General features: G+C 35.6%; 2 protein-coding genes across 3 annotated transcripts in view; one reads left to right on the forward strand and one right to left on the reverse strand.

Moving 5' to 3' along the window:
- nrp2a (neuropilin 2a) overlaps nucleotides 1–9,075 on the forward strand; it is a 158,734-nt gene extending 149,659 nt beyond the window's left edge. For both annotated transcript variants that reach the window (XM_056463109.1, XM_056463118.1), the window contains 2 exons: nucleotides 1,194–1,253; nucleotides 5,900–9,075. In XM_056463109.1, the coding sequence (XP_056319084.1) occupies nucleotides 1,194–1,253; nucleotides 5,900–6,204 (365 nt within the window). In that variant the 3' untranslated portion in view covers nucleotides 6,205–9,075. The remainder of the gene's footprint in view (nucleotides 1–1,193; nucleotides 1,254–5,899) is intronic.
- A 21,777-nt stretch (nucleotides 9,076–30,852) lies between these two features.
- Nucleotides 30,853–46,532, reverse strand: cpo (carboxypeptidase O). Its single transcript, XM_056452829.1, has 9 exons — nucleotides 46,424–46,532; nucleotides 43,093–43,153; nucleotides 42,486–42,587; nucleotides 41,111–41,215; nucleotides 38,960–39,076; nucleotides 38,781–38,874; nucleotides 34,457–34,659; nucleotides 34,265–34,349; nucleotides 30,853–31,835 (listed from the first exon to the last, which is right to left on the reverse strand). The coding sequence occupies exons 1-9, from the start codon at nucleotides 46,477–46,479 to the stop codon at nucleotides 31,570–31,572; spliced, it is 1,089 nt and encodes a 362-aa protein (XP_056308804.1). The 5' UTR covers nucleotides 46,480–46,532; the 3' UTR covers nucleotides 30,853–31,569.
- Nucleotides 46,533–72,089: the final 25,557 nt, after the last annotated feature.

The raw sequence follows: 72,089 nt of genomic DNA on the forward strand, positions 1-72,089 counted from the left end.
ATCGCTCTTTCTTCCCTAAACTGTCTCCCCCTTTTCTTTCTTCACTCTTAATATTTTTTAATTAGTTAATGGACCAGATACCATTTATTAAAGCTGCTACAGGCGTTCTGACTCCCGCCCCGTGCCTCTTGTCGAAGCCACATTAATGAGCGCCGTCAACGCGTCACCCAGCGAGGCGTAATGCCAAACAGCCATTCTTCTCCGGCTCTTAAATGCATCACGTATGCTGAACCGAGAAGCTTCTAATAAAGCAAAACAGCCTATTTTTCAAAGAGCGGAGCACTGCGGTGGATGTTCACACCCCTGCAGATGTCTCCTCACATCAGAACGGTTCACTTTTGGATGTCTCAAGAGTTGTCGAACAGTCCAAAAACTTCTCTGAGGTAGAGAGTCAGGTAAAATAGATGGTTTACAATGGATTCGGTCAGGCTTCACATTGATTTCTCTGCTTTTAGACGCATCGGGCTCCAACTTGGACATTTCTGGAAGAAAATTATGTTGATCCGTAAAGCAGTTCGAAAATTACGGGCCTTTTATCGTAGTGCAAAACTTACTTAGGTGGTGGTGAAGCATCTGATACAGACTACGAATTTAATGATGATGATGATGATGATAATGCACTTTGCTTTTACGAAAGTACCTTCTAACTGTGGTCAGCCTATACCTCAACTTTGAATTTAGTACATTGTTTCAAATGCGAATGTGAACAGAATATTTTTGCTTGATGAATTTGTGTCTTGAAAATTTGCTTTTAAAAAATGTGATAATAAAATCTTATTTTTCTAATCATCATTTCTCTTGTCTATATGTATATTAGTCCAGTAAGAGTGTAGACACATGGCATGTTTTTGCCAATTTATGTCATAACTGTGTAAATGCTGCTGTGTTTACTAAGCAATTATCTAGACTGTTTATTTCTGTACTCTGTGATTATGTTACATATGCATATACATGTCATTAAGTCTGAATATACACACTTAGTACTTTCTGCCAGTGCTCTATAAGTAGCTGAAAGCAAAAAAAACAAGCTTTAAATGCAGCCCCACTGGATAAAAGCATCTCCCATATGCATAAATTTAAATGGTTGATTTCATTAGTAGTGAGCATTTTTTTGGGCCCAAAACACTTTCTGTCATACTCCCAACACCTTTAATGCAGCAATTTCAAGGCAGTGTCTTCATTTTTATCCACAGTTAAAAAACCAGAGGTCGGAAATGGCCGTCTCTTCACCGGGAAGGACCACATAAATGCAGGTTAGTTCCCACTTCAACATACAATACATACAGTACAATATAAGCTTCTTGACAGGGACTTTAATTTCAAAGAACAGAAACCAGGAACAAGTAATGTTTCTTTTGTTGCTCTTTTTGTTTTTCTTTAAGGTATTTCGATTATAAAGCCAAGACAAAAAAAATGAAAAACATTTTAAAAAATAAGCAGAATAGACATGTTTACAGTGAATATTTAATTGAAATGTATGTTCTTGGTGTTATACCAAAAGTACAAATTAATGTGTTAATTTAATTAATTCTATAGTTGCTATGGTAACACAACAACCATAGTATGGTATAGTATAGTACAGTACAGTATAGTACAGTACAGTATAGTACAGTATAATATAGTATAGTATGGCATAGTATAGTAAAAATATAGCATTGTATAGTATGATAAATCATAGTATAGTAATAGCATGGCATAGTGTTGTATAGCATAGCATAGCACAGCACAGCACAGTATAGTATAGTATAGTATAGTATAGTATAGTATAGTATAGTATAGTATAGTATAGTATAGTATAGCATAGTATAGTATAGTATAGTATAGTATAGTGTTGTAGAGTATAGTGTAGTATAGTATAGTATAGTGTAGTATAGTATAGTATAGTATAGTATAGTATAGTATAGTATAGTATAGTATAGTATAGTATAGTATTGTGTTGTAGAGTATAGTGTAGTATAGTGTAGTATAGTATAGTATAGTATAGTATAGTGTTGTAGAGTATAGTGTAGTATAGTATAGTATAGTATAGTATAGTATAGTATAGTATAGTATGGTATAGTATAGTATAGTATAGTATAGTATAGTATAGTATAGTATAGTATAGTATAGTATATGATAGCATAGCATAGCATAGCGTAATATATGATAGTAATGCTATAGTATTTTACAGGATAGTATTGCATAGTATAGTAAAAGCATAGTAATAACATAGTATAGTGTTGTATAGTAAATTATAGTATAGCATAGCATAGTAATAGTATACTATTGTATAGCATTGTATTGCATAGTATAGTAATAGCATAGTATAGTGTTGTATAGTATAGTAATAGCATAGTATAGTGTTGTATAGTATAGTATAGTATAGTATAGTATAGTATAGTATAGTATAGTATAGTATAGTATAGTATAGTATAGTATATAATAGCATAATATAGGATAGTAATGCTATAGTGTTGTATAGGATAGTATTGCATAGTATAGTAAAAGCATAGTAATAGTATAGCATAGCATAGCATAGCATAGTATAGTATAATATAGTATAGTATAGCATGGTATGGTATGATATGGTATAGTATAGCATAGCATAGGATAGTATTGCATAGTATAGGAATAGCATAGTTTAGTGCTTTATATTGTAGTAATAGGATAGTAATAGTAACAACAATTCTGTACTTTTCTACAACTATAGAGTATATACAACAGTACACCAAAGTTTACTGTAGTGAAAACTAAAGCATGCTACAGTATTTATTACAGTTTACCAGTTCACGACAGTTAATACAACAGTACACATTAACAAGTGTTGTAAATACTAAAATATATACAGTATAATACACTATTGCTCAAAAACAATATAGTATTTACTATACATTACTATAGGAATATTTATTCTTATTTTATAAATGCATACTTTTATCTATCAAACCAATTCCCAGCCTATTCGCTTAATTTAGTTTGGAAAAACATCACATTATGTAATTAAATGGGTTGCCAATTGCTTCCCATTGCATAATTCTTTTTGGCACAAATTCTGCTCCACAGTGCAACTGTGCATATGTTTGTATGGGTAGAGCTGACATGCTACATTGTGTTCGTCTGGGTATGTACGTATTTGTTCATGCTCGCGTCGCCCTCACCCCGCATTACTGCACAAAAACAACCAAAAAAAAACCATCTCCGGTTATCAGTCTTTCCGCCCTCCTCCTTCCTGCTATCACACAGTTGGAATCCATCAACTCATAAAGATGTCTTTGTTTTTGGCTCTTAAATAAATAAATAAGAAATTCAAGGACGAGTTAATTACCCAACTGAAATCTGTTCATCCTTACAGACCGCCAACCCCCTCCGTCTGTCTTTCTTTCACTCTCCTCCAATTCTTTTATCAACGTCTTCTATCTTTTTCTCATTTTTTTAATTCAACATAATGAAGTCTGTGTTTAGCTTACACTCTACACAAGCTGTCAGTCACATCGGAAGCCATTTGTTGGAACCAATAAGGGCAAAAGGGAAATTTGCTTTAACAAAATGCAACAGATATCAGTCAAAGTGTGAAAGAAGCTCAGCTGGTGTGAATTCTGGCATCGGCTCACTGTCAAAAGCAGCCTAATTAAGCCTATGCAACCACTAGCGAGGCGCAGGGTGCCACAAAAGAGTTTACGGCTTAGTTTTGTCAGCAATGTTCACCCTTAGACCAGGCCATTAGTTGGTTATGTGTCTTCCTCCATAGGACACCATGCAGGAAATCAAACACACACGCACATACAAAAAAACTTTTGCTTAGCTTCCAATGGCTGCAGGGTTAAACTAAACAAGCGAATGGTTGCTACAGTGTATTATTTACCAAGGTATATGTTGTACCATGTTATCCTATTCACTTAAAAGTACTGGAATGGTACTAACACATAAATATGGCAAATTGTACTTTTTCACTTTAATACTGTTAATACCATGGTAGTCTACTATGACATATTTCAAAATACCATGGTTTGATTTTCTAATGCTACCACTATACTGTGGTACTGCAAACGTTTTTGTACTATCTGATACCATCTGCCACTTTTTTCAGCCGATTCGAATGTTATAACTTAATTGAATGGACATTCAGTGGTTATCAGCAGATATATATGGGCCAGTAGGGGCTCCTGCACCTACTGGTAGGCTTAAAAGGCCGGAAGTTAACGAGAATTGTTTATATTATTTATTAAATTTCCCATTAATTGTATTTTATTGATGTCTACCCCAACACTAAATGCAACCGTCACAGTAATGTAAAAACAGATCTGGATCTGGAGTCTGCTCTATTAGTATAGCTGATTAACCATGAGAATTATTTATATTCTTTATTAAATTTCCTATTAAGTGTATTTTATTAACATCTACCCCTACCCCAACACTAAACCCAACCATCACAGTAATATAAAAACAGATCTCGATCTGGAGTCTTCTTTATTAGCAGTTGAAGTTTGCTGGAGAACTACACACACTTCACAGTAACGAACTACAACTCCCGGCATGCACCGCACACACACCGGTTCCTGTTTCCCACTGATTGCACTCACACAGCTGGTAACTCATCACACACTGATTAGCTGGACTTCATATTCACCCACACACACACACACACGCACACACACACACACACACACACACACACACACACACACACACACACACACACACACACACACACACACACACACACACACACACACACACACACACTCACACACACTGCAGTCTTGTTTTACCAGTGAAGCAATTAAATGCATAGTATTTCCCTGTTTGTCCTGCGGTGGTTTATTGATTCTTTGCCACCTGGTCTGACTATCTGGCTGTTTCTAACAATGCTCTTTGGATTACCCTCATGTTCCTGTTTGTTTCTGTTCTGAACTATGCCTCTTTGACTAAGCTTAAAATAAACTGCACGTGGATCCTTCATTTACGTTGTCCAGTGTCCTCCGTCACAATTACCAGAATTTCAACATAGTACTATGGTATTTGAACTAAAAAAAAGATGACCACCACTCATAATAAATCAGTTATTCATAATAAATAAAAAGTCTGCCATTATTATAATAAAAAAGGGAAAAATTAAATATGTGGAAGATCTCATGCTTTTTTCCTCTATAAGGATTACTGCACGTCTTGTACCTCTTCTGATTCCATTGCTGTAATATGGTACAAGAAAACTCTTGTGATCATTTGGAAATGACTTGAAATGGCCACGATTTCCCGAATTACAATCATAAATTCTAAATTATGAGAATAAATTTTGTCAAAATAAGTCAAATTTACACCACTAGTATTAAATAAGTTATTCATAATAAATAAAAGGTCTGTCAGAATTATGATAAAAAAGAACATTTAAATATGTAGAAGATCACATGGTTTCCCCCTCTATAAGGATTACTGCACATCTTGTAGCTCTTCTGATACCTCTTGCTGTACTATGGTACCAGTGAAGTCTTGTGATCATTTGGAAATGTCTTGAAAAGTGCCACGATTTCCCAAATTACAACCATAAATTCTAAATTATGAGAATAAATGTAGTCAAATTTACACCACTAGTAATAAATCAATAATCATTATCAATTATTAATAAATAAAAAGTCTGTCATAATTATGATTAAAAACAGGACAATGTTTATTACACGTGATTTAAATATGTGGAAAGTCACGTTTTTTTTCCCTCTATAAAGATTAATGCACTTCTTCTGACTCCATTGCTGTACTATGGTACCAGTGAACTCTTGTGATCATTAGGAAATGTATTGAAAGTGCCATGATTTCACAAATTATAACCATAAATTTCGGTACCATGGTATAATTTAACGTATCATCGGATTCATTACCAAATATTAATATCGATAACTTTAAGCTCTGTATCTTGTTTTTCTAGGTTTCCAATTTCCAGAGTGGGGCACAGCTGAGACCCCATCAGAGCCTCCTGTGACCCGTGTGATGGATAAAGACAACTCATGGCTGTACTCTCTGGACCCTATTCTCCTGACCATCATCGTCATGAGCTCTCTGGGAGTTCTTCTAGGTGCTGTTTGCGCTGGCCTGCTCCTTTACTGCACCTGCTCGTACGGCGGCTTAACGTCCCGCTCTTCCACCACCTTGGAGAACTACAACTTTGAGCTGTACGATGGAATTAAACACAAAGTGAAGCTCAACCAACAGCGCTGCTGCTCAGAGGCTTGAGGAAAACAGATGGGGAGATATCAAGTATCCTAAAATGACCTCAAAGTTACCCGATTTGACTCTTTGAAGAGAGACGAGCCTCATCTCTTAGTATTCCTGGAATGCATGTCCATCTCAGCTGGAGAGCTCCTAAACTCAACTTCTCCTGGAGCTTATTTTCCAAGCAGTCGTGCTTACTCAGCTCTAACGCTGCTGCCAAGGACTTCCTCGTTTTTCACTGGATTACATCAAAAAAGTAGAGCCTTTGGTGCCACAAAGACTGAAACACTTTCCAGGGCTCAGCCTCAAAATAAATGTCGATACATATCAATGTTCTGCTATTCCAAAAAAGATAATAGTATATCAGCTTAGATTTCTAAGAGGTCTAGTTTTGAAAAATGGGAGATCTGTGGCTAGACCTTCGAGCCACGAACTTCTGTCCACCGTCATTCCCAAAAGTACATTTTGTGGCCTAGGATATGGTGCATTGTTTTAAAAGCTTTGATGGGTTGGTTTAATGTTGCTTTATTGCTTTGTTTTTTTTTCCTTCGCAGAAAAGTTTGCCATCATTATTGTGTGTTTACAACACCCCGACCATTTTGTGTTTCTCTTGTCATTCTGACAGTTTGGAAATGGAAAAGTAAGACAGATAAAAGGTTCTTAGATGTAGTTTTAGGCATTGTGTGTTTGGTGGATTGTGTTCAGAAAGAAGGCACCGCACTTGTTTGAAACGAATGAGGATTTTGTCAGTGCAACCTATGGATTGCTGTAACTGAGAGACAGCTAATGTTGTGAGCTTTGGTCTAGTAAACAGGCATTAGGTAATGTAAGGAAAGGCTACCGCATACTGAGGGGATGGATTTGAATTCTCTTATTTCACTCCGGGCCTAAAGAATGCTACTGCTATTGGCTCAGATAGGTTCATTTCCGCTGCTTGTATTTTTAAAAAGCCCTAAAATTTACACCATTTTGCTGTGCCAGTCATTTAACATACTGTATATCTTGGCTTTAGGGTCAAACAGATATTTTTTACACATCAAAATGATTGTTTGAAGTCTGTAAGAGGTCAAACACTTTAGATTTGGATTGATTTGAAGGATAAAACAAAACTGTATACAGAAATATTTAATATATTTTTGAAAGCCAAGATTAGTGTTATGAAACCTGTCAATGGTGGAAAATTAATTTATATATATATATAAATGAATTGTTGTTCTTTTAAGGTTAGAGTTTTTTCAAACTGGGGTGCGTTTCCCAAACAACGACGTAACTCGCGGCTGAACTATCATAGATGCATCGTTTGGGAAAAGAATGATGTAGTGACGAGTGTTTCCCAAAACCCCTAGTTTCTCTGGTGCAGAAGCACGTTAGTTATAATGCAAAATCCCCATAATGATGCTCTAAACGAGGTAGAGTAAGTACCTCTTTAGAGAAGAACCATTTCTTTGTGCAAATGATATTGTTTTACATGCACACGCATTTAAAATAAAATCCAATATTAGTTTTGGTAAAAACATGCACTCACTTTCCGTATTAATTGCAATATAAGTAAATGGCACATATAGAGCCTATGTTTCCTTTACAAATATTATTGAGAATATTCTATAGTCTATTCTAAAATAACATAAAATCACTTACAAAAGCTAACACATATTCTAATATCATATATAAATAAATAAATAATGAGGCTATTTATTAAGAAATTACATTTAATATGAATTATTTATTACGAAATGAAAAAAAATCATACTTTAATAATAATATTAATAATGACGATTATGATGATGATCATTATTATTATTACTATTGCTATTATTATTATTAATTAGGATATTGTTTATTTATTACATTTTTTGAAAAGTCTAATTTGACACATGTAAACCACTGCGGAAATGTTCTAACTAACAGGCCCATGTCATATACAGTACAGATACTTAATAAATAACCTACTATAAATTGAAAGCATTAGCGTATGCTGTTTTTTGTTTTCACTAGCTTTGGAGACGTAACATAAATTCCGCTTTTAAATAATAGGTCACCTATAGCTTTTGTCATGAACCACAGGTGTAGTTGCAAGCAAGTTTGCGACGCAGTTCGCATGTTCGAATGTTCGTTGGAACAATGGTTTTGGGAAACGCCAAATCAACGAACTATGTTTGTAACGACACAACTTGCGACCTTAGTTGGCTAATGATGGTTTTTGGAAACGCACCCTGGTCAGGACCTAACACTGAGCCTTGAGGAACACCAATACTTTAAAATGCGACATATGTCAGTTCCTTCCTCTGTTTATTTCCCAACTGATCTTTCCCTTCTTTTACTCAGTTTTTTTGTTTCCATGCTAAGGCTTTATGTTAACAGGAGACAGGTTGGTTGTAAATCTGCTCCCCTGTGGTTTTCAAAGACTGAAAAAAGGTGGAAGACAGATGCCGTAAATCTTTACCTACTTGCTCAGATGGGATTCCTCAGCCTCATGCTCAAAAACACAATGGAGTCGGTGGAAGTAAATGCACCCAAAGCACACTACACCTCTGCAGAATAAGACACACTATGAGAGTCTGGGATCTTCGATAAAGAGTTTTAAGGCATCGGTAGGCAAGCTTAGATATTTCTACTGTACCCTGCTTGATCCACACATGTACTTCTTGAAGAGTCTTGCTACTGGACCCCTGGACATTTGCAAGTGCCTTGGAGCTACTCTGTTCCAGCCTCGGCTTTGGACCTGAAAAAGACTGCTTTGGAGCGTTTGTCTGTCTTAAACACTCAAAATACTTGAGAATCACAGCACTGGGTAGAATCCCAGTCTCTCTTTGGACACTTTGTACAGGAAATGTGCTTTTTATGATGATGATTATTGTTATTATGATTATTTAATAAAGGATTGTTAACATATCCAATAGTTACTTTGTGCATCCCGAGTTTCAAGGTTACAACGGGTTATGGGATTGTTAAATGAGTAGAATACGTTGCCATTGCTCAACATGCTCACATATAGTACATGCAATTGATTTTACAAATACCAGACTGCTATATAACACACCTCCACTGACAACAAAAGGAGTCCGTCAATAAAACCTTTGACTCCAGTAGACATCAGCACATTCAATCCTAAACACACACACAAACTCTCTCACTCATTCTCTGCCTTTCCAGCTATGTCTGCTACACTTTCTCTCATCTCCCCATGGGCTCCCATTAGCACGGACCTTCAGTCGCCTTCATTTAGGGGCTCACAACATCAAAGCTTTGAAGTGCCTTACTGTTCCACCCCCTAAAGTTCCCTTCATCCTTCCACCTCATCCAACCACCCAGTTGCATCCATTTAACTATTTCTACACATCAGCTTCCTCTCTGCCCGCACAGTCTGGCTGATTCATAGACTAATAGTACAGTAAGATCTAGTAAAATCAATTAAATACGTAAGCCTTGCACCAAAAAAAAAAATAATAATAATCAAATCTCCCTTTCACCACATCCCAAAAGTGCTCGAAGGGCTATTTGAGTAGACTGAATTTATTGTAATGTTCAAGAAAGTTTGGGATGATTAGAGCTTTGTGATCCTGCTAAAGCAGACTTCACAAAATGGATTCTCTCTGGTCATAAAAGGATGGTCATGTTCAGTAACGCTATTCTGATAGGGCTGTTACATTTAAACAATGCTCAATTGGTACAGTACTGAGGGAACCAAAGTGTGGCAAGAAAATCTTCCTCACACTCATTACGCTATACATTGAAATGATCCATGCTTTCATGTTTTTTTACACCAAATTTGACCTTGTCACCTGTATGTTGCAGCAAAAATCAAGACTCATCACGCTCGGGAACTTATTACCAACCCAGCCTCATTCTGAAAATGTACTGGTATATACATTTCTGGAGAGCGCCAAATATGTCCCAAGAGGTACATTTTTGTTTTCGCGAATCCACCAGAGGCCACTGTCGACTGACTGACTGAACGATCGATCGATCGACTGATCCACCTTCCTCCTTCCCTAAACCCAGTGCTTAATTTGTGAATTGCGAGGTCCCCGAAGAGATCGGGGTAACTGATCCGGCGGGGAGGAGGAGGGGGGGTTTATTGGTGCGGTGGATGGCGGAGGGGTGTTGCTGACGAAAGTGAGCAGGGCAGGGGTGTCGCAGAGAACAGTGAGGAGGGTTGGGGAGTCGCAGAAGAAAACGAAAGTGAACAGCAGACAGGGGAGAAGGGCGGTTGAGGAGGGAGATCGTCAAAATGAGATGCCGGATCAGGTTTCAGAGGTGCCGGATCCGGATCTGTGTAAGTAGTGAGTAGGTCACCGGTCGGTGTTTAGGCTGGCCCACTGGATCAATGCGAAGACTCGTGCATCACTGGGGTCTTTCAGGAATCAGTCTCATGCTCTCCAAGTCTCCATGACTGCCACAGCATCTCCTCAGGATATGGCCTGGTCCAGTTTAAGTGTACATTTACAACCCAGCCTACTGCAGCCCTCAAATGAAGAATGAAAAAGTATACCAGAGCTTTTTTTTTCCACCTTGTTTAGTTCCATTGTAATGCCGACTTCAAACTAAAGTAGATCATCTTAACCTCATGTCATTTAATGTTGGTATAAATGTATCTGTTACAATAATTGTCAATGGAACTTTCAGCCATGTGTTGCTTTTTTATTAAATGTCATAAAAGCCACTTGAATCCAGGAGTCTAGAAAATATAAAGCTTTCCAGTATGGACATATGGACATCATTAGACTGTGGACACAGACTGTAAACTTCAAATACTGTATAGCTATGACCATGATCTTGATCTACAGACATTTACCATTCCCACGCTTCTCACTGTACTCGAGATCAGAATTCTGACTAGTACATCAGTCACTACAGCAGAATCTCTAGATGACATTTACATACATATATAGACGTGATTTTCCTGAGTTCAGGATGTTTCAGAATGTTATTTTATTGTGCCTGATTGTTGACTAATGAAGTTATGTCTTTAAGCTCAACTCAAAGCATCTGGATGTGTGGCTTTGATCGGCAGGCCGAACTGAGAGCTGGAGAATCAGGAAATTACTCAGAGGAGCCCGGCCGTCGGGCTCTGCTTTTCCACCCAAATTATTCTAAACTTTTGTTTCGTAAATGTTGTTTTCCCTCCCTGTCAGATTGAAATCTAATTCTCCACTGGGGCCTTGCTGGCGAAGATCAGAGAGCTTTCCCTCTTGCTCAGTAAGCCGGACTTTCCATCAAAGCTTCCCTTGCAGGCTTTTGGAGCTTATAGGTGATCAGCTTTTGAAGGGGCCGCACTGAGAAATACAAAGAGCACACGGCTAATTCATCTCCAGAGAGAAGGACCTGACAAATGATGGAGAACGAGAGGCATGCAACTGTACTCCTCCATTCCCGGATGGTTATTAAGTCTAATGTCAGTTCTGATGTTAAGGGGTTTGGTGCGTCTGAACGTCTCCATTGAGGGAGGCCTTTTCATGTTGCAGATTCATTTGCTTTAAAGATTTTAGCAGATGCTGGATGTTTCTTCACAAGGTCAATTACAAAACCTTATTGGTTGAGACAAAACCACTTTTGCACATCAGAACAGATGAAGAAACATTTAAGATCAAGAGTTCAGGGTTTACATCTAACAAACAACATTTTGTTTGTGATATTAAGTGTTAGTGACAACATGCTGTACTTTTCACACTAAGGTAACTTTCTCTGCTCTGTCCTTGTACATCCGGGTGATGGAATTATTTTCAAGGATCTGAGCTTTCAGAATTATTCATTTAGCGAAAACAAAATGCATCCTGGTGACTCTCAGTGGAAATACTGGATGAAAAAACAACCTTGACAAATCAAATAGGCATTGATCATCCTGCAGCATTTTAAATAAATAACAATATTTTGGGGGGTTAATCATGGTTAGGAATCCATACATAAATCTGATATACCATATTGCCATATATATGAAATTATAGCTAATGTGTTTGAACATACTGTATATTCATTCATTCATTCATTCATTCATTCATTCATGCCTACTTCCAGTAGGACAACGCACCATGTCATAAAGCATGAATCATCTCAGACTGGTTTCTTGAACATCACAATGAGTTCACTATATGCAAATGGAATCCACAGTCACCAGATCTCAATCCAATAGAGCACCTTTGGGATGTGTAGGAACGGGATATTCGCATCATGGATGTGCAGGCAACAAATCTGCAGCAACTGCGTGATGCTATCATGTCGATATGGACCAAAATCTCAGGAATATTTTCAGTAGCTTGTTGAATCTATGACACTAAGGAATAAGGCAAAAGGGGGTCCAACCCAGTACTAGTAAGGTGTACCTAATAAAGTGTCCTGTGAGTGCAACTTGCATAAATAGCTATATCAGATTTTCTATATGGGATAGCATTAAATATTTACATAATTAAAGGCTAAATACCTCTTACTCGTGTTCAGTACGTTTTGTGTACTTTTGTGTATATATTATGTATGTTTATGTTATGCATATATGCTTCTTAGATTTACATGACTCTTTTTATGTCACATGCATTGAAATATTTTACTTATTTATCTAAAATGTTCCAAGTTAGTCACCTAAAAAGTTTTAATGAAATTAGGATGCTGTTTGTTTATCGAGTTTCCACATTCACACTCTTCCCCATCTGAAGCTTTCATGTCTTTGGCTCACTCAGCATATTTTGAGACGTCCCCTCCTGTGCTTCGGCCAGCGTCTGAAGGTTGTTATCTGGGTCAGTCGAGGGGCTTGTGTTCAGACCTCCTGTTCTCACACATTATTGGCCAATCAGGAAATAAGCTCTAGATCTAGAACTAGCAGAGAAACTGAATCAGTAGAAACTAAAAGAGATTGAAACTGTTTTTATGAGCTGTTTAGTGGAGAAAGAATATAGTTTTGGACAGGAAATTCAAATACTATCAAAATATAGGCTATATACACTGTAAAAAGTGATTAGATGACTTTATTTAATAAGAGAGCAAACTTCTTGCCTTATAATTATTAAGTAAACAAACTATGTGCATAATTATAAAGGTATAAAAGTCAATGGGTTTACTGACTGCTTTAAAGTAAAATCAGCTTGTTGCAGTTCAGGCTTCAGGTTTACTCTTTTTTTATTTAAGTAAAGTAACTAACATATTTAAAGGTAAACAAAAGTTGATAGTTTGTAGTTTGGTTGGGTTCCCCAGAGATTTTCTTCCTTTGGATTAATGTCTCCTTCCCTAAGTACTGCCTGAGAGGTAGCATTAGCATTAGCCATTATGCTTTTTAGGCTAATTTTTGGGTTGCCTAGGCTTTGGTGTTAACTTCAAGTCAACTTGGAGGGAAAGAACATGATGTTTAAAGTGTAAAAGCCAAAAAAAAAGGCTACATAAATAACAACAAAGAGGTGACACGGTGGCTCACTGGTCACCTCACAGCAAGAAGGTTGCTGGTTCAAGCCCCGGCTGGTACAGTTGGCATTTCTGTGTGGAGTTTGTATGTTCTCCCCGTGTTGACGTGGGTTTCCTCCGCGTGCTCCGGTTTCCCCCACAGTCCAAAGACATGCGCTATAGGTGAATTGAATAAACTAAATTGGCCAAAGTGTATGTGTGTGAATGAGTGTGCGTGGATGTTTCCCAGTACTGGGTTGCAGCTGGATGGCATTTACTGTGTAAAACATATGCTGGATAAGTTAGTAGTTCATTCCGCTGTGGCGATCCCTGATGAATAAAGGGACTATGCCGAAGGAAAATGTATGAATGAATAATAGCAAAGAACACACTGCAAAGTACTTTAACTGGTTTAGTTCACTTACAAGTTTGCTGTATAAATACAATACTAGTAACTATAGCATATACCTCTATGTATACCTTCATAAGCAAAATTAAATATACTGTACTTAGAAGAGTAGTTGTAGTATGAGAAAGATTGTTGTAAACATGCTATTTTCAGTGTTCCCTATACTGTTACTGTTAAACAAACTTAAAAGTTTATAAAAGTGTGCCCATTTAGTAGCCTACTGAATCAGTACACTTACGTGTGTTGCTATTAGCCTAGTATAATATTTATAAAGATAATTAAGCTTAACTAAAATTAGGATATACTACAGTATAGCAGCATGGTGTATTTCTGCAGAAAAATGAGTGGTCTCAAATTCATTTTAGTAACATTCAGTAAATCTTGACTTGACTGGGTTGGCCGTGTTTTTAAAAGGAAATATTTCTGTTTGCTCTGTTTCTCAATTCATAATCATGACTGTAAATGATTTGGACAGTAATGTGCAGTACGTTAAAGTGAACTAATCATGTGCTTTACAATGGCGGTTTCCATACGTATCTCATTTCAGTTGCTCTGCGGACTCTTAAAATTGAGTGATAGATGGGAACAGACGTGAAAAGAATAACATGAAATTGTTATGTTTACTGTGACGCATACCTGTGAATGATGAGTGGATTAAAATAGTAAAACAGAAGAGATGTAGGAGTTAATGTTCTGGCCAGATGTTTGGATAATGTTGTTTCACCATTACCAGATCATAATTAATCACTTAAACACATTTAACACTTATTTACCAGACTAAATATATCTTTGCAGTTGTATCCTCAAATAGGTAGCCTACAGAATAAAAATGAGGATAGGCTACAGTATATGCTTTTGGTGATTTAGCTTTTACTTGGCTAGCAAGAAAAAAAGGAAATTAAAACAAATAAACTGTACAGCTCTTTTAAATTGAAAATATCTTTATTTCTATTGCGCTTTTACATTGTAGACATCAGCTCAACCTAGAAGTTCTAGTAAACTGAAACTGTGTCGGTCCAGTTTTCAGAGTTGAAGTTCAGTTTAGTTCAGTTCAGTGTGGTTTAATTTTCACTGCTGAAAATATGGGGTAGTTAACCCATCTGCCAGCAAGTAGTACAGGTTTTGCACACACAACAACCCAGCAGGTGGCGCAAAAAGCGCGTCACGAATAATAAAAAATACAACGGGAAGAAGATTTTGCGGTAAAACCCTGGCTGCGTCCAAAACCGCCTGAGGTACTGCATTTGAATTTAAACGTACTACTCAGAAAGTACGTTCTATACAGTATAAATGTAAGAAGTATGAATAGAATTTGGACGTACTACATCCACCATTTTGTCATGACCTACCTGCGTCAGTTGCGTCGCTTCAACTCCCATTCATGAATTCTCTCGCGGGGCATCATGGGATAGCGCAGGATGCGCACACTCCAGACTCTCGCAAGAAGTAGTAAGTCATCCGGGTACTTCTTGCATACTGATTTTCGAATTCTATAGCTGTGTCTCAAATGGCACACTATATATATATATATATATATATATATATATATATATATATATATATATATATATATATATATATATATATATATGCACTCATGCACTATGTACTTACACTTAACAGCATAGTATATGTATGTAGTGTCGTCCCAAATCGAACACTAATGTTTTTTTTACTAAGCGGAAATTGAAACCGTTTCCCTGAGGACGTTTGACGGTTGCTAAATCAGTGAAATAAATGACCAAACTATTAAATAATACCTGCCATGAGTATAACCCATGGTATAACCGCATTCACCATCGGGAGGCGCTATAATCACTCTCTTAGGAGAATTTTGCTTTCACAATCCAAAATAGATAAAGTTATCCAACATGTGCGCCCCATAGCTCCGCCCCTTCCGCTACGTGAGCAAAGCTGCGGTCGTTGCGTGCATGAAGTGTCCATCACTCCACACTTCATTTTACCAGCTGAATGAGTGCATCATCCAGGTAAAAAAAGTGCACTTATTATTTTTAAAGTTTTCAGTGTGAACTCACTTTTTACACTATTTATACTACAAAACGGCGTAGAATAGTGCATAAGTATGCGATTTGGGACGCAGCTTATTACTTTCGCGTTATGTCATGTATGTTTAAATGCTTTTAATGTATTGATATTTATAAAATGGTATCTAATGTTGTCATCACACTTTACAATAAGGGTTCATTAGTTAATGTATTCTATTTACTGGCATGATCTACCAACGAACAATATTTGAACAGCATGTAGCATATTAATCATAGTTTAACATTTACTATTGTATTAAAATTTATGTTAACCTATGTTAACAAAGATAAATAAACACGTTGTTCATGTTAGTACATACATTAACTAGCATTAACTAATAGTGAGCTGACAATATGTCACCAACTTTGTCAAAAAAAAAAAAAGTTTTATTGAGTATAAATTATTATTTATTTTTTAGTGATGATATAGGTTAATTAACATCGCTGTAGTTTCCCCAAATATCAGTGCAAATGGTCTTCATTTTTGGTCTTCATCACCAGACAGTTTAACAAATGTAAATGTAATTTTTTTATTAATATTATTTTATTTTCCATACAGTTTACATAGACAGTCAAGCCCGAAATTATTCATACCCCTGGAGTATGAATAATTTTGGGTAAAGTCTAGATAGGATACACGGATACACAGCCGGCCGAAAGTGCGATATGCACATCAATATAGCAGCATTTTTATGACACTGTATAGCAATAATTAATATTTTTACAGTACCGTGACTAAGGGCCGTTATAAGATTCTGATGGTATGATAACCTTGGATAAAAATATCATGGTTTAACACTGTCTCAGTATTGTAATTACTGCTCTAAAATATGTTGTTTTTAAATGTCTGGGTAAAAAAACAACAACATTTTTACCCATTGAACACAGTATATTTGATTTTAAGAAACATTTAAAATATTTTGAAACACTTTTGATGTGAAGGGTTCTTTTCAGCTAGAGATACCGTTGCTAAAATCTTAATAAAATAGTTGTAAAAAACATGTAATTAAAAAAAGCGTACATGTACCATAGGAACGGTATTACATGAAGTTTTGGCAGTTTTAAAACCTTGACTTTTCCAAACCGCGATAAACCTTGAAAACAGTTATTGTCCCATGCCTAACTGTGACGGTTGGGTTAAGGGTTAGAGTAGACGTTAAAAAATACAATTTATTGGGTAATTTATTAGATACAGTTGAAGTCAGAATTATTAGCCCCATTTATTTTTCCCCCCAATTTCTGTTTTACGGAGAGGTTTTTTAAACACATTTCTAAACATAATAGTTTTAATAACTCATTTCTAATAACTGATTTATTTTATCTTTTGCCATAATGACAGTAAATAATATTTGACTAGATATTTATCAAGACACTTCTATACAGCTTAAAGTGACATTTAAAGGCTTAACTAGGTTAACTAGGCAGGTTAGGGTAATTAGGCAAGTTATTGTATAACAATGGTTTGTTTTCGAAAAAAGAAATTAGCCTAAAGGGGCTAATAATTTTGACCTTAAAATGGTTTTTAAAAAATTAAAGACTGCCTTTATTCTAGCCGAAATAAAACAAATAAGACTTTCTCCAGAAGAAAAAATATTATCAGACATACTGTGAATATTTCCGTGCTCTGTTAAACATTATTTGAGAAATATTTAAAAAAAGAAAAACAAATTCAAAGGGGGCTAATAATTCTGACTTCAACTGTACATAAATAATACTTGGTACAACTACTGTTTGGGTTTACTGGTTGGGTTTATGGTTGGGGTAGGGGTAGACGTTAATAAAATACAATTAAAGGAAAATTTAATGAATATTATAAATCATTTTCTTTAACTTCCAGGCCGCAACCTTATATGATCTAGCAACAACCATAATTTTGGGCTTGACTGTATATAAATATACAACTGAAATCACAATTGTAAGCCCTCCTGTGATTTTATTTTTTTTCTTCTTCTTCTTTTTTCAAATTTCTCAAATGATTCTTCAGGAGAAAGTCTTTTTTTGGCTACAATAAAAGCAGTTATAATAAAAAAATGTTTTTGGTCAATATTATATACATAAGAATACTAATATCTTGAAAATAAAGACATCAGTTATTAGAAATTAGTTATTAAAACTATTATGTTTAGAAATGTGTTGAAAACAAATCTCAAACAGAAGAGAAAAATACAGGAGGGCTAATAATTCAACTTTATATAAACAAATATATTAGTGTATATCAAAAATTTGGGGAAAATTGTTAATAGTGGAGCTTTTGACTGGCAGCGTGTGTTTGTCAGTGAAGTTTCCATCATGGAGATTCATCATCCTGTGGCCTGAATGAAAATGCAGGTAGTGAAAAGACTGCGGGCTCTGCTGATAGTGTACCGAAGAGTGGAAGTTGCGAGATGGAAATCTCCGGATGAGCTCTGGGAGATTTGAATTTTCAGAGTCTGCCTGCTGCTTGTGAGTCAAGACCGTATGATAAAGGCTTTTGAGAAGTAACAAAAAATCTTTCTAAACAAGACAGATAAAGACAGAAGATATGAAGGGAATCTGCAACAGTACAAATGAACAACAGCAAGAGGCAAAAAGAGAGAGAAAATCCTTCATGCTTCACAGGACAAAAGCTAGTAATATAATAAAATCTGCAAATCTGAAAGAGACGTTCTCATATACAGCAATGTGGTCAAATTAAAACTCCGCTCTCCCTAAAAACCTTATCTTTCAGTAGATAAGCAAACAGCATATGCAGTTTCTTTCTTCACAACCCACACACACACACACCCTGAGCTGGGAATACACACAACGGCCATCTTCAACAATAAACAGCAAAATCCGCCACACAAATAGTCTCTATATCCATTCTTTATTTGAGGAAAGGCATTGTCGTGCGCCATATGTTAGATCCCACAGGGACTCGTACAAACATCTGTTAGAAAAACAGGCTTACACTCCCTTTCCTACTCGAATTGCAGTGATATATTACTAAAAGCAATATAATTAATAGACTGAAGTTTTAAAAACAAAAGATTACCTAAAGGTACAGTATAGCTTATGAACAGAGTGCTCAATTATGTTTAATTCAAGCCCAAGTATCACCTTTATCACTGAAATATGCCCTAAAAGATCTTTAAGAAATGCTCATTGATAAATGTGAATAGTATAACTGAAGAAATGAAAAGGTTTTGCATTTTAACTTTTAAAAACTACCACAAATCAAGTTGCTTCCATTCAATTGCATATACAGTTGAAGTCAGAATTATTATCCCCCTGTTTATTTTTTCCCCCAGTTTCTGTTTAACAGAGAGAATATTTTTTCAGCACATTTCTAAACATAATAGTTTTAATAACTCATTTCTAATAATTGATTTATTTTATCTTTGCCATGATGACAGTAAATAATATTTGACTAGATATTTTTCAAGACACTTTTATACAGCTTAAAGTGACATTTAAAGGCTTAACTAGGTTAATTAGGTTATAGGCAGGTTAGGGTAATTAGGCAAGTTATTGTATAATGATGGTTTGATCTGTAGACTATCAGAAAAAAATAGAGCTTAAAGGGGCTAATAATTTTGACCTTAAAATGGATTTTAAAAAGTTAAAAACTGCTTTTATTCTAGCCGAAATAAAACAAATAAGACTTCCTCCGGAGGAAAAAATATTATCAGACATACTGTGAAAATTTTCTTGCTCTGTTAAACATCATTTGGGAAACATTTAAAAAAGAAAAACAAATTCAAAGGGTGGCTAATAATTCTGACTTCAACTGTATGTGATAACTCTGTATAATATATTGTCATTTTTGTACATTTTATTTGAATACTTTCAATAGATTTTCTTTAAATATTCATTGATATTGAATTTAGGTGCAGCATGGTGGCGCAGTGGGTAGCACGATCGCCTCACAGCAAGAAGGTCGCTGGTTCGAGCCCCGGGTGGGTCAGTTGGCATTTCTGTGTGGAGTTTGCATGTTCTCCCTGTGTTCGTGTGGGTTTCCTCCGGGTGCTTCAGTTTCCCCCACAATCCAAAGACATGCGCTATAGGTGAGTTGAATAAACTAAATTGGCTGTAGTGTATGTGTGAATGCAAGAGTGCATGGGTGTTTTCCGAGTGTTGGGTTGTGGCTGGAAGAGCATCCGCTGCGTAAAACATATGCTGCATAAGTTGGCGGTTCATTCCGCTGTGGCGACCCTTGATTAATAAAGGGACTAAGCCGAAAAGAAAATGAACGAATGATATCGAAATTATATATTTTTAATAAATTTAAATAAATAAAATATTAAGGTACAACTTCCATTAGAAGTAGAATTTTCCAAGAACTGAAAATTCAAAGCTTCCAAAAACACAACTAATTAATAAATTGAAATATATATTGCAATATATTTAAAATCATTCATTAATTTTCCTTCGGATTAGTCTTAGATTTATCAGAGGTCACCACAGCGGAATTTATCAGAGGTCGCCACACACACTCATAAACTACGGCCAATTTTGTTTACCTAATTAACCTATAGTGGTTTCCCTTTGAATTGACATGGTGACTGACTGACTGACTGACTGACAGTTGGGTGACGCTAGCAAACACAGCGAAGCTTTCAGTTGATGAATGTTGGAGACATACCTGTTACATAAATACACTAAATCGCACTTCAGCAGTGTTTATTTGAGAGCGAGAATAATTTATTTGAGGGCGTGCAAGAAGTTTTGTGCACGAACAGAGGAAATTGGCACGCAAGAAAAGAGATTCGTATGCTCTTATTACATGAATGCGCTCTCGACTTCTAATACTGCGCTCACAACATTTGTTATTGAAATAACGCCACAGGTAGTTGGTAGATCTGTGTAAAAGGCACTGACTTTAGCTCTGCGTTTCTCTAGAAATGATCGTACATCGTTGAATGCTCATCAGCCAATCAGAATCAAACAATTAAAAATCAACAGGCCCAAATCATATTTGATTTCATTTGACCACCTCCAGTTGCTCTCCGTTTAGTCTCAGTTTTTCAGAAATAGTCCTCATTTGGGACTTCTAGTTCTTCAGTTCAGGCATATGGGTTTGCCACACAGATACAAGCTACTGTCATTATATTAGCTGCTAACAAGGGATCCAGCGGAATCAAACTGAATAAGATCAGATGATGGGCTGATCATAGACCCCATCATCTGACAAAGTGGCGAGCCAAAAGTATCGTCAGACGAACATGACAGAAAGCAGAATGTTTCTGGGTGGCAGAAACGCACCTCAGATCTGGGTAAAGCAGTCTTGGTGGCAGTTGTCATGGAAACAGAAGTGGGCGGCAGGGCTGTCAGAGTCCCATTAGTCGAGGTGATGAGTGTGTGGCACGTGGGCAGAGGCGCCGAACTGTTGCACCGCAATAATAAGGCATCATATACTGTATGATATGTCATATTAGCATTTCCTAAAGGTTTCATATATATATATATACTGTAAGCCACTGTAGAATTCAAATGGCAAAACCTGCTTGCAATTGTTGTCGGATACATTGATGGAAAAAAAATGCAAGCATCAAAGAGGAGTGATATTTGGAGTGGGAATTAAATAAATATATTGTAATGTAGGAGGGAAAACTGAAAGGTGGAAGGAGCAACACAAAGAACAATGGAGAACGAAATCTCTATGAGGAGGAAATATTATCTCAGGTCTTTCTCCTAGACAGAAAGGAGGGCAAATGAAGACTAATGTAGATTGTGTTTCTAGTTTTTAGATCATAAACATTAGGCAAAATAATAATATAAGATGAAATTATTCATTCATTTTCCTTCAGTTAGTCCCTTTTATTTATCAGGTTCAAAAACCTTAAAATCATGCCACAAACATTCATTCATTCATTTACCTTCAGCTTATTCCCTTTATTTATCAGGAGTCACCACAGCAGAATGAACCGCCAACTTATCCAGCATATGTTTCACGGCCTGGATGCCCTTCCAGCTGCAACCCAGTGTTAGGAAACACCCATACACTCTCATTCACACACATACACTATACGGCCAATTTAGTTTATTCAGTTCACCTAAAGCGCATGTGTTAGGACTGTGGAGGAAAGCGGAGCACCCAGAGGAAACCCACGTGAGCATAGGGAGCAAACTTCACACAGAAATTCCAGCTGACCTAGCCGGGACTTGAACCAGAGACCTTCTTGCTGTGAGGCGACAGTGGTAACCACTGAGCCACCGAGCCGCTTAAGATGGTTTTAAACATCCTCAGAAAAAAGAGCTGTTGCATCCATTGTTTTAATCACTCAAATAATGTAAACTGCCATATTGTTCAAAATGCTAAATATTTTTATATAAAAAATAGGTATTAAAATGACCAAATACTAAAAAAATAAATAAATGTATATAAATTTAAAAAGTTAATAAATTAAAGATACAAAAACCTTTCTAATTAATTAAATAAATATATACATGATAAACATTTTCAGTATTGTTTTTTATATTAAATATAAAAAATAACTAAATGTGTTAAGATAAGTTGTTAACCTTTTCAAAATTAACATTAGCAGTTAAAAAAACATAAAAACTTACAAAAAACTTAACATTTCATATATTTCTGCATCTTAAAACCAAATAAATGACATGAAAGACATAACCATAAGAGACTTCTTTCAAAAATCTTAAAATCATGCCACAAACATTCATTTATTTTACTTCGGATTAGTCCTTTTATTCATAAAGGATGAACCACCAACCTATCCAGCATATGTTTTACACAGCGGATAGCTTTCCAGCTGCAACCCAGTACTGGGAAACACCCATGCACAATCACACATTTAGTCTTTAAAACTATGAATGAGTGAAAACCTCAGCAGATTTTCTGACTCTGATTGGCTGTTATCATTTTCCTCTTTCCTTTCAACTCCCGCCATTAGTGTTAATTTTCAGCTCTGGGTTCCCTTTTAAGCCACTCCAGCCAATAGAAGAAGAGCAACTACTGGGGAGGTGGGGCTAAAGATAAGGCCCGATTTGATTGGTCAACTTTGAAAAGCAATCAATGCATAACATAATTAGAATTTATCGTAGATGTAAAATACTATTATTGCAATAATGATAATTTTTGGATATGTTGTGCAGCCTTAGGCCTTAGAAAACAGCCTTAGAAACAACCAATAACCACAATTGTAATCAAAACAAAAAAACAACGCTTTCTCAAATGATCAGTACAGTAAAAACACAGCTCAAGCTCAGATGTGTGTATATGAGGACTAGGCAATATGACAAAATCTTATATCACAACAAGTCCTCTCATATCCGGATAACGATAAATATCACAATATACTGTATTAGTACTGTACAGTATATACAATAGAAATGTAATCAATTTATATAAATATATATATATATATATATATATATATATATATATATATATATATATATATATATATATATATATATATATATATATATATATATATATAGTCCACATGTAAAGTGTATATAGTCAGAAATACACTCATTCATGTGATCATTTTTCACACTTTGTTTAGAACTTGAGGGCAAATAATTGTAGAACTAAATAAATATAAATAAAACCTAAAACACTTTTTAAAAATAAACAACAACTAATGATTAAAGGTCCAACGTAAAAATAAATAATATCTCTAAATAATGTGCTAAATCTAAATATTGCACTTTCAAGTTTGCAACTTTCTCACGGTGCCGTTATTCATGTTTCTGTCCACATCCGCATAATGATGTGTAATATTACGCTCATAGAAATTATGAAAAGTTCTACCATAAAGAGTGTATTTTATGACATAAAAATATGAAATAAACGATAGAGCATAATATGAAACGGTAGCTTTTTATTTTGTCCATTCATTATATAGTGCTCAGTATAAATGAGTACAACCCCTTTTGAAAATGGATATTATTTTCCATTTCTCAGTAAACACAGCCAATAATTTTAGTGCATTTAAACAAAAACAGTTTTATTAAACCATTATATCTGTAAAATTAGGAGATTTATCACTGAGCATCTTTAGGAATAAAAAATTAATACATTTAAATTCCAATTAGTTATTGCAAAAAATAAATAAAGAAACTACAAAGCTTCGAGTAAGCGTTATATGTTTTATGTTTCTCTTGATTTTTCTTGTTTACTCTCAGCATATTAATTTGGGTGTACAATTTTTTTTTTTCTTTTTTTTTTTTGGTTTCAATATTTTTATTATTAGAACTTTTCACAGACATTTACTTAAATACACTTTTTTTTTTAAACACAAACAGAAAAACTTGCATTCAAACAATTACACATTTGAAAATAAAATAAAATAACAATTAAAAAAAACAACAAACAACAGTCATAAAAATATTATTCAAACAAAAAAATAAACCTGCATTCCCCCAACCAACCACCCACCATCCAACAATAAACATAGGTACTAAAGGCATAGTAAACATATTAATGACACGTTTGTAAAAAGGAAATAAAAGGGGACCAAAAGAGAGATCTGTGAGGGGTGTATATATTCATGCTGAGCACTGTAAATACAGTTGAAGTCAGAATTATAAGTCCTTCTGAATTATTAGCCCCCTGTATATGTTGTTCCCTAATTTCTGTTTAATGGAGAGAAGATTTATTGACCTTAAAAGGGTTTTTAAAAATTTTTAATAAACCGAAATAATATTATCTGACGGAAATACTGTCTAAAATTTATTGCTCTGTTAAACATCACTTGGGAAATATTTGAAATAGAAAAAAAACACAGGAGGGCTAATAATTCAGACTTTTTATATCGTCGTATTGCACAGCCCTACAGCGTCTATCATGAGGCGTCAAATCTGACTTCTATTTCCACCGCTCCAAATGTCCTCTTCTCAGGTCTGGCTGGAGCCCAGTGGCCGATCATATTACCTTCATGTCACAGCACTCAGATATGATGGATGGCCGTTGTTGGTACCGTAACGCTCATGCACATTATTCAGCAGCGCCGCTCCTCCAACACGCAGATTGTCTTTCTCATGTGGGACCTCCATATGGAGCAGGAATGGAGATTGAGAGGTCTGTGAGAGGAACTGTTTTCTCCTGGGCCATGATGGCTTGTTTTTGGAGTTGAGGTTCATGAGGGTATGATGGTATTATAGGTCAATAGTTGCATCTGCTTTGTGGGATCAGGGGTTCACAACCTCTTTCGTCAGCTCAAGCCATGGATGATTAATGGGAGAACAATGCATTCAGAGTGCTGCTAATATTGTAATCTCAAAGTATGCACATGACAAGATCACATTTCTTGTTGTGATAATAAAGAGGGTTACTTTATCAGGTTTAATTGTTTAGAATAAATTAATTTCCAAAAAAACGCATTAGCAGTTATAAAGTACAATGTGTAACACTTTACAGTAGGGCTGAACAATATATCATTACAGCATCGATATCGCAATGTGTGCATTCGCAATAGTCACATCGCAGGGTTGTTTTTTTTATTAAAAATTAAAAGATAAAGATAATAAATTATTTATACAATGGTGACTATGTTAGTTGCAACAGAGGCTCATTCTGAAAATGACGCCGTTCCTTTTCTCGCTTTCCAGCTGACTGCTTACTTCCGTATGGATGGCTTTCCCGCTGTTACCAGTTTGACCAGTAGCTCGCCATGTACATCGGCGGAATTGAGATGCAGAGAAGTTGACTACTACTATGGGGTTCAAGTTCGACGAAGAATGTTTCCAGAAAGCAGGTAAGACAAAAACAGAAGAAATATACAAGTAAATAACAGGGTGAGAATGTGGTAAAATCTGAAAACGTGGTAAAAATCAGAGGAACGCTTTCTTTTTATGGATTGCTCATTGAAACTGTCAGTTGGGTTTAGGGAAGTTGGTGGGCGGGTCAATCGGTGCTTTTGAAAACACTGTTGGTTGGGTTTAGGGAAGGAGGAGGCTGGGTCAGTCGATTGGTCATTCAGTCAGTAAGTCAGTCAGTCAGTCGACAGCCTCTGGTGGATTTACACAAGAACAGCAGGCGTAAATGGCACTAGCGAGAGAAATTTGACTTCTCAGAAAGCGCACACAGTGGCCTCTGGTGGATTCGCGAAAACAAAAACTGCAAAAAATATACCTACTGGGACGTATTTGGCGCTCCCCAGAATGTATATAGTGGTATGTTTTCAGAATGAGCCTGGGTTGGCTATTTTACAGTATGTTTGATTGTGCAATTTCTGTTCTTGAATACTGTTAGACTCTCCAGAAAACCATAAAGCACTGTTTTATAACTTTTGTTTTTGCTCTGTCATATTATTTATATATGCTTGCAATTTATTTTATTTTGTGATGCACTGCATTGAAAAAGACTTGACCACCCCAGTCAATCTAAATTAATGAAATCTTTCCAAATAGAGCTTTTCAAATCATCTGGTGCAATTATATTCATATCGCAATATATAACGCAGCAAAACAAAATATCACAACGTCTGATTTTTCCAATATCGTGCAGCTCTACTTTACAGATGTTAATGATACTCACATAAGGTGCGGACAATGTTGTATATGAAAAGTTTAAAGAAAAACAATAATGTAAAAAGTATTTGCATAAACAAGTTCAACAGTGCAAAATAAAGGATTAATTTATTCAGTTTAGATGTTCCGAGTAATAATTTTCAAGCAAATCCAATAGCAGAAATGATTATTAAGTTCAACGTGTAACACTTTACGGATAGATATGTCGATATCTATAATGATATTCACTTAGACTGCGAAAAATGATTCTAATATGAAAAGTAAAAAAAAAACAATAATAAAAAAATGTATTTGCATAATCAACAATGTGAAATAGCTGCATTTGTTGTTCTGTAGATGTTATTTGTGATTAGATCAAATTTCTTTTTGCGATAATTAAAAACGTTTTTAAAAAAGGTTTACTTTAAAGTTACTGTAGCAGGTGTTATTGTTCAGAGTAAATTCATTTTCAAACAACACAATAGCAGAAATGAGTATAAAGAACAATGTGTACACACTCAAAAAATAAAACTTTGGTTGAACATGATTTATTCGTGGACAGTGGTTCCACGTGATTACATCACATTATCTTAACAACATTGGATGATGTTAAACCAGCTTGAAATATTTGTGTTCATTTTACATGAACAGATGGCATTGATTAAACATGATTTACACACTTATTTTTAACATGAAATTATGGTTTTTACTATACAATTAATCATGCCATCTTAAATTTAATCCTTGGTGTTAAGCCTATAGGTTTAAATCACTTTTAATGAATCCCATTTAGTCAGGTTACTACTACATGTTATAAAATATTGAATCACCATTGTTTCCTATACTAATGTAAAAAATGCTAATGTGATCTTTTATAATGATATTCACATAAGCTGCAAAAATTATTTCAATAACGTTTTTAAAGCTACTAAATACGATCTCCAAAGACTACGTTGAATAGTTCGGACTGCTGAGCGAATCACTGGTACAACCCTTCCTACTTCCCAAGAACTGTACTTATCCAGAGCGAGCAGAAGGGCTGCCAAAATCACTCTGGACCCCTCACACCCAGCACACTGCCTCTTTGAACTTTTACCTTCTGGTCGACGCTACAGAGCACTGCGCACCAGAACAGCCCGACACAGAAACAGTTTCTTCCCTCAGGCAATCCATCTCATAAACACTTGATGATGATAATTGTGGAACCAACATCACTACTTGCTATACACTTTTATACACATATACACTTATTTAACAACACACTTTACATGCCAATTTGCACATAACAGCTGCACATATAACGTTGTATATAGTAATAAACACGTACATACACTCGTCAATTTGTATATTTGCACTCACTACTTACTTCTATTTAAAAAAAATACACATTTATTATCTGTTTTTTGTCCTGTCTCTATTATCCTGTTGCACTGTAGAAGCTCTGTCACGAAAACAAATTCCTCGTATGTGTGAACATACCTGGCAATAAAGCTATTTCTGATTCTGATTCTGAAGAGGTTCCCATGTGATTCTTGTTTTATTTTAACAAAAGTGTCTGGAACTTAAAATGTATAAGAAATAAAGCATTTTTAATATTTCTATAAACTATATGTTATTTATTTACACAGCTAAAATTATAAAAATTAATAATAGTACTAGTAATAGTAGCAATATAAATACCAGGATGGATCAATTAACATTTAATCAAAATAACCCAATGCAGTGACTTAAAATAACCCATAGTTGGGAAGGTGCTATAAAGCTATAACCTATAGTTAGGTTATATGTTGGGGTATTTTTAACCCGACTATTTTAACCGAGCATGAAAAAATACTATAGTAATTTATGCTAAATACTATACTTTACAAATCAATTAGTTGACTTTACTTTAAAAACTGCATAATTATAAAAATTTAGTTAAGTCAACTTAACTTCCAAGTTACAATGGGTTTAATCACTTTTTAAGTAACTAATTTTAACTCATTTTTACTTATTGCAGTAGTGTTTTTGAACCACACTAGTAAAGTGTATATATTATATTAACAACACTTCTCCGATGAATGCTTATATAAAATACTGTAGTATGTTTTAGCTTTTACTACAGTAAACTGGTCATTTGTTTATATTAGTTGTTGCTTTACCACAGCAACTATAAACTTACCACAACAGTTTAATTCAAGTACTTTACTACAGTATGGTCCAAATGTATGATATAGTATGGTGATTGTATGATGGATCAATAGTTGCATGTGCTTTGTGGGATCAGGGGTTCACAATCTTTTTTGTTAACTCAAGCCACAGATGATGATTTACTGTATGTGTCCTGTTTATTTCATTCATTCATTTTTCTTTGGCTTAGTCTCTTATTTATCATGGGTCGCCACTGCGGAATGAACCACCAACTATCTCCGGCATGTCATGTGTTTTACGCAGTGGATGCCCTACATCATATTACATTGTATTACTGGGTTACTTATTTTCATTTAGGTAAATAAAAATAACTACTATAATAACAGTAATAATAATAATAAGAAGAATAAAAACAACTGTAGTAAAATAATTTAAGTCACTGGGCCAGAGGGCCTTCGATGTTGACCCCTAACATTTGGCTAAATCTTTTAGTATCCTTTAGTATCTGTCATCTAGTTAAATCTCAAACAGGGTACAGTACATCTCTGTTCTCTTTATCATCCAGTCTGTCAGTGATAACCAGAGAAGGGCTTCAGTGACGCTGGATCTGCTCTCAGTGTAAAGCGCAGATCTGATCCCTCATTTCTCTGATATGTTTGACTTGTGTGCGGTTTGCAGAGGAGACTCTGATCTTCCCCAGAATCACTCATCTGTGTCCCTTTTCCTTCAGCTATACCTGTGTTTTATCAGAGAAATCTGATGTTGACAGCAGTTTATACAAGTAGTCTTCAGTGATATCTGTGTATATACTGCCATCAGCTGGACAAATAGAGCTCTGCAAGTTGGTAATATTAAAATTAAATTAATATTTAATTTTAAGTTTATTAGGATATAACTATTCTATTCTATTCTATTCTATTCTAATATTCATTCATTTTCCTTGGTTTGGTCCCTTATTTATCATGGGTTGCCATAGATAGAACATTTATGTTATGTTATGTTATGTTATGTTATGTTATGTTATGTTATGTTATAGTCAAGTAAAATAGTATTATATTATATTATGTTATATTATGTTATATTATATTATACTATATTATATTATATTATGTTATATTATGTTATATTATATTATATTATATTGTATTGTATTGTATTGTATTGTATTGTATTATATTATGTTATATTATGTTATATTATATTATATTATAATATATTATATTATGTTATATTATATTATATTATATTATATTGTATTGTATTGTATTGTATATTATATTATTTTCTATTATATTATATTATATTATGTTATATTATATTATATTATGTTATATTATATTATGTTATATTATACTATATTATATTATATTATATTATGTTATATTATATTATATTATACTATGTTATATTATGTTCTATTATATTATATTATATTATATTATATTATATTATATTATATTATATTATATTATATTATATTATATTATATTATATTTAGAAAATGTTCACTATTTATTTTGTTTCTGTTCCAGTTTTACTATTAATTATTTGTTTATTCATGTAATTAACATTGAAATAATGTTCTCAAAAATTCTCAAATGTAAGTTTTCATGACATTATTTATTATATTTATCTGACCAAATACAAATATCAAACCTTTTTGTATCGTCCATGATTTGGTTTTGTTTGTTTTTTATTAAAAAAAAAAGACAAAACTGCATCGATCGAACAATTATCTTTCATTCAGATTTATAAAACAGCAAAGGTAATCTAAGTGCAAAAATATGTACAAGTTACAAAATCAAATTAAACAAATTTGAAAACATTAAAACAACATCATTAAAAACTAAATACTACTACTAATACTACCTACTATCAAGATGGTAACAAGATGATATATATATATATATATATATATATATATATATATATATATATATATATATATATATATATATATATATATATATATATATATATGACTTAAAAATGTCTTTGTTTAGTTTTTGCATTACACAAAAAATATCAAACCAAGATATTTTCATTTACACTGTTAATAAGCATTAGCAAAAATTCAATTAATCATTTTTGAGAACATAAAACGGAAATTATACAATTCATACATGCAGCAGGGAAATTAAGTATTGAACTCGTCACTGTTTTTCTCAGAAAACATATTTTTAAAGGTGCCGTTCACTTGAAATTTTCCCCGGATGTTGGTAACAACCAAAGAAATCCAAATATGCAAAGACAACAAAATGAAATGATGCAGGGATAAAACACATGAAGAAAGAGAGGTGTAGAAAGGGAGTGAAAGCCCAGACAACAGCAGAAATCTCACAGTAGTTCTTCAGCAACCCTCTGCCCTTCCTCAGCGTAAATAAATATTAGCTGCTTCTGTTCAACATCTACATTAGCAGGATGATGAAGATGAAACCAGGGTGGACATTTCAGCAAGACAATGAACTACAACACAGCCAAGGAAACTCTCAAATGCTTTCAGAGAAAGAAAATCAAGCTGTAGAATGGCCCAGCCAATTTTCTGACTTGAATCCAATAGAGAATCAAAATAAAGATTAGATTTGGCAGACGAGACCCACAGAACCATCAAGATTTTTACCCCCTGTTGAAGTCTGTGAAAAACTCACACCTGAGGAATGGATGTGACTTTATTCTCCATATGAGAGGCGTCTTTAAGCTGCCATCACCAAAAAAGCCTTTCATATAAAGTATTAAATACGTTTCAGTAGTTCAGTAATTTCTCCTTGTGTCATTCCATTGTCATTACCCACAACCCATTTTTCAGATTGTTTTTTTTTTATTTTTGTGTGTGTGTTCTTTGGGTTTTTACCAAAGTCTGGTTTAAATCCATGTCAACAGCTCCGTTAGAAATAGCATTCCCAGGAAATAACATGAAGTGTTCAATACTTGTTTTCCCCATTGTATGTGTATAAAGTACTTACAATCAGTTACAGTACAATCCATATAGCAAGTAGTAGTTTAAAACATGTGAGTGCTGGAGATCCATAAGCCCATCAGAGTCGTCCACAGTGTGGCAGTGACTGTAATGGCTGTGTTTTTGAAGTTCTTATCATGGACGTAGTTTATGATGGACATTGCGCCCTCATACGCTTCTTGACAGGTGGGCTGGATTTGATCCTCCGGTAGAATAAAGCCGTGCTGCCCTTCGTCCCGTAACTCAAAGGTGAAAGAGTACGGGATCCCGATGAGTCTTGCAAAATCACGGGATGAGCCTGAGTTTGGATCTGTTAACAATATTTCAGCATCACCATCAGTCCGATTTCATAAAACTGCATTATGTGCACAAAAAAGTTCCTGTAGAAATCTGAATGCTGACTCCATAGTGAATACATTGAATATTACATGCAGATTTAGTTCTAGGCTACTCAGCTTTCATTTATGTTTCACTTGACAACAAACAGGGGTTATGGACTTTATTAATTTTTTAGAAATGCACTGATTTTAGAATTCTGTCCAATAAGCTGGTAATTATTTTGATTATATGAAAAATAATATTAAATGACCAATATTTGTCTGCGCCAGTGGTGTAGTGGTTAGTGCATCGACACATGCGCTCATGGCAACCCGAGTTCGATTCTGGCCTCGTGGTCCTATGCCGATCCTTCTCCTCTCTCTGCTCCCTATGCTTTCCTGTCAATACTCTATACTCTCCTATACAATAAAGGTTAAAACCCCTAAAAAATAATTATATAAAAAAAAAATGACCAATATTTAAAGGTACAGAGTCTATACTGTTTTGCTTAAAAAAAAACTTAATTAAAAACAAAACATGCAAAAAATAAATAAATCACATTACTAAAACATTTAAATGTTGCATTTGAATTTCAGCATCAACAATCGTGATAAATGGATATTTAAGATTTGCTAAAAGTTATATTTCTCATTGTTATCAGTAAATGTTAATAACCTTTGTATAGTTGTAATAAAATAATTATGTAGTATATTTTTAGTTTTTGTAGTATTAGTGTATATTTATGCATTTGCTACAATCCTGTTAGACACTTTTTGAGACTTCAAAATTAAATTCCCAACATATTGTGTCATAAATATTACATTAAAGGTGCTGTATGTAAGTTTTTGAGTCTTCTAAAGCATAAAAATACCATAATATGTTTGCAGATATTTAAGAAACATGCTGAGTGAAAATTCTTGTTTATCTGAAAAACAATGCTGAAGTCAGATATTCTGCTTTGAAAATGTTTTTTCCGTGCCGGAACGCTCTTTGTTTTGGTAATTTTAACCTTGCCAATGCCAGTTTAGCCAATTATATTTCAGCACCCTGGTTTGCCTTAGTGGAAAACCGCATATTTCATTGATTCATTCAGAAAGGCTCTGAAAGCATGTATCCGTGACTGAAATGCGACCTCTGGTGGACAGTAGCAGACTCCGAAATGAGATGCAGATTCAGTTCCACATGAGGTTATTAATTAGCAAATGATATAAATTTTACAATCGTAAACATTAGGTGAGCAGGTTACATTGTAGCCGCGTGTCCTAAGACCACTCTTTGTGACGCAATACACAGTGATTGCAATTTGGCTGTTTGCACCAGACAAAACACAACAGAAAATTAAATACAGCCATTTAGAGGCTCAGAATTTTAAGGTTATAATCTAATTAATACATATTAACCATGTTTAGCCTTATTAAATGTTCACGCTGAATCACTGATATGTGTTTAGTTATAATTCAATTTCAAACGTTTTATTTTATTTTCAAGATCTGAGGTGAACTATCTGCTGCTGCTTTCAGTATATGGCAATAAATGTCATGTAAAATGACATTCAAACTCACATTGTTAGCATTTAACACGTACTAAAGCACAGGTTTACCTGAGGTGATCATTGTTTTCTGTTGTCCGCCTGTGAGAAATGATGCCGTTCCTAATATATTAATTCGAGGTGTTGGTTTAGACAAAAACTCCTTTTAATATGGAAAATATTCCTTCTATCGGGTGCTGTTGCTTTTATTTAGAACACTGTTTAAATCACTCGCTCCTGTCCTCAATCTGGCAACCTGCGCTTCCGTTTGTTTTGATGCAGGAGTGCAATACCTAGTTCAACCACTGGGTGTCAAACCTACATACTGCACCTTTAAAACAACCCTTAAAACAACACACTTATGTCACTTTTTTAAAGAAGACACTTGGCAGATTAATACTGAAGTGAAAAAGTTATAAAAATTGTAAAATTAATTTTCTATAACATGTTTTGTTTGAGAAAAAAGGTTGTGTTTCAAATTCAAAGATTCACATTTTTTTAACAGGGCATGTGGCAAAACCTTTATCAAGATTTGTACAATACCAATGAAGTAAAAACAAAAACAGAAGAAAAAAGGATAACAGAACAGCACCAGGGAAAAAAATATTTCCGTTAAACAGAAATTGGTGGGGGGGGATTATACAAAGGGGCTAATAATTCAGGATGGCAAATAATTCAACTGTATGTATAAATACATAGATGTAAATAACATTAAATAAATATATCTATAAACAAAAATATATTGTGCTAATGACTAATGTAACTGATACGCATCCCCATGAAATATATTCCAAATCAAAAATTGCATGTACTACTTTGGTTAGACAGTTTTGCTAGCAATGTGACTTTTAAAATGGCAAAAGAAACCTGAATGTCATGTTAAACCCACTCACACAGCACGTCAGGAGAACTGCCCACTTTGTAGCTTTTCCCATGAACTGCTTTGATGGCTTTAGCCGCAGCGAGACCGACCTCCATCTGCAAACACAGGCACATTTCACACAAAACTGTGTAAGCCTGAAAGCTTTCCAACCTAACACCCCCCCCCCCCCCCCCCCAAAAAAAAAGCTGTCTCTTCTGCTTACCAGCTCGTCGTAATTGGGCGCAGAGATGTTGGGGTGTCCGTAGGGGACGAGGATCAGCTGACCGTACGAGTGGATGGTGAGATAACAGAGGAGATGATTCTGATGAGCTCCCAAAAAATCAGTCAGAGCTTCCGCCTCCGGCTCAGAAAGAGCCGTCGCACCATTATAAACCTCCGAACAGCAGTTTCTGGAGATCCCGACCACTATAACAAAACACAGATGTGAGGATTCTCCAACACAGACTCATTGAAAATATGTGCTTTAGCAAACTTTAGCAATACACTGTTAACGATTTTTGTAAATTAGAGAGTTTTTAACAGTAATATGAACTGTATTTTACAGTTTTACCATATTTTATAGTTGCTTTGTGAAAATTACTGTAAACAGTATTTTACAGTAGGGCTGTGTGATTTGGGGAAAAGAACTAATTCAGATTATTATTTTTTTTTTGACAGATATTGTGATTTCGATTTAATTTGTGATTTAATTTTGTAGTAAAGCTTCAGCTCAATAATATGTATCGTAGCTTCTTACAGCTAAAATACACAGAGTGTTAGCTAATAAAAGGAACTGAAAAGATATTAACTTCCTGTTTTCAAATTGTTTTTAAAATTTTCAGAAATGAAACACACATTTTTCTCTAGAGCAAACAGTAAGCACACAAAAAAATGACCTTACCTTTCTGTAAACAAGTTGAACTCAAATTAGATAGTGTAGCTTATTATACAAGCAAAAAATAATAATTATAAAAATACAGAACACTCAGCACACTAACATGGCTGAAGCAACTCTGAAATTGTACTTTGCTGTTGCTTGCTACTAGATTGAGTGTCTTTGAATTGACTTTTTTAGCAAGATACTCCTCACTCGCCTGTGGTGCTTTTTTAGGTGCTGGTTGTTGTATTTCCTTGTGCTGTAGCAACAATTCTTACAAATTACCTGTTTTTGTTCGGTGTCTGTGACTTTGAAACCGAAATATTACTATATTACCGATGTCCTGTTTTTCTTTGATATTAATGCATCTATTAATGCTTCTGAAGCGCAGATGCCATCATCCCACTTGTTCACACTTTTTTTGTTTTTATTTGTTTTTTATTGTGGGCATTCTGCATATTTCAGTTGCACAATTCTGATTGGGCAAAATGAGAGTACACTCAGTTGGCTAGTAAGACTATCACACACAGACGGCAGTCACGCATTTGCTCTGGGCAGGGGAAATTAAATAATACAAATACAGTTTAAGTCAGAATTATTAGTCCCCCTGTTTATTTTTTCCCCAATTTCTGTTTAACGAAGAGAAGATTTTTTTTCAGCACATTTCTAAACATAATAGTTTTAATAACTCATTTCTAATAACTGATTTATTTTATCTTTGCCATGATGACAGTAAATAATATTTGACTAGATATTTTTCAAGACACAAAAAAAATTAGCTTAAAGAGGCTAATAATTTTGACTTAAAAATGGATTTAAAATAATTAAAAACTGCTTTTATTCTAGCCGAAATAAAACAAATAAGACTTTCTCCAGAAGTAAAAATATTATCAGACATACTGTGAAAATTTCCTTGCTCTGTTAAACATCATTTGGGAAATATTTAAAAAAGAAAAACAAATTCAAAGGGGGTTAATAATTTTGACTTCAACTTTCATATCGCAGCCTCTTGCGATTAGCTAATCGCAACGTTCAAATTGCGGTTCGATTGTGATTAATCGCACTGCCCTATTTTACAGTGAAAATATACATGAAATTCTGTAAAAACATACACAGCAAGATAAACAGTGCTGTAAATGTAAATACTGTATTTTTGCTGTAATTGATTAACAGTAAGTTACTGGCAAACTGCTGCCAGTATGACAAGAAATTGTTAACAGTGTAAATAAAATATTTGACTGCAGTTTCTAGGTAAAATTAATGTTATGGGTCAGTATGACACCAACAACTTTTTTTCCTTTTCCCATGAATGATATTTACAGCGACATATTAGGGATGAATTAAGGATTATTTATTATAAATAACATCAAATAAATACCACAAAAGAACTTAACAGCCAAGTTATCCAGGTTAAACAAATCAAATTAATTACTATGCGGTGCATTTTTTCCTTACATTTGCTTTTGAAAATACAGACATCGCCCTCTAGTGGATGTTCTCTGAAACATGCAACAAAATGTAATCGAAGCAACATATTTTTTATGTTTCGCCAAATGTAGGAAGAGGCACGGGTGTCAGTGAGCCGGGTATTCATTTTTTGATATAACCAAACACAAAATGTTCACTGCAAATATGTAAAATATAGACAGAAATGTTTTGACTGATGAAACATGATAAGAGTCAACACCTCCCATCTCAGGCATTTTCATAAGGTTAATATTTTAATATTAACCTTATGAATTTTAATATTATTAATTTATCTCTCATATTTTACAGATGGCCGAAGTATTATTAATTTTTTAATTATTCAAATAGCAAAAAGTTAATTTGCTGTGCTGGAAATTTTTAGTGAATATTCACATTTTGTGTGGATTTAGCAACACAAGAAATGATGTGATGAAAGTCATTTTGATAATATTTTAATTAAAATATATCAAATAAAAACACACTCAGAAATGTTTATGCATTTCTCAGTGAATATAGCCAATAATGTTTGAGCATTTAAACAACACAGTTATATTGAACAGTTATATCCATTAAAATAAGAGTTTGTTCACCAAACATCTTTGGGAATAGAAAGGTGAACTACTGAATGATAAAAGATGAACTACTGAACTACTAATAGAACAACAACAGATATCAGCCTCATCTGGAATGATGACGAGTCTGCATACAGAATGGAGATAGAGCAGCTGGCTTTATGGTGCAGATACAACAACCTGGAGCTGAATACACTCAAAACAATGGAGATGATAGTGGACTTTAGGAGAAACCCCCCTGCACTCCCCCCGCTCACCATCATGAACAGCACTGTGGCTGCAGTAGAGTTATTCAGGTTCTTGGGCACCACCATCTCTCAAGTGGGACGTTCACATATACTCTATTGTGAAGAAAGCCAGGCAGAGACTGTACTTCCTTCTTCAGTTGAGGAAGTTCAACCTGCCACAGGAGCTGCTCGTACAGTTCTACTCAGCTGTCATCCAATCCATCTTCTGCACTTCAATCACCGTCTGGTTCGGCTCAGCTGCCAAAACCGACCTCCGTAGACTACAGCGAATAGTCCGTACTGCTGAACGAATCCTTGGCACTACCCTTCCTACACTTCAAGAACTGTACTCTTCCAGAGTGAGTAAAATGGCTCGCAAAATCACTCTGGACCCCTCACACCCAGCACACTGCCTGTTTGAACTGTTGAACTACGGAGCACCGAGCACAAAAACAGCCAGACACAGGAAAAGTTTCTTTCCTCAGGCCATCTACCTCGTGAACAGTTAAATATTCTCCCTACTGTGCAATAAACGTGCAATACTTTCTCATACGCACTTGTACTCAGCACCTTATAACAATATATAATGCAATACTTTCTCATGCGCACTTGTACTCAGCACCTTATAACAATATATAATGCAATACTTTCTCATGCGCACTTGTACTCAGCACCTTATAACAATATATAATGCAATACTTTCTCATAAGCATTTGTAGCACCTTATAACTTGTATATTTCTAACAAATCTTTACATACAATTCATCATCCAGAGCTCTTTTATATGTATGTATGTATGTATCTATATGTGTGTGTGTGTGTGCGTGCGTGCGTGCGTGCGTGCGTGTGTATGTGTGTGTGTGTGTGTGTGTATGTATGTATGTATGTATGTGTGTGTGTGTGTATATATGTATGTATATATATATATATATATATATATATATATATATATATATATATATATATATATATATATATATATATATATATATATATATGATAATAAATCATTAGAAACTACAAAATTTCAACAAAATTTCATATTATATTTATAAAGTTATAATTATAAATATTATATTATTATATTTTTTTTATTTTATTTTTTTATTTATTTATATTTTTTATTAATTTTTATATTTATTTTTTTTATAATTCTCTTGATTTTTTTTTTTTTACATTTTCATTTAATATATTTCCAAAACATATATATTTTTTTAAATTCTTGCTTAATTAGTACTACTTTTTTGGCTTTGGTTCTAACTAATCTAATGTATATGATTTATGATTTAAGATATTATTGTAGAGTATCCTATATAAAATATGTATATATTAATACATATTATTAATACATATAATACTGTATATATTCATGTTTACAGAAAAGAAAAGAAAGATGTTACTGACTTCCCCAGTTTGCGTAAAAGTTGCGGTTGAGATCAGTGCCGGAGCATGTGGAGTTTTCATGACATGGTGATCTGGACTTCCTCCATAGTCTAGTCTTCAAAACACAGATGATTTTAGTAGATATTATACATTCATCAAATGTATGTCGATGAAGAATCCATAAAAAGAATGAAACTCACTGAGCTATTCAGCCAGGAATAAATATATCCATCCATGTTCAGCACTGGGGTGATGTAAAAGTCCAAGTTCTTTAACAACATGTTAATCTTCGAGTCTGTTTTGTAGGACCCCAGGATCTTTTTTACCATAAAAAAACAGATTAAAATATGTTTTTATGTAGAGAAATGCCCATAAAAAATGAACAAATTCAACCCCATTCAAGTTCTCTTGTATAGGAATGTCAGAATCAAAAATTATTCCAAGACTCAGGAAGATTACTTTTCTGAGATTTTAATGTTCTTGCAGCAATGGAACAATAGAGAAGAAGCACAAGAGGTTTCATTCTGGTTGCTCAAAGGGCAGTCCTTCGAGGCCAGTTTTTATACAGGCATACATACAGATGATGAAGCATTGACTTTAATCATTAGTCTAAACTAGGAGTGTCAAACTCATTTTAGCTCAGGGGCCACATGGAGAAAAATCTATTCCAAAGTGGGCCGGACTGGTAAAATCAAGGTATATATATAACTTAACTTGTTTTCTTTGTTTTGATACGATCAACGTAAAGCATAAAGCTGGAGCCTGAGAAAAACAGTTCGTAACTTTTTGATTTAGTGGCTAATTCATATGAATTTGTACGATCTTGTTTGTACAACTTAGTACGATTTGCCGCCAATGACAGTTGGGTTTGGGGTGTGGTTGAATGCCACGGCTCCTTTTTTAAATCGTACATGTCCTCGAGAGAACACCCAAGTGTGGTGTGGCAGAGCATAGATGTGGTCTTTCTCTCTGAGAAGGCTGTCAAACTGACACTTATTCAGGCTTCTGGATCGGATGAAATTTTCAGTTTGCAATTGCGCCATCCAGTGGATGGAACGGATTTAACCTGTTTGTGGGCCTGATCTGGCTGTGTTTGACACCCCTGGTCTAAACAGTTTGTTTGGTAGAATGTTATTGATCATTAATCAAATCATTTTCAGCACAAAATTCTTGCAACTGGCACATTCCAACCATTCAGCGGACTGAAAACTACAGTTAAGCATGTGATTATATCAAAAAGCACAAATATTTATAACATTAACTTTGGGTTTCTTTAAAAATATACATAAATAAAAATAATAGAAATAGAATATATATGGAAATGAATAAAATTAATTTATGTAATAAGGGCAGTGAAGTGTATTTGTGTATTAAGTTTTTGTAGTCTTCGAAGGATCAAATTAACAAATTAATCTTGGAACAAATTAAAGCAGTATCCACATTCTACATGATTAAAAATGAATGATTATTGAGAGTTAAATTTTCGATTTATAATGCATTATAATTTATATTTGTGAAGTCTTTCTTTAGTGTCATCAACTACTGTACAATGCAGCATTACATTCATTACACAGTAGATGGAAGTATCAGTATTTTTTAGATTAACTATACAAAATCTGGAGTATAGTTAAGAAATGTAATTGTTTCTAGGCCTGCCACGATATCTTTTTTGTTAAATTTATTGCGATAAACAATATTATTGTCATTTTAAGACCTTTTTATGCCACTCATTATATAATGACAGAATGACAGTATATGTACACTATAAATGCACAATGTAGATACACTCTTCCAAAGAACACACAATATTTTATTCATAAGAATATTTCATTTGATTATAGTCATTTTAGCAATTTAATAATTAGGCATTGGAATCAGAATGTGAAAATGTATATCTTAAACAAATAAATAATAATAAATGTTAACAAAAAAGTGTGAGGTAAAACGTAACAGGGGCTGCTATATCTGCTACCACATCTATTTTCAGTTGTCAGACACCCACATAAAAATATGCTAAAGTAATTTATAGCAAATACTGTAGTGTTTTTCATTCATATTGACACTGACACCTCCAGTAGTGATAGAGATGTTGCACAATCAGCTAAAATGTTGCGAGAATTGGGTTTTATGTATGGGCGATATATATTGCATCACCAAAAATGAGGTCATGTCCATGCGATAAGTCGATATATTGATTATTGTGACAGGACTACTTGTTCCAGAGTCTTAAAAACATCTTAAATCAGCATTGAAATGTGCAATTACTGATGCAGTGGATGTGATATTTCTGACATTGCAGTTGTATGCCGTAATGACTAAACACTTCATGATATTTTTGGGGGAAATCTCACCTCTTTAACAAAATGCTGGCAGAAAGCTGGAGCGATCCATTCCCTGGCATGAATCCCACAGTCTATCCAAATGGCTTTCTTTGGTGCGATGCTGCTGAAGCCAATCTGCATATCAGATGCAAACAAACCAACCCATAATTTACATTTATTCACCATGGCAACATTTCTCATTTCAACCATATATACATTTCACTTAATTAAATAATTAAATAACTAACTAACTAAATAAATAAATCCTAAATTTGCACTAGACACTGTCTTAAAATCACTCCATATCTCTATAAAAAACATTGTGCTTTTCTGAGTGTGCCTCACCCAGGTGAGTGGGCTTGACAAACCACCTGCAGAAATCCTCTCTCTCCATATACACCGGACACTTTACTTAAATTCCCTCTTACAAGGACTCAATAAGTAAAACACTGTTTACTTTGTGAATGGACGACAAATCATATTGCACTATTTGTTTTCATCAACCTTACACACCTCCTTTGCACAATATCCTGCACAATATTGTTCTGTCTTATTCAAAAGTACTTGTATAGTCTGTCTTATGGTTATGTGTATAGTTTAAGTATGTATAGAATATGTATAGTTAGTAGTAAGTATAGGTAGATTACCGCTTCGGTTTGTTTAAGTTTAAAATACAAGTTTAAAATAGCTCGTATGCCCAGTGTTGTGCTTATATTTTTGACCATGCTTATTTATGTGGCACCGTGTTCCCGTGAGACATGATATTTCACACATGTAGCGGAATGACAATAAATTTCAACTTGAACTTGAACTAAAGCTGAAATATAGATATGTAGACATGAAAATATACTAAAGATACCCTTCTCTGACATTAAAATAAGACTAATTTGGCAGATTTGGCATAATTTTATTAGTGACTTGACTTTATTCGACTAAAATCGACTTTATTCGCTTTTTTAAAATTTTTATTTGGATTTTGCCTTGTCTCAAACTCTCTGCCTTTTCCTAATACACTTCTGTGTGTGAAATAAATCAGTTGGGAAGATCATAATAATAATTATGCACACAAAAAAAGTCTTTTGCCGCTTATTCAAACTTCTAATGTGAAATGAGTTGAAACGACTCAATTCTTTTGTATTTTTCTTTTTGGAACAGCTTTATTGTTTTATGTTCAATCCACTTAAATTTGTAAAACTTGCCTATAGCACTTATTCACTGTTGCTCTTATAGTTGTGTAAATTGCTTCCTTGTCCTCATTTGTAAGTCGCTTTGGATAAAAGCGTCTGCTAAATGTAAATATAAATATAAATATAAAACTTAATCAATTTGTGTTGGGACAACATGAAGGAATTGTGTGGAACCCTGCAGTTTTTACAGTGTGTTTTGATGTGTGCACATTAAATACCTTTAGTAATGTAATGTTCCTCTTCTCATATGTTTGTCCATATATCATGGTGGACACAACGTCTGGGTTTTCCCTTTGCATCTGATTCATCCAGGCTGATATCTGTATGGAGAGACTTATCAGGTCAGTAAAGTGCTTTTCACCCTCTGGTTAACCCTGAGTTATCTTTTTAAAGACTTAGAACATTCCACACGTGTAACACGTGTTCAGACTTGTAATTTGTTCCCCTTGGTTTGTTTGGTCCACATTAATAGATCTTGGTGCATTTACTGTTCACACTGTCATTCATAAACTCCAACCTGAAGAACCCATCCATGCCTTTTAATTCACCAACAGACACGCATTTATCAAATTTGAGATCTTTTATGAGCTATTCCATGCCCATGGTGCATAATATGAAAATGCAATAGTTTTTGTATAAACTTGAGGTATGTTTAAAAAGCAAACACAGCAAAAACTACCAGTTCATGATGAGGGGGTCAAAACTTTAGGATTTTTTATACTTAAAAAAATAAATAAAAACCATGATAACAATATAAGTGGACCTTAGAGAACAGTACAAAATGACCCTTTTACTGTAGGTCTGAATCAAAAAGAATAATCTCACCTCATCCATGGTATGGTATTTTGTGTAGTCATAAGATTTGTGATCCAGTCCACCAACCAATCTGTGTTAAATAAAATGTGTTTATTTACCTGTATTCATTCAACAGAGGCGTGCATGCTAAGAAACTTCAAAACAAGAACAACAATTGATCTGATTGAAAGGGATAGTTCATCCAAAAATGAAAATACTTTCATTTAATCACCCTCTACTTACACCAAATCCGTATGGGTTTCTTTTTGCTCAACACAAAAGAAGATATGTTTATAATGAGACAGTCAAAGGAAGCCATTGATTCCATAGCATTATATACCTACTATGGATGTCAATCTTTCATAATTAACAATACTTTTCAGAATATTTTCTTTTGTGTTCAGCATATGAAATAAACTGCTGATTTGAACTGTACTTTTTACAAAACAAACGGTGAGTAAATTTATTCTATTTACTATTTGAATAATCTGATATTTTTAATTAATGCAGATTGAAGCAAATTACTATTATTATTGAAGTAAATTTTGTTACTTCTTTTGAATTATATTCATTTTTCTTTTTCCTTTTTTGTGTTAATTTGTTGTTAATTCAGAATCTTAGTGGATTTTTAAATTAATTGTAGCTCAATAAATTATTATGTCCAATTAATAAAACTAAACATGTATATTTAGATTTATTACCTGAAAATAATGATTTTTTTTTGTAATGATAATTACATTTTTTAAAGAGTCTCATTTGAAGCATTTATACTACAGTAAATGCTTCAAATGAGATTCTTTAAGAAAAAATAAGATAAAGTTAAAACTTTAAATCTACTCAGAATTTTCCATTAATACTAGAAGGTAGAGCTGCATGATTCTGGCTAAAATGAGAATCGCGATTTTTTTTGTGCTTAAAATCAAGATCACGCTTTTCTCACGATTCTATAGATGTAAAATAAAGGTTAATATAGGCTATTATTACTGTTATTTTTGAAACGTATTGTAAAACAACAATAATAATATTATTTGCAGGTCTGCTGTTGGTTAAAATGCTAAATTTTGAATAGACTTTGAATGATGGACTTGAACAGACTTTCACAATATTCAAAGTGATGACATCAGAATACAACTATTCATAATTCTGACGTTGAATTATTCTGTTTTGAGACATATGCTTGCAATCTGTCACTGACAACATTATTAGACCAATTTTTCTACTGGTAAAATCATTTGCCATTATCAGCTTCCCTCTTGCATTATATTCAGCATTATATACAGTAGGCTAGAGTAGTTATACTGACACTTTATTCTCATGCACAACACTGTGTGCTCGCTATGAAAGAAAAACATTAAATGCTTGTCGCAATCATTAATCTAAAATGCGATATGATTATTTAAATGATGTGCGCGCTTTCGGTTTTATTTTTACTGCTAAATGCGGTTCATACTTCCCAAACGATCGCTCTGTGCCACAAACTGAATGTTATTTACAACTTTATTACCTGTTATTCACAGCCTATGCAGGTTCTGTTCACTAAAGTAGACATCATTCACAGACACGCGCCCGAACTCTCTGTGGTTACAGCTCACGTGTGATTTAGTGGCTAATTCGTACAAATTTCAGTCATACGAAATTGTACGATTTTAAAAACCAGGCATGGCACTAAACCCCACCCCTAAACCCAACCGTCATTAGGGGATGACCAAATCGTACTAAATTGTAGGAATTAGATCATACAATTCATACGAATTAGGTTAGGGTTAGGTTAGGTTACTTTATTTATGCCCGAAGGTAGATTTGGTTTGCAGTCAAGAGTCCTCATCTCACAACAGTGCCACACAAAGGAACTCACACAGTAACAACAACAAATAAACATTAGGACTTAAAACATACAAACACTTAAAAAGTATAAATGAATAATCACTTCAAGTGTCCCCCCCCCCCCCCCCAAATAAATGTTTAAAACGATCTAAAATATACAGGTCACCAAAATACCTCTGCTTTAGTCTATGCCTTATTTAAATATCTAATGGCTGCTGGTATGAAACTATTTTTGTATCGTTTCGTTCTACAGCTTAAAACTAAAAACCTGTGAGGAAGGAGCTGAAACTCTGTGTGTAGGGGATGAACAGTGTCACTTAAAATTGAATTTGTGATTCTCTTTAGCTGCTTGGTGTACACAGCCTCTAGATTAGCTTGTGACACCCCAGTTAGCTTACTGGACCACTTAACTATTTGATTTAGTGAGTTTTTATTCTTGACAGAGAGATTCCCAAACCATGACACCAAAGCAAAGGATAGATTGGATTCAAGAAAAGCATGGTAAAATAAAATCATCATGTGTTTATCAATATGGAAATGATTTAGCTTTCTCAAACAAAATGAGCCACTAAATCAAAAAGTTATGAATTGCTGTGAGATTGTGTTGGACTTCGCGGCCGCGAATACATCATTACAAGAAGACAGAAATGACATTTTTTGGGTGAATTACACCTTATAAATACAGTATGTGACTCTTTCAACACCATTTGGAGGTGTCCACGTTGCTGAGGAATGTATGTAAAATAAAGACTTGTGCGGCCGCCTTTGTTTCTCCTGAATTTGAAAATATGATTGGCAGAATTGTAGAAATCCTGGACTAAGATCGTCTAGGAGGTCAAATGGAGATCGCAATATTTTTTTGATTAATCGTGCAGCTCTACTAGAAGTAATAACATTAAAATCTAAATGGTTATAGACAAATTTTACAACATATGATAGAAAATTTATGAAAGAACTATGTTATTAATATAGGCTTCTTGCCATTAGTCAGGGCCCCCTAATTACCCGGGGCCCTGTACATATATAACACTCAGATTCATTTTTGTATTATTTCATAAGGTTCAGGAGAGTGTGCTGTTTTGTGTATGCTTTGTTTTTAGTTAGAGTAGTTTAGTTTAGACGTTTGATATGTTGAAGATATTTCTTTCCATGATTTTTTTTAGATTTAGTTTAATTTGTTTAATACAGTTATATGTTTTGTTATATTTATTTCTTCGATTTAAGCACCTCTAACTACCTCCTCTCCAACGGGTAGATTATCATTTATTTATTTATTGGAAATATTTTTTCACTTGTTTTCACTGGAAGTATGGGCAATAAATAATCAATAATATTAACATCTAAAAGGACGTAACATATAATATAACATAGTACTTTTGACAATTCATTGACCTACATACGACTAAGATCGTCTAGGAGGTCAAATAGAGATCGCAATATTTTTTCGATTAATCGTGCAGCTCTACTAGAAGGCTTGAAATATTTAATATTGTTCATTTTTAATTTCCTCTCAAATGTTATAGTCTTGAAATCTTACCTGTCCTGGGCAACTAGTGCCAAAATGACCAAAGCGGATGTGATCGAGCCCTGCATTTTTCTTTAGTTATCCTCAGTTCCTCAAACTAACTGTATGGAGTTGAATGAGTGTGACTTATAAAGCGATCCTAATCTGATTAAGATACCGTCCAAGAAAACACCCCAGCCCAGAAAGCAATGCACAGATAACAGTGTTAATATGTAAACCCATGACCAGTGTCTCCACCCAACAGAACAGCATTTTGATCTGGAATTTTAGCATGCAGATTATCATAGTATCTAATATCCTGAGCTGTTTTAAGGCAGCACCTCCTGTAATCAGGCCATTTGATACTAAGAATATCCACCAATTAACCTTTACTGTTCGGTTGTCTCATATTTGTTATCTGTTGCTTTGATATTACAGAAGTTGTTATCGTTTAATGATTCAGTAATGTCACAAGTCATCAGTAATGATATCTGAACAATTCCTGAATGATGTGTGCTTCCTTCAGGCTGGGTGTCATTATTAAGCCTGAATGTTATATAATTTTATCATGGCATTAGATTTTGTATGGACAAAATTAGTTCAATGGTCAACATGTCATGAGTGTCATTTTATTTTTTAATTCAGTGCTTAGTACAGTTAAATTAAAGCAACAGTACAATTGAAGTAATTAAAAAATCAACAATAAAGGGGGATGGTGGCACAGTTATTGATGCAACTATAATGTAAACAACAATATAATGTAATGTAAATAACAATATAAGTGTCACAAACGTTGTCACAGTTGTTATATATATATATTTCTTTCTTTCTTTCTTTCTTTCTTATAATAATAAAATAATAACAATAATGACAAAAATACTCATTATTATTATTATTATAGTTAATTATTATAGTTAAAAGTTAATATTTTAAAATAGTATGTATTGTTATCTTTAACAATGCACATACCTCATTTATTGGTTGATTCATTGATTTATTCATTTGCATGCATTCTCTATGCATCATCATAATAATAATATTCCTTATTTTTCATTTATAGATGAATTGTCACCAGGGGCAGACTTAGTAATTTGGGGGCCCTAAGCAATTTCAGGTATGGGGCCCAAGCATTGAAACTCAAAACATTCTCTCTCTCTCTCTCTCTCTCTCTCTCTCTCTCTCTCTCTATATATATATATATATATAATTTGTTTATTTATTTTTTTTTTTAATAAAATAAACTGCATGTTAAAAAATATTTTAACCTTTATTTTCTTAATGTAAAATTAAATACAATAAATTCACAAAAAAACAAGTTCACAAACTAACTATACAGTTAATTGACCATATTTGTGGTTAGATTATAATATTTGCATGGCCAGTACAGAAGGAACGTTCCACTATTCATGAAGGCCCCAGTTTTGAAAATAAGTAATAACATTAAAATCTAAATGGTTATAGACAGATTTTACAACATATGATAGAACATTTATGAAAGAACTATGTTATTAATATAGGCTTCTAACCATTAGACAGAGCCCCCTAATTGCCCGGGGCCCTGTACATATATAACACTCAGATTCATTTTTGTATTATTTCATTAGGTTCAGTGTTATGGGAAGCAGACGGACAAACAAGGTGAGTAGATTAATAACGGTGTTTATTTACAACAGTAAGCACACAAGGAGAACTGATGATAAGTGACTGGAGTTTGGTTATGTTGAGGATCCTTTGAGGCAGCTTGGATGACAGACACCGAGGGAGACCGAATGCACACACCAGAGGGCTTGCGGGGAAGACAGACTGACGATAAACACAAGGCAGACAGGATACCGGGAACACTGGACAGACTAGGAGAAACAGAGAGTAGGTAAGTACAATTTTGCTGAGATCGAGGGTTCGTGATTACCAGGAGGTGTTCACTCAGAGTCCGCTTCGTAGGAACGAGACCGGACAATGAGTGAAGTGAGGTGTGTGCTTATGTAGTGTGTCTGAGTGATTGGGTGCAGCTGTGCGTGGTTAATACTCAGGTGAAGGTGATCGTTGCGTGATGCTGGTGGAAGAGCCTGGCCAATCCGTGACATTCAGGAGAGTGTGCTGTTTTGTGTATGTTTTGTTTTTAGTTAAGACCTTTGATATGTTGAAGATATTTTTTTCCATGCTTTTTTTATTTTAGATTTAGTTTAATTTGTTTAATACAGTTAGTATGTTTTGTTATATTTATTTCTTCGATTTAAGCACCTCTAACTACCTCCTCTCCAATGGGTAGATTATCATTTATTTATTTATTGGAAATATTTTTTCACTTGTTTTCACTGGAAGTATGGGCAATAAATAATCAATAATATTAACATCTAAAAGGACGTAACATATAACATAGTGACTTTGACAATTCATTGACCTACATATGTTTAATGTTAATGTAATGTGTAATATAGTAGTATAGTATAGTATAGTGTAGTGTAGTGTAGTGTAGTGTAGTGTAGTATAATGTAGTATAGTATAGTATAGTATAGTGTAGTGTAGTATAATGTAGTGTAGTATAGTATAGTATAGTGTAGTGTAGTATAATGTAGTGTAGTATAGTATAGTATAGTAATTTTTCAAATATAAGAAGTCACTGAAGCAATGGTAATTTATTGAATAATACAGTACCTTTATGAGGAAAACAACCACTAGATGGAGACAGAGCTGGGCTTAAAGTATTTGCAGGATGTTTTTGCTGATTTTTTTTATTCACATTAAATAGACATTAATGACATAATGAAGTATGTTTAATAAACATTTTTATACATTTCATTTGTTACAATTATTAAACGATGTTTGAGAAGCCAAAAAAAAAACCGAACCCCACATTTTGTATTTTGAGAGTGCCATTAAATAATGAAGGAAAAATCAGGCTGGAGAAAAAGAGTCAGACAAAGTGGAGAAAATGACTGCTAATGGCTACCGTCAAACTTTATTTGTACAGCACCTTAAAAACATGAATGTTGACCAAGTGCTTCCCAGACAGGACAAAATAACAAACAACTAGAGAAAACACAGTATTTTGTCCAATATGTTAAAAAAAAGATAAATAATTCAAAATAACTGTACAAATAAGACCTACACATTTATAAGCAAAACATTAATTATAAGAATTAAAAAACTTAATGTAGGAGAAGCTCTGCTTTTTAAAGGTAATGTATTCCAGAGTTACTGAGAAAGATCTGTTTCCTGTTGTTTTCAAACAGGAATTTGGAACATTTAACAAAAGCTGAGGACCTGAGAGATCTCAGGAGAATACACACTTAGGAGTTCAGGTCAGGGCAAGTCCATGTTAATAGAGCTTTACAAACATAGGTTAAAACTTTTGCTCCTACTTTATTTTAAGTGGCCTTAACTAATATGTACTTTCACTGAAATTAATTGTTCGTTACAATACTTATTGTTTTACATTGTACTTATGCTTGATTAAATACCTGCATGTCATTACATCTGTAATTTATGTAACTGCATTTTTATTTACACTATTGACCATCCCTTAAACCCTAACCCATCACTAAACCTACCCATACCACTAAACTTGTCCTTAACTCTACCCATTCCACACAGTTACTTTATGTTGTCCCAACACAAATTGATTAACTTAATATTTTTTTTCTACAAATTTAAGTGATTGAACATAAAATAATGAAGTTGTCCCCCCAAAAATCTCAAGAATTGTGTTGATTCAGCTCATTTTAATTAAGTAGTTTGAACAAGCAGCGAAAATCATCTTTATAATACATTATGAACACAGTAAGTACATTATATTTATTTATTTTACGTAAGTACCTAGTAGTTAACCCCACTTCATTCATAGTGGGACCAAACTTTCAAATGGTCCATTAGTTTACACAGCTAATTATACAGTAGTGCAACATTGCAACGAAATTCTCATAGAAACCTTTTCCCAAAGTACAAATAAAGCCTCGGGCTGATGTTGTCCTGCATTGTGTGTTTTAGGCCTCGTGGTGCAGTCTGAACATGATGCTGTTGGCCGGGATGAGAAATAGACTGTTTATGAGCATCAATTTGCACAGGAAACCACAAGCATTTTAGCATCACTTGTTGAGCAAAGATATGCGCAGTGTGTTTCGGTGAATGTCTTGGCATGCATTGTCATAAGTAGTCATTATTTTGTTTAATCCAGAGAGGAATCCAGAGTCTCTGGGACCTCACAGGAAATTTCTTGGTACAAGCTGTTCATGCCAGTTTTGGTCCCGGTTGATAATGGTTGTTGTTATTATCGTCTTAGTTGTTTAGAGAGCAGCACATGCATACTTTCTGCCTATTACTTTTGTTTTTGGCTGGAGGAGTGCATTGTTTGTATTCTCATACTGTGGATGGATGGATGGATAGATAGATAGATAGATAGATAGATAGATAGATAGATAGATAGATAGATAGATAGATAGATAGATAGATAGATAGATAGATAGATAGATAGATAGATAGATAGATAGATGGATGGATGGATGGATGGATGGATGGATGGATGGATGGATGGATGGATGGATGGAGTCATTATAAGAATATCTGTAATTATAAATAATAGAATATCAATAATAATAGCATATTAGGCAAGCTGCAGCTGCACTTTGAAACTGCTTATTATTTATATTTAATGCAACACTGTGCATTTGTTCAGTCTGTCTTAATTTTTTGGCATGAAATGGTCTCACACAAGCTTTGCAGGGAAATTATGTCATGCGTGCTCAGTCTAATGTGTCTGGTATGTTGGGAAAAAGATCCACATTGCCCAGCGCAGATCCTGCTGTTTTACTGCATGACAGAGAGACTTAACAAGCTTTATTAATGACTATAGCTTGTTGACATGATTCTGTTCATTGTTTACAAAGTTTCTTCACACTCTTGTTGTAAAAATAAAGTCAAACATATGGTATGACAATAAAAACTTGCATGGCTATAGTATTTATAAACTGTTTAACTAGTGAATCATTGTATCATAACCACTGTAGATCAAATACTGTAGTAATGCTGTAAGACGATTAATTATTAGTTCAATCAGTTCAGATGATACAGTACATTACTACTGTATCTCATGACTCTGCAGTTTTACTCTTTTCAATGCACGTTTCCTATTACTCAACACTGTATTACGTTTTCTACAGTGAATACTACAATACACCACCGTTAAAAAAACGAAAGTATACTACAGTATTTATTACAGTTTATAAGATCACAATAGTTAATGCTGCATTATGCTGTAGCATTCATCAACAGATTTGTAAATACAAAATATATACAGTAAACTACCGTATGGTATTTTTTACAGTATACTGCAGTATTTTTTCATGTGGGCAGGAACAGTTATTTTTAGGTTGGTTATATTACAAAAAATATTAATTCAGTTCAATTCATCTTTATTTCTATAGCACTTTTACAATGTAGATTGTGTCGAAGTAGCTTCACATAGAAGATTATAGTAAATTGAAACAGTATCAGTTCAGGTCAGTGTGGTTTAATATTCACTGCTGAGAGTCCAAACACTGAAGAGCAAGTCCATTGATGCGCAGCTCTACAAGTCCCAAACCATGCAAGCCAGTGGCCACAGCGGCGAGGAAAAAACTTCACCAATTAGTGAAAGTGAAGTATAAAAACCTCGAAATTATTTATCGATGTAATAACATGCAGGTATTTAACTAATCTTAAGTACGATGTAAAAACATGTATTTACACAACATTGTAACAAACGATTAATTTCAGTGTAAGTACATATTAGTTAAGGTCACTGAATATAAAGTGGGACCAAAAGATTACTTAATTCCTTCAAGTTGTCCCATACAAATAGATATTACAGTGTAGATTGATGCTGATTTGATTTTGTGGGGATTGGGATTGATTTGTTCAACTAGAAGTTTTAAATTAAGTTAAGTAATGAACTGAACTGAACTGGGAGACATGTACTACATATGTTTCATGTAAATATACAGTTACAACCCTAGCATTAAACTCGGATATTAAATCAGAACATGTTTCTTGACTTTTGTTTTGTTTGGGGTTGTTTGCTTCCAAAGAAGACACTCTTATCAGCCGGGTAGATTCCAGACTGTTGAGACTGCAAATGTGCTTTTTTTTCCCTCTCAATCACCAAATCAAGAACAGTCTGGCAGATTTTTCCAAATACAACCACCAGAGTATAGATAAGCGATCTGTTTACTGCGTTTCTTTTCCTACTAAAGAAACAGAAAGGAATAGTTCCAGATATTTGGATCTAATCCATTTGCTTTATAACATGTTTATGTCTGAATTATAGATCATTGTGCTAAACCTTTCTTTAAACAAGCAAAATAATCTGCTAATGAAGTAGTCAGAATAATCTTATATTACTTTTTCACTTAAGATAATTTCCAACATAGGCTCATTCTGAAAACATAGCCCTATACGCATTTCTCGAGATTGTGAATTATGTAGCCAGAGGAACGTATGGCTGCATTTCGTCTTTAAAATGAACGCTACGGGGCGGTATGACGCCGTTTCTTATCACACTTACCAGCTGACCGCTTACCTCCGTATGGACGGCTTTCCCACTGTTACCAGTTTGTCCAGTAGCTCGCCATGTTCATTAGTCGACTTGAGATGCAGAGTGGAAATGACCGCGACAACGGGGTTCGAGTCCGGTGAAGAATGGTTCCAGAAAGCAGCTAAGACAAAAGCCAAGAAATAAAATAAACAATTAAATAACAGGGTGAGAATATGGTAAAATCTGAAAACGTGGTAAAAATTAAGGTGTCACGAAGGCTTTTCTTTTTCTGGATTGCTTTTGTTAAAACTGTCGGTTGGGTTTAGGGAAGGAGGAGGGTGGGTCAGTCGATCGGTCAGTCATTCAGTCAGTCAACAGCAGCCTCTGGTGGATTTACGCGAGAACAGCAGGCGCAAATGGCACTCGGGAGAGAAATTTGAGATCTGAAAATGTTTATACTGCGGCCTCTGGTGGATTCACAAAACAGAGACGTATTTGGCGCTCTCCAGAAATGTATATAGCGGTACATTTTCAGAATCAGCTGATTATTTTGCTTACCCCATTGGCAGATTATTTTGCTTGGTTTAAAGAAAAACTTGTTTATTTTTGATTTATTTCTTAAAACAAGACAACATTTTTTGCTTGTCTATAAAATGCTTCTTGATTTAAGAATTTTTAGATATTTGGGCTAGAAACAAGACAAAATCTAACAAAAATGTAAAAAATCTCTTTGAATCATAAATTTAAAAGTAACAGTAAAATGAGTCGAAGACCTCAGCGTTCCTCTAAAATGGGCTTCATTTGCTTATCAGCATCTCCAGTCATAAATCTCCAGAGGGATCTCAAGCCCTGAGGAACAGGCAGTTCTCTGAGAAAAAAAGATTATTCAACATGTCTGGAAGAATACAGCTGCTGATTGTCTGACAGAAACGCTGAGACAGTGATACTGGACCCAGAGGAAGCTTCTGCGCTTCTTGTTTCAGCGATTAGTCTGTCAATGGAGATTTGGGATCAACTTCAGTTGTTTTTGCCTAAAATAAAAATGTCTCACATACAAGCCTATACAAAATTAGGAGACCCTTTGGGTGTAAAAGTAAAGGACTATGTTTCAAGATGTTTACATACATTTTAAAAACAACCTATTACCAATATTGTATCTTCTGAAGTGTTAATAAATCTACATTTGTTGTAATAACCTTGTTTTAAATTTTTTATTCTGACTAGTGGAAAAAGGGAAGGACTTTAATGACATGAGCACAAATGGTTATGGATCTAAAACAGGGGTGTCCAAACTCGGTCCTGGAGGGCCGGTGTCCTGGAGAGCTTAGCTCCAACCCTAATCAAACACACCTGAAGCGTCAAGCTTTTACTAGATATACTAGAAACTTCCTGGCAGGTGTGTTGAAGCAAGTTGAAGCTAAACTCAGCAGGACACTGGCCCTAAAGCATGTTAATACCAGGTGGAAACGACACCTTTGACATATTTTAGAATTTTCTGTCTAAACAACATTGGAAAAGGCTTCGCAAAAGAGACATAATTTGTGTCCTTAAATGCTTTAGAAGTCAAACTCCACCTTTGACCCAGCTCTAAACAGTGATTATTAGCGTGAGTCGAAGGTCATCTGTCTCTTCACTTAATGAGACCTGTACTTTTCAACTGTTAAGAGATGATAAACTGTTGCGGCTGAGGATTTTTTAAGTTTCTATACTATTAAACTGTCATTTAAATGTGTGCTTGTAAATGATCTTCTTAAAGGGCTCATTTATAAATGTGGTGTACACATAAAACAGGCAGAAATGCATGCATCAATACATCAATTCCCATGCAAAGTTGTGAACTATAAAAACAAACTTAATGGGAGAATGTGCACAGCTGTTAAGTAAACACTATAAACACATTTAACTTAAATATTGACTTAATTAAGCCACTTTAAATCATCATATGAGCCATAATCATTAATCATAATCAAGTCCACTAAAGGAGGTCAAGCTCTCTCATTCATGGCTCCTAAACTCTGGCATAGCCTTCCTACTAATGTCCGAGGTTCAGACACACTCCCTCAGTTCAAAGCTCGATTAAAGGCCTAATTTTTTAGTAAAGAACTAATTTTAGCTGTTAAAGTTATTAGTAATTAGTTACAAGTTAATTAATTAAAGTTATTAGTAACTAATAAAGTTAAGCTGCTTTAAAGCAATAATAATTGTGAAAAGCGCTATCCGAATAAACTTGAATTGAATTAATAAATTCAAATTCATTCTGGTGTACGTTCACTTTTAGGAAGATTTATACGCTCATTTTATAAAGCAGACCTCTTATCATGGTCATTTATGTTTGTGAGAGGGTTATGAATTGTAGAGAAAGACGGAGTACAGAAACCACCTTCGGGGATTATATGACATAACACATTTGTCATGGAAGAAATAATCTGCTGTTTTGTCTAAACAAGGGACAGAAACAAGTAAACATCATTTCCTTTTTTCTTTAGTTACTTGATATGTGCTTTAAAATCTTTTCTCAGCCCAGAAGACATGAAAAACTAATTCTAAACCTAATCCATATAAGATATTATTTGTCATTTTTATTTAAATGTAAAATTCATAAGTATTTAAATGACATAAATAATATTGCTCAAAAAAGAAAATTGGAAAACCACCATCAAATGTGTTATTTTATTTCTTGATTACTAATATAAATAAATAAATACAATAATAAATATAATTATATATACCTGTAAATAAATATAATAAATATGAGTAATTAAATAAATACAAATGCAGGTCTATATCTAGGATTAAATGTAGGCTTAATTACATAACTATCCACATGTTTTCTGAGAGAATTGGATTTAAAAAAAATCAAATGTGGATAAATGGATCTCATGAATTATCCATTGTTTATTTTTTTTATGTTATTATTATTTTTATTATTTATTTATTTATTGGTCATTTCGCAGAACACTGAAAAAAAGATTTACTGGCTTGGCTAATTTTTTTAAGGTAAGTGGTTTCAAACAATCTGAATAGAAACAAAAAAATGTATGTAGTAATGTTCAACTTAATGTTTCTGTTTAAATTCAGCCCATATAAAAAATAGCAAATTTAATAAATATTTTTTTCAATGCACATACAAATTTTAATATCTTAAATGATATTCCTTCAACGTCACATTTGTTGTTTAGTCTATGGTTTCCAAAGACTTGCCTCATAGTTTTCTAATGTACCATCATGCATACTTGAAATGATTTGAAGTGTCTGAACGAACAAGTGGAATTCAACATTGACTTTGTCTCAGACGTTTCCATACACCCCCCACACTCCTCTAACTTATACTCCTCACAATCACTGCACTATTTAACATTTGCACATTTAAAGTTTGCACATATTCATTGCACTTATTCATTTACTTGAACTGTACATACCCACTGCACATGGACATTTGTAATTATGTTTATCTATCTGCACACTTCTGCTATTAATAGCATCCTGTACATATATTCATTTATTGTAAATCTGTTCATAGCTAATACAACCTGTATATAATGTTCATAGTACATCCATCTGTAAATATTACCATGGTTTTTCTATAACTGCACTTTATAACTTATACCTGTATCCTGCACTTGCTGCTATTGCACTGCTGGTTAGACCGAAACTGCATTTCGTTGCCTTGTACTTGTACATGTGTAATGACAATAAAGTTGAATCTAATCTAATCTAATCTATAATTCCTCTGGAGCTGTAAAAATAGGCCCCAGTCAAACTGTACGTTTAACGGTTAAACATTCTGCTAAACACATATTTAACTTAAATAATGACTTAATTGAGCCACTTTAAATACTCATATGAGCCATAATCATTAATAAAGTCCACTAAAGGAGGTCAAGCGTTCTCATATATGGCTCCTAAACTCTGGAATAGCCTTCCTGCTTATGTCCCAGACTCAGACACACTCTCAGTTCAATACTTGATTAAAGGCCTATCTTTTATTCATTCATTCATTTTCCTTTGGTTTAGTTCCTTATTTATCAGGGGTCGCCACAGTGGAATGAACCACCAACTATTCCGGCATAAGTTTTACGTAGCTGATGCCTTTCCAGCCGCAATCCAGTACTGGGAAACCATACACATTCACACACACACTCATACACTACAGCCAATTTAGTTCATCCAATTCACCAACATAGCATGTCTTTAGACTGTGGGGGAAACCGGAGCACGAGATGATGTCAAACTTTCTGGAAGTCTCCTCTCCGAAACAAACCGTACCTCACATAACCACATTAAACAGCAGGCCTATTTGGTCAGGCTTGTCATGCCGGTTTACAGTCTTACCCAATGTTGTCGCTGTCTGAGGTTTGACCATCGCTCACTGTACACACACACTCATACTGTACACTTTAAAGGACCACGGAGAGACGGAAAGTATTTATTTTCTCTCCTGGCTCTCGTCTAGCAAAACCAGACGTGTTTGCACTCAGTCTGCTTATTGGGTTATGTAAGATTCACTTCCCTTAGAAAGCAGCAGCGAAACACACATCACAGCACCTGTGGGCTCTATAATACAGTATGTGCAGTCAACATAAATCATTACTGCTTTTATGCAGTTTAATAAATATAAGTTAAAAATGATTTAACATCAATTTTAGGGATAGCTGTTAACATCAATTTTAGGAATACTTGTTAACATCAATTTTAGGGATAGTTGTTAACATCAATTTTAGGGATAGTTGTTAACATCAATTTTAGGGATAGTTGTTAACATTTATTTTAGGGATAGTTGTTAACATCAATTTTAGGGTTAGTTGTTAACATCAATTTTAGGGTTAGTTGTTAACATCAATTTTAGGGTTAGTTGTTAACATCAATTTTAGGGTTAGTTGTTAACATCAATTTTAGGGTTAGTTGTTAACATCAATTTTAGGGATAGTTGTTAACATCAATTTTAGGGATAGTTGTTAACATCAATTTTAGGGATAGTTGTTAACATCAATTTTAGGGATAGTTGTTAACATCAATTTTAGGGATAGTTGTTGACATCAATTCACTATGTTTTTAATAGTTTTAGAGCATCTTGCAATGTAAAAATACGCAGTTTTTTTTCAATAATTTCTTAATAAGCATAGTTTACTATTAGGCTATTCATATTCTATATTTGTAAATACAGCTGATGTAAAAGCTTTTTTAATGTTTAAGATTTATTTAGGCTACTGGAGAAAAAATGCTGTTTTCATTGTAACCGAATGTGTGTGTTTATTAAACTATTAATATTATACTAATTTAGGTGATTGACCGCTGGCATAATGATATGCATGATGTAACACTACCGTTAGTAGCTAGGCATTCAGAAACCTTTCATTACTTTTCATTGCAGTTAATGCACTTTTGAAAGATACTTTTACTTAGCCAGATTGCTTGCGTTTCTGCTTATACAAGAACAACTGATTGCGTTTATTGCAACGGGCATTGTCGCTGTCCGCTCTGGAAATACAACCCGTTTGGTTCACTCTGCCACCTTTCGGGTTGTGTGCGCTTAGCGCGAGCCTCCGCTGAGTGCGCGCGCACAGCCGAGAACTGTGAACGCTTTTATACTTGACGCCCCCGCCGAAAACACAAGCATTTCTCATGTGAGACTGCCAACTGTGCAGACGAATATCAAATATGGCAAATTAGAAAAGGTTGGTCAGGTAAATTATGCAACTGTAAGCAACAATTCTCCAGTACAGATAGCAGAACCGTTAACGTCAGAGCTAATACTTCGGTCTTTTATGTTTTAGCACTGATATCGATAAAGTACCGAGTTTCGGTATACCCACCCCTACACATATCAAAGCACTTCATTTAGATGACTGTAAAGGTCCAGTGAAATGAAAATAAAGTTTTCTAGATGTTATTATTTGTAAGTTAGTTTTAAGGTTATCTATAAGCAAGTGTGCTCCGAAATAGTGACACAATTTGCCTTTACAAGATATAAACATCCATGGATCAACGATTTTTTTCAGGTCACCTCATAATTCAGTTTCTCATCAAATCATCTGACCAATCAAATGTTCTCTACTATCCGCCATACCCCGCCCCTTCACTTTTCATTTGCTGCGCTCTCACTGGCTGAGCTGTGATGTCTTTTTTTAAAGGGGGAGGAGCTGTTTTACATCTCACCCTCTCTCCATGTTTTAGTTAAGATTGTCAAACATCGAATAAAACACTTCATGGGACCTTTAAAAGGCAATTTTCTCAATATTTCATTAATTATGCATTCAAATGTCCACATGCAACTTTGTTTTTCTAACATTCATCACTCGTAAGTCCTCTAAAATTACTCACACTTGTAACACACAAGATATTGCCTGTAAAAAGCATTAAGCTCCCACATATGAACAACTTCTGGCAATAGAATCATGCAGAATGGCAAACCAGTTATTCCCTCCCATAACTGGACTTATGCTTGCTGGGAAATACCTTAATTAGCACCATGTCTACGCCTCCGACTGACAGACTGAGTCATGCGGAGGACAGTGAAAAGCACTCTGCTCCAATCCAGAGAAAGTTTCACCTCTCAGTTAACAAAAGCCTTCATGCTGACTTCTGTTTGCACTTCACCTTTTTTGTCCTTCTGGAGTTCCTGTGTCAAAAGGAGAGTCCAGGGTGCGGTTGCGGTTTCGGACGTGTGCAAGAGTGCCACATCTGAACATTTCAAATCCTAAAATACTTTATGGAGGGATCCTGAACCCGACTGAACCCAACAGACAGGCCCGTGTTAAATACTGTGTCCTGTGTTAAAGGCTTTGTTTTCAACATGCCGGTGGCTCTCATGACATGCGGATATCACCAAACTCAAATATGCTCTGCAACAATGGTCTATTAAGATGGACTCAGAGTGACCTGGAAGAGTATAATGGGAAAATTGGCACTGGAATGTGCATCTGACATAGTCCAAAAACTAGAGAAATGGACTCTAGGTTTAGTTAGAAAACATATATTTTTACTTTATTTGCAAGTTTGGACATAAACCAAGCATGTATATAGTATAGGAAATACAGTGTTAAATAATGTAGTAAAACTGTTCTGTATTTACATGCTTCCCTTGGCACTTTATTAGGTACAGCTTACTAGTACCGGGTTAGACCCCCTTTTACCTTTAGAACTGCCTTAATCCTTCCTGGCGTAGATTCAACAAGGTACTGGAAATATTCCTCAGAGATTTTGGTCCATATTGACATGATAGGATCATGCAGTTGATAATTCATGATGCGAATCTCCTGTTTCACCACATCCCAAAGGTACTCTATTGGATTGAGATCTGGTGACTGTGGAGGCCATTTGAGTACAGTGAACTCATTGTCATGTTCAAGAAACCATTCTGAAATGGTTCATGCTTTATGACATGGTGCGTTATCCTGCTGGAAGTAGCCATCAGAAGATGAGTACACTGTAGTCATAAAGGAATGGACATGGTCAGCAACAATACTCAGGTAAGCTGTGGCGTTGTTATGATGCTCAGTTGGTACTAATGGACCCAAAGTGTGGCAAGAAAATATCCCTCACACCATTACACCACCACTACCAGCTTGAACCATTGATACAAGGCAGGATGGATCCATGCTTTCATGTTGTTGAAGCCAAATTCTGACCCTACCATCTGAATGTTGCAGCAGAAATCGAGACTCATCAGACCAGGCAACGTTTCTCCAATCTTCTATTGTCTAATTTTAATGAGCCTGTGTGCATTGTAGCCTCAGTTTCCTGTTCTTAGCTGACAGGAGTGGCACCCAGTGTGGTCTTCTGCTGCTGTAGCCCATCTGCCTCAAGGTTCAACATGATGTGCATTCAGAGATACTTTTCTGCAGACCTCGGTTGTAACGAGTGGTTATTTGAGTTACTGTTGCCTTTCTATTAGCTGGAACCAGTTTGGCCATTCTCCTCTGACCTCTGGCATCAACAAGGCATTTGCGCCCACAGAACTGCCGCTCACTGGATATTTTCTCTTTTTCAGACCATTCTTTGTAAACCTTAGAGATGGTTGTGCGTGAAAATCCCAGTAGATCAGCAGTTTCTGAAATACTCAGACCAGCCTGTCTGGCACCAACAATCATGCCACTTTCAAAGTCACTTAAATCCCCTTTCTTCCCCATTCTGATGCTCGGTTTGAACTGCAGCAGATTGTCTTGACCATGTCTACATGGCTAAATGCATTAAGTTGCTGCCATGTGATTGGCTGATTAGAAATTTTCGTTAACGAGCAGTTGGACAGGTGTACCTAAAAAGTGGCCATCATGCCACTTTTTTGCCATCATGTTCATCATAGCTTCATACTTCATTGCTCCAAAATACAGAAAAATAAAAACAGGAATATTCATTCATTTTCTTTTCGGCTTAGTCCCTTTATTAATCCGGCATTGCCACAGCAGAATGAACCGCTAACTTATCCAGCATATGTTTTATGCCATGGATGCCCTTCCAGCTGCAACCTATCCATACACACTCATTCATTCACACACATACACTATGGACACTATGGCATGTCTTTGGACTGTGGGGGAAACCGGAGCACCCGGAGGAAACCCACGTGAACACAGGGAGAACATACAAACTCCACAAAAAGATGCCAACTGACTCAGCCAAGGCTCGAACCAGCGATCTTCTTGCTGTGAGGCGATCAAGCTACCCACTGTGCCAACAGTAATATGGTAAAATAATATTAGTTCATTTTCTTTTCAGCTTAGTCTCTTTATTAATCTGGGGTCGCCACAGCGGAACAAACCGCCAACTTATCCAGCATTTGTTTTACGCAGTGGAGATGCCCTTCCAGCTGCAACCCATCACTGGGAATACACTAGACAATTTAGTTTACCCAATTCACCTGTACCACATGTTTTTGGACTTGTGGGGGAAACCGGGATCACCTGGAGGAAACCCACACCAACACGGGGAGAACATGCAAACAGAAATGCCAACTGACCCAGCTGAGGCTCGAACCAGCAACCTTCTTGCTGTGAGGTGATTGTGCTACCCACTGTGCAGCCCAATAATATTATTACAAAGAAAAATTCAGTTTGAATATACTTTTTGTTAAGTTAAAGCTGATTTTTCAGGATCATTACATTTCTCAGGATTAGGATTCCTTGGAAATCAATTTGATATGTTGATTTGACTCTTTAATTGGCATCATAAACATTTGGTTGACCTTTATAGCTTATCATTAAATAAAAACAAATAAATAAATAACTCAAATGTGGCTTAGATAGGTACAATTTACCTTTAATATATTGGCCTTTTATTTCTTAGAGTGGAATTCAAAGGGTTAAGTAACATTAATTATTATCAGTCCTAAAATCGTGTACAGCTTGATAATTTTGTTGATAGTCTTACTTCATTTACTTTAGTTTGAACAGAAGTTTCAAATGATCAGCATTTATGTGAAATGGAAATGGTAAAGGGCGGTAATAGTACTGTAATATTCCATTACTGTAATCATAATACAACTAAATTGCATCATCTCAAATAATACACACTGAATTTTGTTGTTTTTATTCTACTTGCTGTTATTTTGTTTTAGTTAATATGGTAAATAAGCATATAAACGTTTTGCTAGATGTATGATTTAATTATATTTGGGTGCTGGTGTACCAAAGACTGGATTGTTAATGTAAAAATAGATATCTGTGTGTGACGTGACTCTTAAGACTTTATATAAAAGCCAGTAAATCCTTGAGAAAGCAGCTTTATGCAGGCACATGTCCTTAAGTTGTGCTGCTGCTCTAAGTGCACTATTAAATTGTAAGTGTAAGTTTCAACTATTAAATGAATCACAGCTCAGTGTGTTTTTGATACGGTACGGATTGTTTCTTGGTTTTAGCTGGAGGAGATTTTGATGTCAAAACTGTATGTCTACATGCCTTTCAAGCATTTTGTGTGGTCCGTCAGATAACATTTGCTCATTTCCAATTAGGCTTGCATTGAGACTGCTTGTTTACCAGAGAAAATGTGCTTTTTGAAGGGTTACTTCAAAAGTGTTTCATGTGCAGTGTAGTTTTTGGCTCATTCACTGGTCCAGTGTTGAATCTTCAATGAATATTTGCTGCCCTTTGATTTCTGTTCTGCAGACTTTTTAAGATCAAGATAAACAAGCCAGTTATCTCATCCCTGGAAAAAGTCTGGAAGCCGAAATACTAGGGCGTCAACAGCAAATGTACAGCTGTTGGGTTACATCACATTCAGATAGCACTGACATCTGAAACAAACTGTCGTAAAGATAAATGAGGACATGTTCAGCTCACTCAGTGTATTTAGCTCAGTGTAGCTCAGAGCAGTGTATTTGGTTTAATGAGGTTTGGCTCTCAGCATCTAATAATTAGACAAACTATTTATCCAATCAGGGCAGCATGGTGACTCAGTGGTTAGCACTGTCGCCTCACAGCAAGAAGGTTGCTGGTTCAAGTCCTGGCTGGGTCAATTGGCATTTCAGTGTGGAGTTTGCATGTTCTCCCCGTGTTGGCGTGGGTTTCCTTCAGGTACTCCAGTTTCAAAGTCATGCGCTATAGGTGAATTGAATAAACTAAATTGGCCGTAGTGTACAGTATGTGTGTGTGTGAATGCGAGAGTGTATGGGTGTTTCACAGTACTGGGTTGTGGCTGGAAGGGCATCCAATTCAATTTAATTCAATTCATCATCATCATCTTTTCATCCACTTATCTGGGGCCGGGTCACGGGGGCAGCAGTCTTAGGAGAGAACTCCAGACTTCCCTCTCCCCAGACACTTCCTCCAGCTCCTCCAGGGGGATCCCGAGGTGTTCCCAGGCCAGCCGAGAAACATCCCTACAGCGTGTCCTGGGTCTTCCCCGAGGCCTCCTCCTGGTGGGACATGCCTGGAACACCTCCCTAGGTAGGCATCCTGGAGGTATCTGAAACAGATGCCCGAGCCACCTCAGCTGACTTCTCTCGATGTGGAGGAGCAGCGGCTCTACTCCGAGCTCCTCCCGCGTGACAGAGCTCCTCACCCTGTCTATAAGGGTGCGCCCTGCCACCCTACGAAGGAAACTCATTTCAGCCACTTGTATCTGAGATCTTGTCCTTTCGGTCATGACCCAAAGCTCATGACCATAGGTGAGAGTAGGAACGTAGATTGACCGGTAAATCGAGAGCTTTGCCTTTCGGCTCAGCTCCTTCTTTACCACAACGGACCGGTACATCAACCGCATTACTGTTGCACCAATCCGCCTGTCAATCTCACGCTCCATCCTTCCCTCACTTGTGAACAAAACCCAGAGATACTTGAACCTCTCCACCTGGGATACGGACTTTCCTCCAACCTGGAGATGGCAAACCACCTTTTTCCATTGGAGCACCATGGCCTCGGACTCGGAGACACTCCAATTCAATTAAATTCATCTTTAATTGTAGAGAGATTTTACAATGTAGATTGTGTCAAAGCAGCTACACATAAAGGTAATCTATCGATGTGCAGCTCTACAAGTCCCAACAATGCAAGCCAGTGGAGACAGTGGCAAGGAAAAAAATCCAACAATGGGCGAAAGTGAAGGGAAAAAAAAACTTGAGAGGAACCAGCCTCAGGTGGGCATGACCATTTCTCATATGGCCAAACGTCTTATACAGAGCTGCAGTCTAGGCGCCGGAGGCTGGAGAACACTGGACGTCAGCGGAGACTCTCTACTTCTCCATGCCTACCACAGCAGCTGCTCAGGATACGGCCTGGTCCGAGAATGTGGAATCCTTGGGATTATCTCTTCACAGGTCTTGGATCGCATCAGTGGCGCTGCATAATCTCTGGGGGCCTCGGGATGAGTATCCCCAGGTGGAAATGAAGAATAAAGAGAATAATTAGCGTAGCTGCTGTTCATAGTGTATATGAACAAGATGTAAAAACCTGTGTGGAGCACATTCATGCATCATACTGCTATGTGATGCACTGAGTGTATGCTTTGCTAAAAAGGTCTTTAATCTAGTTTTGAATTGGGAGAGTGTGTCTGAGCCTCGGACGTTATCAGGAAGGCTATTCAGAGTTTAGGAGCCATAAATGAGAAGGCTCGACCTCCTTTACTCGACTTTGCTAATCTAGGTGCTACCAGAAGCCCTGAGTTTTGAGATCTTAAAGAGCGGGTTGGATTGTAGCGAGACAGAAGGTTGGTTAGATAAACAGGAGCTCGATTACTTAAAGCTTTATAGGTAAGAAGCAATATTTTAAAATCGATTCGAAGCTTAACAGGCAGCCAGTGTAAGGTTGATAAAATTGGGGTGATGTGATCATATTTTTAGACTTGGTAAGAACTCTGGCAGCTGCATTTTGTACTAGCTGAAGTTTGTTAATAGAGGATGCTGGGCAGCCAGCAAACAGAGCATTACAGTAATCCAGCCTAGAAGTCATAAAAGCATGGACTAGCTTTTCTGCATCTGAGATGGATAGCATACTTCGTAACTTAGCAATATTTCTCAGATGAAAGAAAGCAGTTTTTGTGATATGGGATATATGATTTTCAAAAGTTCAATTACTGTCTAATATGACACCCAGATCTTTAACAGTAGAGCTAACGCTAACTTTGTATCCCTCTAATTGCAGGTCGAGTTGTGAGATCTGCTGTGTACAGGATTTAGGCCAAATAAGTAATAATTCTGTTTTGTCTGAGTTTAAGAGAAGAAAATTGTTGGTCATCCAGTCTTTAACATCTTTAATACACTCTGTTAGCTTAAACAGTTCAGACGTCTTATCAGGTTTAGTTGAAATATATAAATGAGTATCGTCTGCATAGCAGTGAATGCTGATCCCATGTCTTCTAATAATCCACCATGTAAAACATATGTCAAAATAGTTGCTGGTTCATTCCACTGTGGCAACCCCTGATAAATAAGGGACTAAGCCAAAGGAAAATGAATGAATGAATGAATAAAAAGGTGAATAAAAAGGTCACAGAGATTCTTAGCTTGCTTTTGGTTGGATGTGATGACTCAGGACATTTTTTTTTGCTCTTGGCTAGCAGAGAAAGCACAAACATTCTTGCCCATTTTAGGCATGTCTCCTTCAACCCAACCTGTGAGTTTGTGTCTGTACATTTGTAGAACAGAGGACACTATGAGCACCAGTGGATTGTCAGGTCATGCAACCATCACTCACTAAATAAGCACTGCCTGTGCTTAAAACCGTGGCCTGTTTTGGGGAAAAAAAACTCCTAGATGTCTGAACATTGCCAAATAGAGCGAGTCATGTGATGTATTCAAAAACAAAGAAAAATAGATGATCAATTATGGCAATTTTCTGACTGACATAGGGTATCTAGAAGACGACAAAGTCATGTTGCACCAGATTAGCTGTACATTGCAAATGAAAATGAGGATGTATGAAATATTCCAATCTTTTGTGTGGGAAGACATGAGTCAAAACGTGAGGGGACAAACATAGACATTTCTTAAATTTATAATGGTTACTACGCCCCTGGAAAGATTATATATAGATATTGTTAATTACTGTGTCCATAAATAACAATACAGAGGCCCTGGACAAATATTTGGACACATGAACAGCATGTCCAAAGTTTGGGAGTCGTTGCACAATAAACCAAGTGGCATGCTGCTCAACGGTATGTGATTATAAAAGATTTTGAATTTTTGTGTGAAAATATAACGTATAATTCACTGCACTGGGTTCAGTACAGAACAAAGCTTCTGTAGAAACAGTGTTAGACATTTTAGTGGTCACATGAGACAGAAAAAATAAACCAGTCAGACACCTTAGCAAACAGCTCTTCTTGCGTCTTGTAGAGGCAGCTGTTTCATTACTTCTCTCACCTTGTACCTGCAGTGTGTGTGTGTATGTGTGTGTGTGTGTGTGTGTCACACCCTGTGCTACCAGTTTCCAGACACTGTTTGTACTTCACTAAGGTGTGCTGGCTGAAATCTGAAGTCTTGCAATCCACTTTCAATGGAAATAACTATTTTATAATAATTGACATGACCTTTCCACCCTAGTCTCAGCTGCATTGTGTGCACCAACTCACTCTGATCTAATTTTAAACATTGCATTGTTGTTGAAACCATAAACTGTCGGTTGAAACACACTCGCCAGACATTGTTTGAACTTTGCCAGCAAAAAATGTTTGATTTGAAGGCCAACAAAAACTTAAAGAGAACAGTTTTCTCATACCAGCCCTGACTCCCGATTCTAACACTATCAGAGCAGAAATAAAAGCTGATCTCTGTGTTTTTCTGTTGTCTCTTTGAGCATTTTTATGCAATTTGCACAAGCTTATTTTTCTAAATCTGAGAACGAGGTGGAATTTTGGCTCAATGGTTAGCATTGTCACCTTACAGCAAGAAGGTCACTGGTTCGAGTCCCGGCTGGGTCAGTTGGCATTTCTGTGTTGAGTTTGCATGTTCTCCCCGTGTTGGCATGGGTTTCCTCCGGGTGCTCCGGTTTCCCCCTAAAGTCCACAGACCTGCGCTATAGGTGAATTAAAAAAAAAACTAAATTGGCCGTAGTGTGTGCGGTAATGTGAGAGTGTATGGGTGTTTCCCAGTACTGGGTAGCAGCTGGAAGGGCATCCGCTGTGTAAAACATATGCCAGAAAAGTTGCCGGTTCAATCCGCTGTGGCGACCCCTCATAAACAAGGGACTAAGCCGAAGTAAAATGAACGAATGAATCTGAGAACTATCCAGTACATACACTTATCCATAGACCCTCCCCTCAAAAACATTAAGATAGTGGACAAATTAAAATATAATGTGTAAACATTGACTAAAACACATTTTTAGGCTCATTTTGCAAGTCAACAAGAGTTAAAGAGGTGAGTTTTACCAGTTTTGAATCCATTCGGTCAATCTCCGAGTCTGTTAGCTTAGCATAAATCATTGAATTGGATTAGACCATTAGCAGACCATTTGAGAGTATTAAAATAGCAACTTTGAATTTTCTGTTAGTCTTAATACATGATGTAACTATAACAGAATCAAAGGTAACAGTTTAGAATAATGGTCCATTAGTTAATGTTAGTTAATGTATTTACTAACATTAACTACCCTGCTGAAAAATCCAGCTTAAACCAGCCTAAGCTGGTTGGCTGGTTTTATCTGGTTAACCAGCCTGGTTTTAGAGGGGTTTTGGCAACTTCCAGGCTGGTTTCCAGCCATTTCCAGCCTGGTCTTAGCTGGTCAGGCTGGAAAATGACCAGCTAAAGCCACCTTGACTGGCTAGGCTGGTCAAGCTGGTTTTAGCTGGTCATCTTCCAGCCTGACCAGCTAAGACCAGGCTGGAAATAGCTGGAAACCAGCCTGGAAATGCCCAAAACCCCTCTAAAACCAGGCTGGTCAACCAGCCAAAACCAGCTAACCAACCTAGGCTGGTTTAAGCTTTTTTTTTTTTTAGCAGGGTAAGTATGAACAATCTTGTAAAGCATTTATTAATCACAGTTCAACATTAACTAATAGATTATTAAAATCCAGTCGCACTTGTTAACTTTAATTAAAGCACCCTGAGTTAACCTGGACTAACATTATTTAAATTAAATAACATTAACTAACGTTATCGAATATTATTAAATACAGTAATAAATGTATTACTAATTGTTTGTTCATGTCAGTAAATACATTAACTAACATAAACCAATAGACCATTATTTTTAAAGTGTTACCGAGTCAAGCTTTAAATCGGAAAACCATCCAAACTTTTCGAATTTTTTTTAGAGTAATGCAAATGGTCTAATCCAATTCAATGATCTATGCTAAGCTAAGCTAAAAGTGCTCCAGAGATCAACTGAATGGGTTCAAATATCCTAAAACTCAGTTGCTTAAGTCTAGGTGACTTGTAAAAAGTGATTTGCAAAAATAAAGTGGAGTGTTCCTTTAAAACCAGATGTAAACAGGGCCTTATAGATCCTGTCTACATGTCTATTTACAAGTGACCCAATGAAAGGCCGCGTTTTCTCCCAGACAAAGACGAGAGCGGTCTGAAGTTTCTGACCCTGCTTGAAACAACCGTCAGCATTCACACACGTTCAACAAACACACACTCACATCTACCTGAGCATCATCGTTGAGTCACCGTCACCATGCTTCACCATCCACTCACCAGAGACAGGAACTGGTTCAGCGGAGCGGCGTGTTTGTGTGGAATCCAGCACGTTGTCAATGCTCCGTGAGTCCAACATGAGCTGGATGAGGTGAAGTGACGTTCTGCTTGGAATTCCGTGTGTGAATGTGAAACACTTTAATTGCGAAGGTGAGGAGTGAAGAAGAGAGAACGAGTAATGCCGAGTTCAGACTGCACGTTTTTTTAAAGTTGTCGTGTCACAGATATTTTCACATTGCATGACTATCTGGGCTAGCGTTTTGTCGCTGCTTTGTTTACACTGCAAGATGGATCAGTGACATGGGGTTTCACACCGTACTGGGCCACCGTACTGTATGACTTAGGAAGTCAATAGGATACAATAGGAAGAATCGCCGATAACGTCGTCCAAACTACGTCTCACAACCAACAACACGTAGTATATCTTTTGCTATTGACTACATAAGGTGAAAGAAGCCTTTAATGGGGTAGAAAATGTACATATTTGCTCACCTGAGTTTGAAGGAAATTAGCAATTTCTCCTCAACTTTCATTTTTAACCCGGTTGTGCTATTACTTGACACGTCAAACAGACATGGGTGTTCCTGACAAATTTCCACTAGTTTTTCCTCCATTTCTTGGGTCCAAATAAACTGAAAGTAAGCGCTTTAAACTTCTTCTTCAACCTCCCGCAGACCTGCAGGTACCCACGCTATTGAATGCTGCTCTCTCATTGGCGATCGCCGATGTTATTTTACAGTCTATGGTCAAAACTCATGATTTGAGTCACTGACAGGTCCAGATATTTAGCATGCCATATATCTCACAGGCATCGGCGACTCATCTGCGATTCTCTCAGATCGCGTCTTTGATAGTTCATACTGTGTGATTGTTACATGCGTGAACGAGCACTCTGATTTCAGGCATTTGTTGGGTTTGGCTTTAGGGAAGTGGGTGGGCACTGGTCAATCGGTGCTTTTAAAAACACATTTACTACATTTTTTAGTAAAAATGTTTTTAGGGTAAGTGGTTGCACACATTTTATATGGACCGAATTTAAACAAACAAATAAAGTTTAACATTACACAGTTTTTCTAATAAATTGTTTGCAACCAGGGCATCACGGTGGCGCAGTGGGTAGCACGTTCGCCTCACAGCAAGAAGGTCACTGTTTTGAGCCTCAGCTTGGTCAGTTGGCGTTTCTGTGTGGAGTTTGCATGTTTTCCCCATGTTCGTGTGGGTTTCCTCCGGGTGCTCCGGTTTCCCCCACAGTCCAAAGACTTGCGCTATAGGTGAATTGGGTGAGCTAAATTGTCCATAGTGTATGTGTGTGTGAACGAGTGTGTATGGATGTTTCACAGTGATGGGCTGCAGCTGGAAGGGCATCTGCTGTGTAAAACATATGCTGGCTAAGTTGGCAGTTCATTCTGCTGTGGTGACCCCAGATTAATAAAAGGGACTAAGCCGAAAAGAAAATGAATGAATGTTTGCAACCACTTACCTTTTAAAAAAATTGTAAATCCAATCAATCTTTTTTTTTCAGTGTATGTAGCAAAAAGACAGATTGTCTTGTATTTTAGACTAATGGATGTACTTGTTTTGGACTTTTTAACATACCAATTGCAGTAACGGTGGTGCTGTGGCTTAGTTGATCAAAGTACCTGTCTCGTTAACATGAGACTCTGGGTTCAAATCCCAGCAGTGCCTAATGTACAGGTGCTAAAATTGCTTCTGGCGATGCAGTGGCGCAGTAGGTAGTGCTGTCACCTCACAGCAAGAAGTTCGCTGGTTCGAGCCTCGGCTGGGTCAGTTGGCGTTTCTGTGTAGAGTTTGCATGTTTGCATTCGTGTGGGTTTCCTAAATTGTCCATAGTGTATGCTGGAAGGGCAGCTGCAACTATGTATGCTGCATAGTAGCAGCTGGAAGGGCATCCGCTGCGTAAAACATGTGCTGGATAAGTTGGCGGTTCATTCCGCTGTGGCGACACCGGATTAATAAAGGGACTAAGCCGGAAAGAAAATTAATGAATGTAACATCTGGTATTTAAATGCAATTAGCCCAATCTGTGACTCAGTGGCTAAAGATTGTGTTTGTCTCAGCTCTCCATGGAAACATCTATTACGTTTAGAAGAAATCTCACACAAACACCCCTTAAAAGGTTTGGCAGTGTCTCGCTGGCTTTATCCCACTGACCGTAAATGTACTCCCACCTGGTCCTGGCAGGACATGTAATGAAAACATCTTGAACACAAGTTATCACAAATGAGAGTCCCTGACTGAAAACATCATGTTTATATGACCTTCAATATAATGCAACTGAAGTGTGTAGAGTTCTTAGTTTAAGAAGCAGTGATCCTTCATTCATTCATTTTCCTTCGGCTTTGTCCATTATTTATCAGGGGTCACCATAGTGGAATGAATCATCAACTATTCCGGCATTTGTTTTGGAAACACTGGGAAACACCCATACACACTCATTCACAATTTACCTATACCGCATGTCTTTGGACTGTAAGGGAAACCGAAGCACCCGGAAGAAACCCACGTCAACACAGGGAGAAAATGCAAACTCCACACAGAAATGCCAACTAATCCAGACAAGACTCGAACCAGTGACCTTCTTGCTGTCACGCGACAGTGCTAATCACTCAGCCACCATGCCACCACACATTACAACAAAAGATTTGGTTTATTTTTACTGTTTTAATCAAATAAATGTATCATTTATAACCAGAACCCTAGACTGCTAAACTGTGGAAGTCAACATCACTCCAGTGATTGAATGGTGGATCAGTGTGTGAACAGCCCTCATCTGCACAGGTGTGTGGATCTCTGTTCCTTCTTGCAAGAACGTGGAAAATCACTGCAGCTCACAGACATCTGTGAGCGTTGGACAAGATTACACACAGTCTCCTCACAATGCTGAGTCCGGCTCAAACTGACCTTTACAGGCCCCTCCCTCAGCTAACAAATCATTCCTGTACCAGGACATTTGTAGAACCAATTTCTTGTTTTTTGGAAACTTGGACACTTGTATGTGATGGTAATAGTAATTTTATGAACAGCTTTTTTGAGAAGATTTAATGACAAATTGAAGTGCAGCATGTATTAATCCATACTGACGAAATGTGAGATTACAAA

The sequence above is a fragment of the Danio aesculapii genome, chromosome 1 (assembly GCF_903798145.1).
Source record: "Danio aesculapii chromosome 1, fDanAes4.1, whole genome shotgun sequence".
Lineage (NCBI taxonomy): Eukaryota > Metazoa > Chordata > Actinopteri > Cypriniformes > Danionidae > Danio > Danio aesculapii.

Coding starts and splice junctions, on each gene's coding strand:
- cpo (XM_056452829.1), bottom strand. CDS start 46,479: ATGCAGGGCTCGATCACATCCGCTTTGGTCATTTTGGCACTAGTTGCC. Junction 34,660..38,780: donor CTTTTACGCAAACTGGGGAA/GTCAGTAACATC, acceptor GTTTTGTTATAG/TGGTCGGGATCTCCAGAAAC. Junction 31,836..34,264: donor CAGTTCTCCTGACGTGCTGT/GTGAGTGGGTTT, acceptor TATTGTTAACAG/ATCCAAACTCAGGCTCATCC.